The sequence below is a fragment of the Panthera onca genome, chromosome X (genome assembly GCF_046562875.1).
Source record: "Panthera onca isolate mPanOnc1 chromosome X, mPanOnc1 haplotype 2, whole genome shotgun sequence".
NCBI classification, from domain to species: Eukaryota; Metazoa; Chordata; class Mammalia; order Carnivora; family Felidae; genus Panthera; species Panthera onca.
In genome coordinates, this window is record NC_138357.1 from 47149336 (window position 1) to 47221424 (window position 72089).

Below are 72089 nucleotides of genomic sequence, written 5' to 3' on the forward strand. Positions count from 1 at the left end.
GGTTTTATCCCTATTTTATTTTATTTTTTAATATAAACTTTAGTTAGCACACAATGCCATATTGGTTTCAGGAGCAGAATTCAGTGATTCATTACCTACATACAACACCCAGTGCTCATCAAAACAAAAGCCCACCTTTATACCCGTCACCTATCTAGCCCATCTCCCACCCATAACCCTCCCTCAACCCTCAGTTTGTTCTCTATTGTTAAAGAGTCTCTTGTGGTTTGTTTTCCTCTCTTCTCTTTTGTCTCCCCCCTTACCATATGTTCATCTGGTTTGTTTTTTAAATTTGACATATGAGTGAAATCACATGGTATTTGTCTTTCTCTGATTGACTTATCTCACTTAGCATAATACATTCTAGCTCCAACCACTTCATTGAAAATTGCACGGTTTCATTCTCTTTGATGGCTGAGTAATATTCCAGTGTGTGTGTGTGTGTGTGTGTGTGTGTGTGTGTGTATACTATATATCTTTTATATCCATTCATCAGTAGATGGACGTTTGGGCTCTCTCCATAATTTGGCTATTATTGATAATACTACTATAAACTTTAGGGTGCGTGTACCCCTTCAAATCTGTGTTTTTTAATCATTTGGGTAAATACCTAATAGTACAATTGCTGTATCATGGGGTAGTTCTATTTTTAGTTTTTTGAAAAACCTCCATTCCTTCTCCAGAGGGGGTGCCTGTGTGGCTCAGTTGGTTAAGCATCTGACTCCTGATCTCAGCTCACGTCTTGATCTCAGCTTTGTGAGTTCAAACTCTGCATTGGGCTCCATGGTGGGCATGGAGCCTACTTAAAAATAAATATTTAATTAATTAATTAACTAATTAACTAAATAGAAACCTTTGAGAGGGAAGTAGGAGGACTCGTGGCTTTTCTCATCCCACTCTATTTTTAAATGTCATGCAAATGTGTATCACTGGTAGGACCTAAACCATATACAGATCTCGCTGGCCAAGAAACCTAAGAAATGTAATTGATGGGCTTCCAGCTTCTGCAACACAGGGGAGTGCATAGAAGTGCTAGCTGACAATATCTGGAAACATCCTCTGAGTTCTATTCTTCTAAACTTTCTGATTTTTTAAAACACCAGATTTCCTATATTAAATATTCTGTTTATTTTTTAATTTTTTTTAATGTTTATTTATTTTTGAGACAGGGAGAGACAGCATGAACGGGGGAGGGTCAGAGAGAGAGGCATACACAGAATCTGAAACAGGCTCCAGGCTCTGAGCCATCAGCCCAGAGCCCAACGTGGGGCTCGAACTCACGGACTGCGAGATCATGACCTGAGCTGAAGTCGGATGCTTAACTGACTGAGCCACCCAGGCGCCCCTAAATCTTCTGTTTAAAATACCTAGTGCAGTTTCTCTTTTGCTGTCTAAATCCTGAGTTATGTACACTCCTCAGAGATTCTGACTGAATAGTTCTTATAGAAGTGGACTGTGATCCATATTTTGAGAAGTAATGTTTTTGAGGGATTTCCTCCCACCTACACACAGTATTGGAAGGAATAAAATTACACCCCCTCTTTATCCTTACCTTGTCCTATTGGCTATTTCAGTGGAACATTTCTTGTGTGTAATCTATCCAGTAATTTCTTTGGTAAGTAAACATTGCACTAACTTCCAGAAGAACAGGATAGAAAATTAGAGAAATAATCCAACAACTCAGGTAATCTTGGGTAAATTACTGAACCACAAAAACAACAAAGATATGTTCCTAAGAGCCCAGCATCCCAAGTCTCCAAAATTGCTATTCAGCTCCAACCAGTTGTTTCCAGTCAGGAATGTACAGCCAATACTACCAAATTTTCAAATGATTTTGAGAAATTTTTTTTTTTGGGGGGGGTATGAAATGACCTTTTCAAATACTGACAAGGAAGTAAATAAACAAAACATATCTGTGGGCCAGACCTAGGGACTTAAGGATCTAGCCCTAGGAACAACTAGTTTGTGACCTTGGCCGTAGGACTAGAGCATGTGCTAGAGCATGAGGATTCAAAATGAAAAATGAAAAATTCAAAAATGAAACAAACTGTATTTTGTATCAAAATGGTCCCAAGCTATGGAGAAGAGAGGCACACAATACACATATGCACAAGATATGGGTGCATCACAGAGGAGGGTGGAATTAAGTCGAAGTTGGACAGAACAGGTCACTGGAGGAAGTGATGTATTATTATCTGGGTTTCAAAGAGTGTGTAAGAGCCCCTAATGTGGGGAAAGTGCATTTCAGGAAGAGGGAGCAATACATACAACATTGCATAATGAAATGACAGTCTTCATAGGAATCTGTAAGAAATTTAATATTGCTGAACCATAAAATAAGAGTGGTGAGGTAGGGGCAAGTGGAAGGGATTGAGATCAGAAGAAGGAAGACCCATAGATCAGAGGCCTTACTTCTAATGAGAGATAATGAAGACTTGAAATTGGGAAATGGAAGTGAGACTGGAAAGGAGAGCATACACAAGCGAAAGTGTTGCACAGATGCACCAGGACACATATCCATCAACAGGGAAATGAATGGGATATTGCACAGCACTCAAAGTGAATGAACTACATCTACATGGATGAATTTTAGAAACAAATCATTTAGCGAAAGAAACAAGTCCCAAATTACTACATAGAAACAGATACAAAGTGCTGTGAAATTTGAAAACAAAACTAAAAAACATTGTTTAGGCATGCATGTATGTGATAAGAATATATGTAAAAAGATCATGGTAATAAACATAAATCAAGATAATGGTTTCTTCAGCAGGGCAGTTTGGGGAAAATGTTGAGATTTAAATTATCAGTAATATTCTAGTTCTTTGGCTGGGTACCAGATTCACAGGTTTCTACTGAACGAAAATGTCATGAACGAAATGTCATGATTACGTACTCTGCTTATTTCTGCTCTTTGTACTTAGGGCTATGAGAATTAGCATTTTGTAGGTGGAATCAATTGGTTTCCAGTCATTTTGTTTTTTACCTTAAATTGGTTTTAAATCAGTTCCTCTAAGGGAAGAGGCCTCACTATGTGAGGCCCACGTGCTTTTACATCCCGCTCTTTTTACCCTTTGCCCTTGGCCCTGCTTCCCCTCCAATGGGAAGAGGATGACGCCAAGCAGTTGGTGAAGGGGGAGGGGCAGCCCGTGGATCTAAAGTGTTCCCATTGGTGTGGAGAAGGAGCGAGAACGAGGCTCCAGCTGTAGCGTGGAAAAGAGGGGCGAAGGGGGCGGGGCTAAGCGGGAGGCGGGGCTAAAAGAGCTTAACGGGAGCGAGGCGCAAGTGCAATTGTCCGCGCTTCGCTGCGATGGCGGCGGCGCCGAGCACAGTCACACTGCTGGCGGCGGAGTCTTCCCCTCAGGAAGCTACCGTCCCTGCCGCCTCCTCCTCCTACACCGCCTGCGCGGCGGCGGCGGCAGTGGCGGCAGTGATTGTGCCTGCCTCCTCAGCCACCTCCACCCCTGCCAGCCCGCCTGCCGGTGGCTGTGGCGACGGCGGCGGCGGCTTTGGCGGCTCCACTATGGCGGCGGCGGGGAGGGGGGGCAGTAGTTTTAAAGTAGACACCCGCCCTTGCCTCAGAGAAGGTGAGTTCCCGTCCCGGGGTGTGGGGGCGGCCCCATCTCCTTCGCTGCCTCTCCAGCCCGTCCGCGATCCGACTGGGCGCGGTTCACCACCGCCCCACCCCCCCCACCTGCTGTGGCGCAGTAAAGGCCAAGCTCGCCCCGCCCCGCCGTAGTAGCTCCGAGTGTGCAAGACGGACCGAAGCAGAGAGGGTCTTCCCTACTTCTCCCCACACCCCCGAAAAGGATGGGGGGGGTCCCCAGGAAAAGGAGCTGCAGGTATTCACAAAGCAGGAGTTTGAAGGGAAGAAAAATACCACTTAGTTTCTCTCCCAACCAGGGCGCCTTAGTATGCTCTATAAAGTTGAGGTGTGATTTGGTAGAAAGGAGACAAGGTAGAGGTGCTGTGGAACTGGAGGGTCAGGGAAAGGGAAGGGGGACTGATGGAGAAAGGGGGCAGAGATAAAAGAGAAAACGCTGAAGAAATAAGAGGGGGGAAACCCCCTTTGGTGAAATTCAGCATCCTGCAGTGTAGAAACTTTGAATAGGATATTTAGAGAGGAGATTAGGAATTTGGGGAGGTTAGAGTGTATACATGAGCTTTAAAGTAGGAGCTGTTAGATTTTAGGGTCATAGGGTCCGATGGAGGGGGTTGTGCTAAGAAGAGAGTAAAGGAAGTGTGGGAGAAGCACAGATTTCAGATACCACATTGGAGAGTTTTCTTTGGCTATTTGAGGGTGTGACCTTGTAGAGCAAGGTTTAGGGACCCATCTTTGAGATGGTTTTGATTTTAATAAGTGCTGTTGTACCTACCAACACATACTACTCCTAACATAAAAAGGAGATTTCTTGACTATTTCAGTATAAATGCTATTTAGTTCACACAAATACTATATAGTAGTAAACAGCAAACTGTAAAATTTGCCATTGAGATGCATTTTAAAGCAGTGTTTGGAAATGCTTCTTAGGTAGTAGAGACCAATTCCACTACAGAAGATCTCAGTAAAGCATTTTGCCATCGTAAATTTTGTAATTAATTTCCATTATTTGTGTGTTACCTTATGTGCTAACTTGCCTCCAAAGTGAACGACGTGGACACCAAAATGGAGTTTAAGTTCCTTTTCCTTAGAACACCCCATTAAAATTAGCCCATAAAAATGATTTTCTCTTCACATTCTTAAGTGATATATCCCTGTGTGCTATTTATTACCTTTCACACCTTTCACTTTGGGGGAATGGCAAAGCAGTAAAAAAATCCTTTACAATATTTGTCATAGACACATGACATAAATGCCACTTACTAAATATGGAAGTTAGAAATACACTGTGATATGGTGATGTCTTTGTATTTATTAACTCTCTTACTGAAGGCAACCTTGGAAAGATTCTACTGTCTTCAGTCAGCCTGGATTTGTACAGTTGTTTCGGGATGAAAATATGAAACCTGGGTTTTTTTTTTTTTTGTTGTTTCTGTACCAAACTTTCTGTGTAACCGGAAAGAATGAGAGAACAGTTTTATAGGTGGTCAAGATCACAATTCAGTCTGGCTCTCATGGCCTTTTCACAGTAAGGTTTAGGACCAGTGTCTCATGCAGCAAATGGCTTTTTGCCTGTCTCTGTGACTGGATTGGTTATAGTATTTTTTAATTTATGCAGGTATTAATGGCTTTAAGAGGTATAAATTCATAATGTAGCAACCATACCCTGTCTACACTATTACTAACTGACAAAACGAGGAGAGCTCTAGCATAGAAGTCTGGTGCAGTGAACTTAGGTTCTGTTGTTTATCCATTAGATTTTGTGACCCTGAACAGATCACAAACTTCCTGGGTTTGGGTTTTGACATTTCTGAAATAGAGGTATTGAACCAGCCAGACTCTTAAGATTGATTTCTGGTCTGACAGTATGAGCCATGATTTTGCAGTTCTGCATTGATACATACTCTTAATGACATTTCCATGGCTGCGCACTAGAACAGTAATTCATAAGCCATAAGAAACTTTGACCGTAGTTACCACTTGACATTCAGTGAGTAATTAAATCTGTGTTGTTAGTGTTGAGACAATTTACTAAGCTATGAAAAAAACAAATATAATTGCTACCTAAAAATTATCTCTTACTATTTCATTTTAGGTAAATATCCTTAATTACGTGTTCACTCCAAACCAAAACGTTTACCTTTCCACTTAACGAAAGATAAATATGTAATATAGTACACTGTCCAAAGCACTATTACATGGTAAAATATTTTTGTTTGGATATTTCTAAAGACTATAAATGGTTGCCATTTATAAGATACTGGATAAAAGAGAAGAGAGAAAAATGTTTCTTGATGGTGTGCCAGTATCTTTTGCTTTTTTTTTTTTTTTTTAAACCCTGGTTAGGAGATTACTCTAAAAGGTGACAAAGAATTGTCAAGATTCCAGTTGTTATAAGTATACTCCAGATAGAACCATTAAAAGTCGTTTAATAAAGCATTTGGTGATCTTTTTTCAACTATAGTCAACACTCCTAAGGATCTCATCTGTCTTGGGGTTGGTAATGAGCAAATGACAGTGGAGATTAAAAATTGCCAAGCAGGGAAGATTAGAAGTTTCAAAAGTTACAACTGGGAAATTGGGCAATAAACTTAAAAACAAAACAACAAACAAAACAAATGCCAGGTGAATGGATATGACAAAACATACCTGCCTAGAATTCATGGTAAAGGGAGTCATGAGATTTTGTAGGACACTTCATGTTTAATGGCTCAAAAAAGGAATTTTCACCCAATATTGATGTTCCAATGTTATCATAGTAAACATCAAAACAAAAATAAACAAAAACCCTCTTGTTTGTTTACCTCTTCGTTTAAAAAAATAATTTATTAAGTGAATTCTGTTTTAGATTGGAGGACATGCTGTCTTTTTATTTAGTTAATAATCCATTTGTACAGTAATTACCTAACAATTACCTTTGTCTCCATATTATTCAGTGAAGTTTCAAGTCCATCATAAGAAAACCTAGTTAATGGCCTTTCCTTCATTTATTGGAGAATTGTTTATTGAACTCCTGTGTGTGTGTCACTATGCTCAGTGATGAGGATACAGTTGAATTAGACACAGCTGTATTAAAGAACTCTAGATTAAAGAAGTCAATAGTATTGCTTGATAGTGAAATTATAAAATGAATAAATAAATAATTGGGGAAAATGCAATCTTAAATATCATTTGTCAGACTCTTAAACTATCAGGGCCCTCCCATTGTTTATTATAAATCTGCATTCTACCCATGGTGTCTTATATATTATAGGTACACTAAAACACATTATAAATCTAATGTTGGTATCTAGGAAGGAATAATTAGCAAACTGTTAGAATTAACATTTATTCTTTGCATTTGTTAGGGTAGGAATGTCTGGAGAGAGGTTAATGACCACTTGTTAGTTTCTGATCTTCTGTCTCTATGTGTCTTTAGGTGTCAATATGTGAAAATATTGACTGAGCCTGCCCCTTCATGTATTAATCACATATTTGTTTGGATATGAACCTTGATTCTTTTCCATGTGAAACCAATCTTGGAGATCCATTCACATTTACTAACCTATTGGAATGAATGGCATGGTGACTTTCTGATGCAATGTAGCTGTCATGGGATCAAGTAAATTAGTGGATTTACACAGGACTTGAATTCAGTTTGTAACTTCACAAGCAGGCAGGACTCCGGAGCTAACTAGCCACAGAGTGCTTATAATTATGAAGGTCACATATTTCGTTTAAAGACAAAGTAAATATTAAACTTATAACTACTATTCCCAGTTATTTTATTAATTACATTGCATTTTGTAATTATTAATATGTTATAGGAAATCCTTCATTATTTTTTATTGTGAGAATCTGTGTAAAACACCCAAAACTTGCTAAACTTATAGGTCAGGTACTAATCTTATAAACTGAGAAAATAAAGATACTAGATAGCATTATAACTGTGTGTTCATAATGCTTACAGGTACACATCTGCACTTCTAGCACAAATAATATTTCTGAAAACTCCTTAAATGGATTGTGACATTTAGGGGAAACAGTGTTAAAATACCTTGGCAAGGTTAACATGGTCCATTTTCCACTATAACTTAGTGTTGAGCTCTGTTCATCTTTCCTTTATATGAATGGTATTAAAAGATCACAAAGGTCGGAGCTCCTGGGTGGCTCAGTTGGTTAAGCGTCCAATTTGGGCTCAGGTCATGATCTCACAGCTTGTGGGTTCTAGCCCCGCGTCAGGCTGTGTGCTGACATCTTAGAGCCTGGAGCCTGCTTAGGATTCTGTGTCTCCCTTTATCTCTGCCCCTCTCTCTCTCTTAAAAATAAATAAAATGTTTTAAAAAGTTTAAAAAATTGCAAAGGTCAAGTCAGCTATTTAAAAAATTCTTTTAAATCAAGAACGCTTGAGGGAGGCTATCTCAAAAGGTGCAGTCATGGAGAATAAAGCACGTATGCTCTTTGCAGAATTAAAATGATGATTTCTTGGATTTATTAATAGCTGACTTTAAATCTGTGACTGAGTTTTATATTATTGCAGCCAACTCTTTTGAGTTTTTCATTCTTGTCACTTTATTAAAATAGTATGCAAAGACATGAGAAAGAATTAAATATGGCCTTTTGTAGCAACGTGGATGGAACTGGAAAGTGCTATGCTAAGTGAAATAAGTCATACAAAGAAAGACAGATACCATATGTTTTCACTCTTATGTGGATCCTGAGAAACTTAACAGAAGACCATGGGGGAGGGGAAGGAAAAAAGAAAAAGAGAGGGAGACAACAAAACCATAAGAGACTCTTAAAAACTGAGAATAAATTGAGGGTTGATGGGGGGTGGGAGGGAGGGGAGGGTGGGTGATGGGTATTGAGGAGGGCACCTGTTGGGATGAGCACTAGATGTTGTATGGAAACCAATTTGACAATAAATTTCATATTTAAAAAATAGGATGCAAAGAGTTTTTTACAATGTTAGATTTTTTTTTTTGCCTCAAGATCAGTTGGACTATGTAATTCCCACCTCAACAAAGCATTAAAGCAGTTAATAGCTAGTTATTGCCATAAACATCTGATGGGTTATCTTGAGGAATAAATTTGGTGTTTGGTACAACTAAATCTAATTGTCATGCAAGTAAGATTCATTTTATGAAATGTAGCCATTTATAGAGTGATCTAATTTTAATAAGCTTAAATTTATCAGGGTAACCAAGTAACATTTAATTCTAGTGAAAGCAAAGTTCTCTTACTTAGAACTGAAGGATGTTATAATCTTCCTTTCCTCAGAGATCCTGTGTGGTTTTTAATTTCATTAGCAAGGGTGGACCAAATTGTAGGCATAGACTCATCATTTTTGTCTGACTCAAGCCATAATTGTTTTTCTTTTATCACAAAAATGTATTTCATCCTAAGTTGTCTGGTGTTATCTAGTAGTATTAGGAAAAAGTTTCAAATAGGATAATTTTGATTTCACACTCAATTGCACTTTTGTATACAGAGGTTAATGGTATTTTATAAAACTTTAGCATAATAATGCAGCTATTTGGAGTAGACACAATCCAACAATGGGCTCCACGAAAATGAGTTTCTAGGAAGTAAATCCTCTTTGCTTTTTATATCATCAAAGGTAGGTACTCTGGAACAAGCTGAATTGAATATTTTTATATCAACATGGGGGATTTTAATCCATAGAATGTGAATTATTCATCCTTACATTTGTGTTTCACTTACTTAAAAACATCTCTCAGCTATTACTAATGCCTCTCCTCAAACTTCTGGAACTTTTTCATAGTCCAAATCTACCTGAATCTAGAATCATATATTTTAAATTTTAGCTTTCCCAATCCTTTATTTCCTATAATCTCTCTGGGCCTTAGCTTCCTTATTTTGAAATGAGGACATTAGACTAAATCAGCTATAAACTAGAGGCAGTTTTGCCCCACAAGGGATATGTGTTAATGTCTGGAGATATTTTTTGGTTTTGACAACTGGAAAATGCTGCCAATTTCTAGTTGGTAGAGGCTGGGGGATGCTGCTAAATGTCTTACAGTGAATGGAACAACCCCTCATAACAATGAATTATCTGGCCTAAAGTGACAGTAGTGCCAAGAGTGAGAAATGTTGGACTAGGTTATCTCTAAAATTACTCTGATCTGAAATAAACTGACTATATATAATACTAAGTAAAAATTTCAGCTTCTGCATTAGTAAACGAGCATATTTTATCAAGTGACTTTGTGTGCCGAACATTTTTTTAAAATTTTTGTTTCATTTATTATTCACCACATCCTGGGAGAGACAGTATATTTATTTACTTTTTAGATGAAAAAACTGGCTCCAAGTGGTTAAATAATTTGCTGAAGGGTATATAGTTAGAGATCGAGATGGGATTTGGATATGTTTGACCAACTCAAAAGCTTATTTTTTTTCCCTACTACCCAGTATTATAGGTCATAGTTTTTCGCCCCATTCCAAATTATTACGAAAGCTTTGCTTTCTCAAGTCATGTAAACACTTCTTGTAGGAAGGAAATAAAAAGACTAAACACTTTCACTAATAGAAATTTAGTTGATTCTCTCACTAAAGGCTAAAGTCATGTATAAATATAGTAAAATTGTAAGAGCACCAAATACATGAACTTTCTTCTCAGATCCTGTTTATAATTTGTCACAAAACCATTCTTTGATTTAAAATAACCCTCATAATTGTTATTCAAGAGAGGATCACTTACGTTATAGTAGCAAAACAAAGGTTTATTACTTACGCATTTTCCTCTGAGTGATGGGTTGACTCTGCAGGGGAACTCTCCTTCAGGGAGAAGAAGGTGCTTTTGTCTATTATTTTAACACTTTCAGTATTTTGTTTCTTATTAAACTGCCATTTTAAGCATTTTTAAGTGTGCAACTCAGTGCCATTAGGTACATCCACATTGTTAGGCAACCTTCACCCCTGCCCATCTCCAGAAATCTTTCATCATCCCAAACTAGAACTCTGTACCTGTAGGTTATAGTTTTGTTATATGACCATCTTTCTCCAATCTAAAGAACTTTATGAGGTGTCTAATTTCTGTAAAATAACATATTTATAAGCTATGCTTAATTTTTTAACAGTTGGCAACCTGAAGAAGTGTACCATTTATTGTGACCACAGAGGACAGCATTGCAAAGCAGTTTTACTCTCTTACACTTTGAATATAAATGGAACCATGCATTAAACATTGGTTTTATCTTTTCCATATCCTGTCGGTTTAAGCCTTTACTCCTTTATCAGCCTTAGGTTCTCTTCCCATTTTGAACTTAGTTTTTGATAGTACTTTCTTATTCCTCATGGCTTTTTTTTTAATTTTTTTAACCTTTATTTATTTTTGAGACAGAGAGAGACAGAGCATGAATGGGGGAGGGTCAGAGAGAGGAAGACACAGAATCTGAAACAGGCTCCGGGCTCTGAGCTGGCAGCACAGAGCCCGATGCGGGGCTCGAACTCACGGACTGTGAGATCATGACCTGAGCTGAAGTCAGACGCTTCACTGACTGAGCCACCCAGGCGCCCCCCTCATGGCTTTTTTTAATGTTAAAACACAAAGAAATGTTATCAGCATGAGAAGCTTCTGTATGTTTCAAAGACAGTATATCCCAGTCCATATTTGAGAGCACAGCATTGTATCATTAAGATCTCGCTATCAAGCTACCTAAACCAGGCTTTGATTCCGAGTATAAAATCTTGTTCCCCTATCCATATATTTTTTCCAAGTTTATGATGGCATAAAATCCAAATATGTCAGGTAATAAAGAACAAGTGAGAAGTACTATGCTAGGAATATTAGAACAACATGTCTATGATTAACTGGGAGGGATTTAAGTTCCCATGTTCAAAACTTTATTTGCTGCAGATGAGGGATGAAATCACACATCACAGCATTTAATTTTGTCATTTGATATTCGAATGTGTAATCTATGTTTTTAGCCATAGCTTTCCTAACTTATAACTAAATGAGATTGAAAGATGCAGGACCATTTGCCATGAATTTGTTGTATTCATTGTCAGGAAAGAAAACTGAGCCACTTATACCTATATTATAACAAAAATAATACTATAATTTGCTTAAAGCAATTTGACATTAGCTATGATGACTAAAACATTATATTTGGTAATAGAAATTCTGTGTATGTTTTTGCAAAGAAATACTTTGGAGAGAACCAATTTTAGGGTTAGGACAAAGATAAGGAAATGCAGATAATGGAGGAGTAGGGGGAAAATATTAGGACCTTTTGAATTTTTAGGCCCTAAACTCTGTATAACTATGTAGCTGTTTAAAACTTCAAATCATCTTTTGTGTTTCCTGATAGACTTATTATTTGGAAGCAGCTAAGATATTTGGACCCTTCTATAAAAATACCACCAAAATTTTGCTTCTCTCTGTATTTCTCTCTAAAATATAACATTTTTTTTTGGTGACTATCAACCCATATATGGTCAAGTACAAGAGAAACTTTAGAAATAGAAATCTGAAAGGTGGAATATGTTATTAATCATAAGCTAGTTAATAGCAGGGTAAAGACTGTCATGCAGTCTCTCTCATTCTGGTGCTTTTTAAAACTCTTACTGCTTTTGGAATTAAGAATCGGTGTGAAGCCCATATTTAACAACCAACCAATAAAAATATATTTGTTTCAAATTCTAACAGTTTATGAAGAGAAAAGATGTGAAGAGAGTACAAAGAAGAAAAAAGAAAAAGGGGGAGATACAAATTGCCGAGTTTCTTCAGGTACTCATTCCTACCAGAACCAGTTCAAAAGACCCAGTTTTTTGTGAGAATACTTAACTTTAGTTCCTGGCATATAGTGAGTACACAATAAGCATTAGTTCCTGTTCCAGTCATCTTCCTCACAGCCAACATCATTTGTTCACATGACTCCTAATTTAACATCTACTCCCTGATGTTTGCCTGCCTTCTAGGTCTTCCACCTAAGACAGGCTGAAAAACATCTGCACTATCTATAACCAGTTACCTCTCCCACTTTCAGAATTTGCTATAGACCATTTACTTCTGAGAGTCCAAAAATCATGTCTCAAAAGTGGGGATAGGGATAGAGCAGGGTCCAAAGGAACATTTATTTAGCATCTCTTGTGAAGTAGACATGCATTTCTCATATATGCCAGACCTAGAGAGGAAGTTTCTCATCTAAGCTTTGGCCTTTTTAAAAACTAACTCTCTGGGATATCTTGGGTAGACTTAGATTGGAATCCTGGCTCTGATGCTTCCTGTGTAACTTTGGACAAATTGCTTGACCTTTCCAGGCCTCAGGTATTACCTTTAGAAAGTAGAGATCATCACATTCATATCAAATTTAGGGGAAATGCAGTTTGAAGAGAACTTGACAGTGTGGGATGCCCTCTGAAAAATAATATCCCATCATGTATAATTGTTGTCAGTAAGAAGCCACCTTCTACAAACCTCTTGTCTATAGATTCAGGATCTGAAAAGATCTTGAGAGGCCAGAATTATTGGTAGAATCTAACAAAGGAAACTTAAATGAGACAACTCTAAGTGTATATTGGGTCCGGTTGGGGATCCATAAAAATTTCTATCTATATAACTATGTCCTGGAGTGACAGTTTAACAGCTCCAGGTGAAAAAGAAGCTTGTATTTTTTTCTAAATTTTTTAATGCTTACTTATTTTTGAGAGAGAAAGAGAGACAGATTGAGAGTAAGGGAGGGGCAGAGAGAGAGGGAGACAGAATCGGAAGCAGGCTCCAGGCTTTGAGCTGTCAGCGCGGAGCCTGATGTGGGGTTCAAACCCACGAACTGTGAGATCATAACCTGAGCAGAAGTCAGACGCTTAACTGACTCTGCCACCCGGGTGCCCCAAGAAGCTTGTATCTTTTAAATTTTTTTCTTAAAACAATTATCTTTATTCAAGTTAAGCACAAATTTATTATCATTGTGGGGATGGCTTATTTTTATTTTATTTTTTACTTAAATTTTAGTGAACATTCAGTATAATATTGGTTTCAGGAGTAGAATTGTTATTCATCATTTACATACAACACCCAGTAGAAGCTTGTGTTTTACAAAAGTTAGCCTGTCGTGAGTCAATAGTATGATGTGCCCACCAAAAAAATTGGTGAGGCTATCTTAGGCTATATTAATAGAAGAGAAATATTCAAAACAGAGAGGTGAATATACTTAACACTACTGAACTCTACACTTAAAAATGGTTACAGTGGTAAGTTTTATATTATGCATTTTTACTACAATAAAAAAATTAGGTGATGATCTCATTTTACTATTTTGTTATTGTGACCCCATTAGGGTGATTGTGCTTATGTTACACTTTATGAATTGCAGGGATTTAGGTAAACAGTGAGAGCACTGGACATTCAGCTGGATGACAGAGCTGGGATCAGTTCACTAAAAGGCTAAGGCGGGGAGCAATAAAGATGTAATGGTTCTACTAAAATATTTGAGGATTGCCATTTTAGAAGAGGGATTATATTTACCATGCCTTCAAGGAATAGAACCACGACTAGTAGAAGCACTAAGACAGCATGGTCTGAGTCTGATCCCTGGATGAATGTTGGAACAGTTTCACCTGTGAACTTGTAAAAAACTGTACATTCTTGGTCCCCAACCCCAGAACAACTGTATAAGAAGTTTGGGGATGGGACCCCAAAATTAATCTTTTAACAGGCTTTCCAGATGATGCTGATGCACACTAAAGTTTGAGACCCCTACTCTCCAGGAAAACAAATTTCCATTCAACGAAAAAACACATGAAAATTTGGCTAGCAGCGATTCTCAACCTTCACTGTGCAACAGAATCACCTGGGAAACTTTAAAAAACAAAACAAACAAGAAAGTATGATGAGAAACCACTCCCAGAGATTCTGGTTAATTGATCTGGAGTGGTGTCTGGGTATTGGTATGTTTTAAAAACAACCTAAGTGACTTTAATGTGTAGCCAGGGTTCAGAACTACCTTGTGGAAGGTTGAACAGGATCACTAGGTAGGCTGTTCAAGAGATTACTTGGGGACCCTACTTAAAATTCAGATTCTTGTGGCACCTGAGTAGCTCAGTCAGTTAAGCGTCCGACTTCGGCCCAGGTCATGATCTCACAGTTCATGAGTTCAAGCCCTGTGTCAGGCTCTGTGCTGACAGCTCAGAGACTGGAGCCTGCTTCAGGTTCTGTGTCTCCCTCTCTGCCCCTCCCCTGCTCATTCTCTGTCTCTCTCAGAAATAAATAAAAACACTAAAAAATAAATAAATAAAACTCAGATTCTTGGATTTCAACTCTGGAGATTTATATAGATAGTGCCAAGGAATACTTCTTTTCTTTCTTTTTTTCCTTTTTTTCCAAAATCTTTTCGGGTTAGACTAAAAGCAGTTAGCTTGATAAGTATCATTGTAGATGATCTGTATACCAATCAGCTTAGTCACCAAATAGGTATTGGACAGCCATTACGTGTAAGGATCTAGCCTGTACTGTAGAGCAGTGATTCCCAACATGACTGATTATCAGAATTATATGGATTGGACTACCCACAGAGATTTTTTAATCCAGCATGTATGATGTTGAAAAACTGTGCATGTGAATTTGATGTGATACCCTGATTGAGAATAATTTTTACATGAAGATTTGTTCCTGAAATTTTGAACGCAAATTTAATAGTATTGAATTGATTGGGAAAGCATGCTGTCTAAAGAAAATTAGCATAAATCCTCCTACGTACATTTTAATGTGCATCAACACACATCTTCTTTTTTAATTTCAGATTTTTCTGCATTTCGGTTTTGACTCACTGAAGTCAGAATATCAGCACACTCATATTACACTCGGAAATAATTTGCCATTGACAAGTAACTGTAGGTGAATTTATTGAATTTAATTAAGGCCAAAACTCCACTTCTTGCATCAGGAATAACATTGTATAAGCTTAAATGTGATAGATCTAAAAGCTTATCATATTCATAGCAAATTCTAATCTCAGGATTTAATGCCCTCTAGTTTTGACAGATATGCCTCTTACATCCATTCCTTCCTTTCTGTGCCTGCTGCCCCTCCTGAGGCTTCAAGCCTCAATGACCCATTCCTGCAACTGATTCCTAATTCATATGCCCATTGTGAGCCACTTCTTTTCCCTTTTTGAATGCAAAATTCAATCCAAATGCCCTAGTGAAGACAATTATGATTTGGCCTCATGGCAACCTTTCAATTACTGTCTTTCATATACTTGCCTCTCGCCAAGAACATTTATTCCAGTTTTTTTTTACCTGAATTATATACACCTTTTAAATCTTAGTTCAGAACCTGTTCTCTAGAAAGCTTTTCCAAAAGTCCTCAGCAGGAACACACTGTACCTTGTGTTTTATATCACTTCTGACATTTCATATGGGGATCATAGTTTTTTCTATACACTGGCTATACACTTACTAAAATTACTAAATTGTAAATTCCTTGAGATTAGGAATTATTTACTTGCTGTGTCACTTCCAACATGTGGATAGTTATGTACATATAATAGAAAAATTCAAGAGAAACTTCCAGTTTTAGTTCCACCAAATAACAGATGTGACAAGTAATTTTGATTGTACTAAATCCCTATTTTCTAATCTTCAGAATATGTGAAATGCCACTTACCTCGCAGATTTGTTTTAAGGACTATAGGGGTAAGCTGTTGTTTTATTTGACACATAGAAGGCCTTCAATAGATGCTCAATCTTTTTTCTTATCTCTTTCCAGAATCTACCATAGTACTTTGAAACTAACTTCAATAAATATCACAAAGCTAGGGGCGCCTGGGTAGCTCAGTCGGTTAAGCGGCCAACTTCAGCTCAGGTCATGATCTCACAGTTTGTGAGTTCGAGCCCCATGTCAGGCACTGTGCTGACAGCTCAGAGCCTGGAGCCTGCTTCATTCAGATTCTGTGTCTCCCTTTCTCTCTGACCCTCCCCCGCTCACACTAGGTGTCTCTCTCTCTCAAAAATAAACAATCAAAAAATTATTTTAAATAAATAAATAAATAAATAAATAAATAAATAAATAAATATCACAAAGTTAAATGATGCCTAAAGGCACTGATGGCCTAATAAGGGTAGTGTTACGGGAAATGAAAAGGAAGAGATGAATATGAAATAATGTTATAAGCTAAAATTGATATGAAATAGTGTTTTTTTCTGGGGAGAAGAAAGGCTGAGATTTTAAGCCTGGAATATTGTGCCATTTAATAAAGAAAAACAGACCAAGAACTTGTTTGAGGAAATGAGTCAAAGGCAGTACATCTAGGCAATACCATTCTAAAGAAAAAGGTAAAGGGATGCCAGTAACTTCATGGGCTTCATGGAAATGATGTGGGGCACCAGTAATGAAAGTCTAGGTTAAAATACTCAGACTTGGTATTTCCAAATTTGAGTGTCTGTCAGTTTCGAACACTGAGTACTGAGACTTGGGGAAATATGGAATTAAATAGTTCCAGATTTAATTCCATATTTAGGAGAGAAATGAGTGTTAAACTTTAGGAATTATTGAACCTCTAAATTAGTAGTTTCCTTTTGTCTTCTTAAAGGATACATTCTCTCCATAATAAGTTATATTGCTGACAAATGAAATATTTACTAGTGAAAAATTTTAAAGGGAAATTTGAAATCTTACCAGCACACTCAGATTGCATATAATCGTTAATTCTGAAACACGGGAAGTCCTGAAATGCATCTTAACCTCTTTATCTTGCTGAGTTTAGAGTCAGAGTTAGATAAATCATATATATTCTAAAGCAACCTAAAAAATTAAACTCAGAGGGGATGCTATCTATATATTACAGGGATAAATATTTAACTGTCAAGGCATTTCTGACATGTTCCTAATTACAGTTATTCTTTATTTTTTAAAGTAAAATTAACATACAGTGTTATATTAGTTGTAGATGTACTATATAATGATACAACAATTCTTTATGTTTCTCAGTGCTCATCAAAACAAGTGTACTCTTAATGCTTTTTATCTATTTCACTCCTTCCCCCACCCACCTTTCCTCTGGAAACCACCAGTTTTTGAGCTGTATTTAAGTCTGTTTTTTGGTTTGTATCTTTTTTACTTTGTTCATTTGTTTTGTTTCTTAAATTCTATGTATGAGTGAAATGGTATGGTATTTGTCAGTCTCTGACTGACTTATTTAACTTAGCATTCTACTTTCTAGATCTATCCATGTTGTTGCAGATGGCAAGATTTCATTCTTTTTTATGACTGAGTAATATTCCACATTTGAGTAAGATATCACATCTTTTTTATCCACTCATCAGACACTTGGGTTGCTTCTATATTTGACTGTTGTAAATAATGCTGCAGTAAACATAGGGGTGCATGTATCTTTTCAAATTAGTGTTTTTGTTTTCTTTGGGTAAATACCCAGTGGTGGAATTAGTAGATCATATGGTAATTGTATGTTTAATTTTTGAGGAAGCTCCATACTGTTTTCCACAGTGACTGCACCAATGTTGCATTCCCACTGATAGCATATGAGGGTTCCTTTTTCTCCACATCCTCACCAACGCTTGTGATTTTTTTGTGTTTTTTATTTTAGCCATTCTGACAGGTATAATGACACTCATTGTGGTTTTAATTTCCATTGCCCTAATGATTAGTGATGTTAATTACAGTTATTCTTATCTTGGACAGTTTTTTAAATAAGCCTTTTTAGTGCATACAGTGATACTGAAAATTAAGCTTAGTTGAAGATATCCAAAATAACTGCTAAAATAAGTATATTTAAAAGCTTTTTTAAGTTTATTTATTTTGATAGAGAGAGAGAGAGAAAGAGAGAGAGAATGGGTGAGGGCCAGACAGAGAGGGAGAGAGAATCCCAAGCTGGCTCCATGCTGTCAGCACAGAGCCCGAGGCGGGGCCAATCCCATGAACCAGGAGATCATGACCTAAGCTGAAATCAAGAGCCATATGCTTAACTGACTGAAATAGAAAGGCTTATATGTATTTTGCAAAAATTAAAAGAAGATAATTGAAAAGAATAAAATGTTAAATTTTCTCCCTTTGTTCCTTTTCTAACCCCATTTCCCAAAATTAACAACTTTTAAATTTAATTTATAACTTCTCATATTTTTTTATGTGGTGTATATTTAATTTTTGTTAGTGTTGGGAATTTGATATATTTATTGTTCTACAATTTTTATCTATTTAATGTGTTATTGGCATTTCTCCATAAATATGTGGTATCAGCTTATTCATTTAAATGCCAAATAGCAAGCAAAATTTGATGTTTTGTGATTTATACCCTATAGATAAGCTAATAAACTTTGTCAGAATACATTGCAGCTTTTAAGAACTTTTGATAGAAGTGTGAACCTCAGGTGTAAATGCAGAAAGTTTCAATATGTGTTATTAATACAGTGAGAAACACTGTAGTATAATTTCTAGATGTTATTATATGTACATTATTTTATAGCTTTGAGGGGCTTGTGTGAGACATGTTTGGCCAGATGAACATGCTAGTTTAAAAAAAAAAAAAACAATGGAGGATGTTTGCCTACCATCAGCAAAGTTAGTGGTTCCAAATTGTTTTTAGGTAACATTGGAGCCATAGCTCTAGACAGGTGATAGTCTTAAAACAATGCTTTTCTAAGAATTATCTGCTGTAAAACAAAATTCCAAGGCTATTTTTTTTTTAATCCTGCCTTTCATTATTGGTGCCCTAGATCATTCTATGAATTTCATGAAGTTACTGATACCCCACATAACATAACTTTCCTTTTGGAATGGTATTGCTTAGACTTATCATACTAAATAAGTAACTCTTGCTGTATCAGACATTGGAAGCATACTTAATATACACATTTTATTTAAATTGCATACTCGTTAAGCAAAAAGCTATTACTGTAGCCTCGTAAGTACTCAGATTTGAGGTGACATGTGAAATGAATGAAAATGATAACTTCTAAGTATTAATTAATGTGTCTCACTTCCCTTTATTTTATTCATAGATATGACTTGGAATGAACAGGAAAAGACTGAACTTTTTACAGATAACTTTTGTAATATATGTGGAGTGGTGCTACAGTTTGAATCACAAAGGATTTCACATTATGAGGTAGGTTAAAAATAATGGGAATAGAATCTAATATAGTCTTTTAAATGTGGCAGATAAACTTCATATTTTATCGTTTTTGGCTCTTATGAAAATCCTGTGAAGTAGGTGGAATTATTTCCCTTTGATGGATGATGAGACGGGCTCAGAGAGGGACAGTAACTTTACTAGCTTAAGTTTGGGGAATTTGAGTTTAAAATCTTTTTGATTCCGAGCTTCTTTTCTTTTATTTACACCATTCTGCCTCCCTTTGTATTCATCAAACCACTGTCTCTTCAAGTGCTTGTAGTAAATATAAGGGAGGCATTTTAAAGCTTGAGTAGGTAACTATTAATGTTAATCAAGGCATATTATAAAACTCCAGAGTCTTTGTGTACAGTAAATGAAGGCTATAAAAACAAAATGAACCTGTCTTGCATTTGACTTAGCCAACAGTTTTTTTTTTAATGTTTGTTTTTATTTATTTGAGAGAGATAGAGACAGAGCCCATGCACACACACATGCACACAAGCACAGAAGGGGCAGAGAGGGAGAGAGAGAATCCCAAACATGCTCTGTGCTGTCAGCGCAGAGCCCAACATAGGGCTCGGTCTCAAAGTATGAGATTATGAACTGAGCCAAAATCAAGAGTCAGATACTTAACCGACTAAGCTGCTCAGTTTCCTCTTAACCAACATGTTTTTAAGCACAGAACCATAAAATTCTAAAACTGGAAGAAGGAATGTTTAATGTTCTTACTCCTTTGGTTTACTGATTAGAAAACTGAGTACCAGAGGGATCATGATTTTTCATAGCATCATTGGCATGACTAAGCTTAAAAATGATTCCTTCTTTCATGTCCAGTGTTCTTTTCTCTAATTTGGTGTTACCTCTCATTTCTATACAGTGAGCTATTGGATTTATTTCATATCTAGGGTCTGGGTTACTAAAAGTACTAGATAAATTTACTCTAAAAAATATAATGGCAGCTTTACTTTTTAAAACACATCTTGTCTTAGGGATGCCTGGTTGGCTCAGTCGGTTGAGCTTCTGACTTCGGCCTAGGTCATGATCTTGCTGTTTCCGAATTTGAGCCCTGTGTTGGGCTCTGTGCTGACAGCTCAGAGCCTGGAGCCTGTTTCAAATTCTGTGTCTCCCTCTCTCTCTCTGCCCTTCCCCAACTCACGCTCTGTCTCTCTCTTCCTCAAAAATAAAAATAAACATTAATTTTTTTTAAAAAATGTCTCATTTTGTCCATTGCTAATATTATTGGTAGCTATATTTCCTTCTTACGTTGACTGGGATTCAATTACTGTAATGACAGGGAAATTTTGTTAGATGTGGATTGAGAGGACATACATTCAAGCTTTAACTCCATCACTGCTGTGTAACCCTGGGCAAGTCATTTTACCTCTCTGAGCATGTTCCTTGAACCTGCAAAATAGGAGTGGTAAAATCTCTCTTATTAAACGTGTGAGAATTAAATGAAATCAAATATGTGAAAGTGCCTAGTACATCTTCAGACCCCATAGTTCAAAGATTCAGAGTTAGTAAAGAGAGACACACAATCAAGGGGCTCTGTGATAACTGTGGTTAGAACCATTTGAATTTAAATGTGAAAAAAAACAGCTTTTTATGGGCTTACGAAGTACTATTCAGCGTAGAAAATACACAAAATCATGAGAAAATCACATTCAGTTATAATTCTGTCACTTGTAGGTAACCATCACTTAACTTTTCTTTTGCTGGTATGATTCCAGTATGCTTTCTGCACGTGCACACACACACACACACACACACACACACACACACACACATCTTAACAAAAGAGAATTGTATCTGTTGGTTTTTACTTGTTTTTTCATATAAGAGCATATTCTGGACAATCTGCCCTATCATTACATCTTTTTATTTTTTCTGTAATATTTTCATGGTGATAAGGCATTATGTAATGTTGTGGCTTTTTTATTAACAAATATTTATTGAGAACTTCCAGTATTTCAGAGCTTGGATTGTTAGGGGGATTAAATTATAAATAATATACTTTCCTTATTTTCATAGACTCTACAAATAATGCAGTCAATAAAAATGCACTGTAAAAAAATGTATTATACTAAAAAGCAAACATAGATAAGTTTACACATTGTATGACTACAAAATGTTTGTTACTAGCCTATAATAAAAAGTTGGCACTTTATAAAATGAGATTGATATTTAAAACATTGCCAATTATAGTACTTTAAAAGTTTATATATTTTCAAAAAGACTGTTTTTTTTTAATAAAAACATTTTACAGAATTCTGAACCTTTGAAAAGCTATTCTACTCTGGAAAGTTTTGGGGAAAGCAAAGCTAAATTTCCTAAGAGCCAGGTTTGCTATTCACTATATTATGAAATAAGTACTTTTGAATGAATTGTTTTTCTTTAAAATTCCAAAATACATTTTTGAAACCCAGTATGGTTTTAATAAGAATAGAAAATTGGCTATATATGTCTCTTAAAATTTCATTTATTATCATCAATTTTATTCTAGATTTTATAGGTTACAATTTTTTTCTTTTTTTCAAATTTTTGTTTAACATATAGTGTAGTATTAGTTTCAGGGATAGAATTTAGTGATTTAACATTTACATACAACATTTGGTTGTCATCACAACAAGTGCACGCCTCAGTCCCCATCACCTATTTAACCTGTCCTCAACCCACCTCCCCTCTGGTAACCATTAATTTGATCTCTATAGTTAAGAGATCTCTCTCTCTCTTCTTTTTTCCTTTTGCTTGTTTGTTTTGTTTCTTAAATTCCATATATGAGTGAATTCATATGGTATTTGTCTTTCTCTGACTTACTTATTTCGTTTAAAATTATACTCTCCAGCTTCATCCATGTCATTTCAAATGGCAAGATTTCATTTTTTTAATGGCTGAGTAATATTCCATTGTATATATATACGACTTCTTTTTTATCCATTCATTAGTCAATGGATACTTGGGCTGTTTCCATAATTTAGCTGTTATAGATAATGCTGTTATAAACATCTGGGTGCAGGTATCCCTTTGAATTAGTATTTTTGTATTCTTTGGATATATACCACTAGTGCAATTGTCGGACCACAGGGTGCTTCTGTTTTTAACTTTTTGAGGAACTTCCATACTGTTTTCCATAGTGGCTGCACTAATTTTCATTCCCACCAACAGTGCAAGAAGGGTTCCCCTTTCTTCACATCCTTACCAGCATCTATTGTTTCCTGTGTTGTTGATTTTAGCTATTCTGACAGGTGTGAGGTGATATCTCATTGTAGTTATGATTTGTATTTCCCTGATGATGAGTGATATTGAGCATCTTTTCATGTGTTTGCTGGCCATCTGGATATCTTCTTTGGAAAAAGTTCTATTCATGTCATCTGCCTATTTTTAAAAGAAAAGTTTTAATGTTTATTTTTGAGAGAGAGAGAGAGAGCGGGGGGAGGGGCAAAGAAGGAGACACAGAATCCAAAGCAAGCTCCAGGGTCTGAGCTGTCAGCACAGAATCCAACATGGGGCTCAGACTCATAAACTGTGAGATCACGACCTGAGCCGAAGTCAGATGGTTAATCCAACAGGCCACCGAGGCACCCCTCCTCTGCCCATTTTTTAATTGAATTACTCATTTTGGGGTGTTGAGTTTGATAAGTTCTTAATATATTTTGGATACAAACCATTTATCAGATATGTTATTTGCAAATATCTTCTCCCATTCTGCAGGTTGCCTGCATACTTTTTTTTTTGTTGATTGTTGATTGTTTCCTTTGCTGTGCAGAAGCTTTCTGTTTTGATGAATTTCCAATTGTTTATTTTTGCTCTTGTTTACCTTGCCTCAGGAGACCTATCTAGAAAGAAGTAGCTACAGCCCATATCAAAGAGGTTACTGCCTATGTTCTCCTCTAGGATTTTTATGGTTTCAGGTCTCATATTTAGGTGTTTAATCCATTTTGAATTTATTTTTGTGTATCATGTAAGAAAGTGGTCCAGTTTCATTTGCATGTTGCTGTCCAGTTTTCCCAAAGGACTCCACCTAAAAAACTGCTGTAACTGGTAAACAAATTCAGTAAAGTCACAGGATACATAATCAACATTCAGAAATCTGTTACTTTTTAAAATTTTTTTAATGTTTACTTATATTTGAGAGACAGAGAGAGACAGAGTGTGTGCGGGGGAGGTGCAGAGAGAGAGAGAGAGACACAGAATCAGAAATAGGCTCCAGGCTCTGAGCTGTCAACACAGAGCCCAATGCAGGGCTCAAACCCACGAACCATGAGATCATGACCTGAGCTGAAGTCAGATGCTTAACTGACTGAGCCACCCAGGCGCCCCAAAATCTGTTACATTTCTATACACCAATAATGAAACAGCAGAAAGAGAAATTAAGGAATAAATTCATTTATAATTACACCAAAACCAGTAAGATACCTAGGAATTAATCTAACCAAAATGGGGAAAGACTTGTACTTTGAAAACTATAAAACACTGCTGAAATGAAGAGGACACAAAGAAATGGAAAGACATTCCATGTTCATGGATTTGAAGAACAAATATTGTTAAATGTCTATACTCCCCAAATCCATCTACACATTTAATGCAATCCTTATCAAAATACCAAAAACATTTTTCACAGAACTAGAACAAACAGTCCTAAAATTTATATGGAACCACAAGATACCTGGTGTGGTGAAAGCAATCTTGAAAAAGAAAAGCAAAGCTGGAGGTATCATCACTATTCCAGACTTCAAGTTATGTTACAAAGCTTTAGTGATCAAAACAGTACTGGGGCGCCTGGGTGGCTCAGTCGGTTAAGTCTCCGACTCTTGGTTTTGGCTCAGGTCATGATCTCACAGTTCATGAGTTTGAGCCCCACGTCAGGTTCTGCGCTGACAGCTGTAGAGCCTGCTTGGGATTCTCCGTCTCCCTCTCTCTTTGCCCCTCCCCTGCTCTCTATCTCTCTCTCAAAATAAATAAATAAATATTAAAAAAGAACAGTATGGTACTGGCACAAAAATGGACACATAGATCAATGGAACAGAATAGAAAACCCAGAAATAAATCTACAATTATACGGCCAACTAACCTTTGACAAAGAAGTTTTGAATTTTAATGATGTTGCAGTTATTAATATTTCCCTTTTTGTATATACTTATTTGTTTAAGCAACCATTTCTTGCACTTTTGTCATATAGATACTTCCCTCTATTTTCTTCTAATACCTTTAAAAGTTTTATTTAATATGTTAAAGTGTTAATCCATCTAGGATTGATTTTTGCATGTGGAGGAGGGTGTTGATGACATTTTTTCCATACAGAGAGCCAGGTGTCTCAGCACTGTTGATTTCACAGTCCATTCTTGCCCCATTGATTTGTAGTGACACTTCTTTCATATTCTAAATTTCATATATATGTTTGTTTTGTGGCTATTATTCTGTGTTATTGTATTGCTTTGTTTGCCTTTCTGTACAAGAGTTTTGCTTCATTGCTATAGCTTTAAAATAAAGATGTAGTCAGGAAAATTTATATGAAAAAAATCATAAAGGTAAAAAACAAATCACATATTGAGTGGTATTTATAGCCCATGTAGGTAACAAAAGATTAGTGTCTAGAATATATAAAGGACTATATATCAGTTAGGACAAGAAACAACCCAATAGAAAAATGGGAAAGTAATATGAACAGGCTATAGAAGAGATACTCAGCTTCACTAGTGATCATACAGGAAATGTAAGTTAAAGTGATGAGCTGTGTTATCAAAATCATCATGTCAAAAATTAAAATCTAATAGCACATAACACTTCAGGAGAATATACAAAGACAGAAACCTTTAAATTCATTGCATTTGGAGTTGTGGGCTGCTGCAACATCTTTGGGAACAAATTTTATAATACATATTATAGTTAAAAATCCTCAAATCTTGTAAGTCAAGAGAATTCTACTTCTAGGTATCTACTTTAAAGAAAGCCTTGGACATGTATATTAAGAGATGTGTTTACATGTATTCAATGGAGAAATGCTTTTAATAGCAAAATAAACAAATATAACTGCCTTCAATATATGACTAAATGGGTAACATATAGAGTAGAATATTATGCAGCATGTAGCAGAAATGAATGAGAACTATCTGTACCAATATGGGTAAATCTTAAAAATATAATAGAGAGTTATAAAAAGCAAATTGAAAAGGATATGAATATAATGGTTCTATTTTCATAAAAATTTTAAATGATGATAGTATATAATACCATTTATGGGTACATGCATATGTGGTAAAAAAGGAAAAGCATGAAATAAAATGATATAGATCAACTCTAAGACAGTGGTTACTAATGGGGAGAGAGTGAGGAGGAAGAGATTGTGGGCATGAGGAAGTAGAACTACATATATGGTGGGTATGGGCTTCAGCTATATTATTTCCTGTGCTTTTCTATAAGATGGATATATTTCATAATTTAAAATTCTGTAGTGATTGTCTCACAGCATGTGCTCAGGAATATTAGTTTCCCTTCTACCACAACACCAATACTTTTGTTATTCTTATATATTTTGTTACACATTTTTAGAGATTTTTCTAATCTCTAATGTGCTTAATTAACCTTGAAGGGTTAAAATCTTCACATAAAAGAATTTGAGAGGTAGCCAGTGCAAAGCTGATATGACAGTTCCATGACATCATCAGGGACCTAGGTATTTTCTGTCTTTCTGTTTTGATGAGCTAGCTTTTGTCCTCAAGATCCCCCATAGTCCCAGATGACTGTTTGAACTCTGACCTTTCCATCTTAATTCCAGAAACAGGAGGGAAGAAGGCTGGAAGAGGGGCTCATCTCCCAACCTGTTAAGGAGATTTCTCAGAAGTTCCACCGAAAAGTTCAGATTATATCTTTTTGGCCAGAATCTAGTCATATGGTTACATTTTGCTGAAAGGGAAGCTGAAACATGCAGTCTTTTATCTGGGTATGTTGCCCAAGATGTGTAAGTAAGCAGAAGAAATTTGATACTGAGAAGCAACCAGGAGCCTGTTAAAAACAAGAACATAAAGTTATTGACCTCTAAATTATAGTATTATTTTTATTTTAACTGAGATTTAGAGATTTGAAAAAGCATGTGAAGCTCTTTCGTAAACTTGGTACACACCACATATATTACAACTCACAAATGCCATCCTGAAATTCAGAGAGGTGTAAATTTGGGGTGCCTCTGTCATTGAATGTACAAAGTCACATTATATCTTTTTTCAGAGTGAGAAACATGCTCAAAATGTTAGGTTTTATTCTCAAATTCATGGGGAACAAAACGAAGTGCCTGGTAAGAAAATGAAGATGGATGTTAAGAAATTTAAGGTAAGTGGCCTATATTGATGTCATAATTCTAAACTTTGAGTTATCAAATCATTCTAACAAGATTGTGCTTATTTCAACATTGTGCTTATTTCAGGTGCATAGGAGTAATGTAGTGGACAGAAACAAATTTTGTGATCTCTGCAACATGATATTTAGCTCTCCAGTTGTTGCTCAGTCTCACTATGTGGGAAAAGTCCATGCTAAAAAACTGAAGCAATTAATGGAGGAGCATGATCAGGTATCTCCATCAGGATTTCAGCCAGAGTTGGGTAAGGTTATATTCACCTCTTTAGCTTCCATACAGGGTCTCCCTGTCATTTTTTCCCAACCTGCTACCCATTTTTTAATTAGAGAGACTTTCACTCTGGAGCAATAACTGGATTCTTGTTCTTCTGCCCAGTAATCTCTTTCTGTGTCTTTGTCATTTAGTATGGAGATTGTAATTGCTAGCTGAATTTTAAGAAATGTTATGACCTTTCCTTTTCAGTTTATTAAATACAAATGAAAACAAGTTTTTTGCTATGCTGCTATAAAGAAACAATAAAAAGCAGCCTGAGCTGTCCAGGTTCTAATCAAATCACAAAATCTTAGCTCCTTCTTACTTCTTCCCCTTGCCATCTATCAGTTTTTTTCTTTAGTACTTTCTAAAGCATTCTCTCACATGTTCAGACCAGTGTCTTCATCATAATATAGTTACGGTGTAGCATTTTCTGACTATAACTATAAGCAGAAGAAATACATATCTTATGGACTCTCCTTCAAACTTGATAGTTCACTGCTTTTTTCCTCTGAATATAAAGAAAAAGTACCACCAACATTATCAATCAATAATGCGCACTTATTTTATGCTAGATCCCAAAGATACAGAGAACTATAAAACATTGCCTCTTTCCTCCTTCCAGTGATGTTGAGTCACCAGCACATGAGAAATCTATCACAAAGATCTCACTTCTGGCCTAAAGTGGAAGAGTATACCCTGGAAAAATCAAACTTGTGTTTTGAACAAAAAATGAGAACAAAAAATGAGATGATTAATCCTCTGCAATAAATAAGTTACCACATGCACACTAGCTTCAACACTTTAGGAATAAGGCATGCATAGCATGGAAAATTTAACAAGGTTAATTTCCAACTCATATTGTAGGCCTCATACAGCATTAAAACATACTTTTATCTTAATAAATTAAATCAGAATTATTTTTAAACTTATTCTAGTCTTTCTAATTTTTGCATATTTGTTTTTCTTCCTGTCGGTCCAAAGAGGATTGGAATCAGTATGTCCTACAATAGAAATTATCGTGTAAAGTCTTATTTTCAGTCCCCACAATTCATCAAATTGAGCTCAGAGAGGTTATGAAATATAAGAGCTCTGAAATAACTGTAATTGTGGAAACATTATTGTATAGCCTTAAATAACTGCATAAATTTTATTTTGATACAAACACCACAAATCTGGACTGAATAGACTTACTGTGCTACTCAGGAAAGGCACCAACTTAGAAGTTGGCACCCTCTGTTTTACCCTCACTAATTTCAAGAATCATCCTAAACTCTCATGCTTTCGTTTATTTTTCAAATTAATGTAATAAGCTAAAAGCTAATGCTGATATTCTTCCTTCCTGTACCTTTGTTGGAGAAACTTGGTGTCAGACTTGCATCCAAATTTTTGTTTTCACAGAAGGAAATTCTTTTTAACCTGAGTACCTTTATCCAACAGCCCTGTGAGGAAAAAGTCCAAAGATAGCAAGTTTTCAAAGAATTCTGAATTTCCCTAATACTTTATAATGAATGGAGATCTGATAGCTGAATACATGTTGATCACTTCTCATTACAATTATTTCAGCAGGTGTGCCTATTACTACTTCTGCAGAATCAACTTTTCTGAAGCCTCTTGCTGTCAAGCTTCCTCCAGGTGGGATTAAAGACAAGACTATGCCTTCCTCTTCCAGCAGTGCTTTGGATTTGAATAATCCAAACAAGTATTGCAAGCTCTGTCCTGCTTCCTTTAATAGTCCATTAATGGCCCAACAACATTATGTTGGGAAAAAACACAAAAGAAATGAAGCTAGGAAGAAGTTTGTAGACAAGATAAGAGAGAAACCTCTTCCAGCAAAATCAGATGCAAATGGTAAACAGTAAAAATATACCAAAACTCTTTCATAGAAAAGTTATATTTTATGAAACATATTGTCTTATGTATATATCATTTTACTCATATTGAGTAGTAGGTTGATAGTACTCATGGGATTATAGAATTTTAGATGAGTAAGGACTTCAGGGTCCATCTGTTGGTTTCTAGAAAATGAGACTCAGAAAAGTTTAGATGACCTTCATTAGTTATAAAATCGAGTACAGGTATTCCCATGGTCTCATGTTATGTCATAGGTACATAAGGAAGCATTTTTAATTAGTGACACTGTAGTTATATTATTTAGTTACTAAGTATGGTTTAAGTGTCTCTAAGGTACTAGGCTACTTATTCTTGGGAATACAAATGAGGGTATACCATTTTCCCTGAAGGAGCAAGTGTGTAAACTAGTTACGTTAATGATACTTCATTGTAAGAGGCTACAGGCATGAATTTTTGTGTACATATTTTTGGTAACCAGGGGAGTAAAACATCATGGTTCAGAAAATGTTCGTAGAGGAAGTATATGATTTAGATTTGTAGAAGTGGGAAGGAGAGAGTATTAACAAAGGAACTAGAAAGAGTGGCAAGAATTCAGGCACAATAAAGATTCTGATCCTGACTGAAGGAATCCACTTGCTCTTCTAACCATATTTTTTTTTTCATTTTTCCCCCACAGGCACCTTCTCACTACTAGTATATTTTATTCGCGTTTCATATTCTCTCTTCCACCCACTTCTCTTCCTCCACTCACTGTTCTTTTTCAGTTCTTTCCTTACTAGAACTTTTTGCTTCATGTGAAAATATTTATCACTCCCTCCTTAAAGCCCTAATCTTTGCCATATGTAACTCCTAAAGCTCTACTCTTCTTGTGTGTTTCTATTTCTTTTCTGTTTTCTTTGGGGGCTCTTTTTTTAATTCATTACCTAAATGTAGGTGTTCCTGTGGCTCCATTTTGCCCTCACTATACAAATATGATCTGATCTGTTACCCTGATTTCATCTTATCTGTATGCTTATGACCTTTCTGTCAAGCTTTGGACTCATATCCAACTGGCAGCTACTGCTTTACCTGAATACTTCATAGCCATTTCAATTCCATTCGTTCAAAGTAGAAACCTGTAGTTGACTGTGACTCCCCCAAAATTACCTTTTTCACTTCTTATATCTAATGAAACACAAAGCTAAGACTGTTTTACCAGTTCCCTTATCTCTAGCCCTGCTTTTCCCACACTAGATCAGGCCCTCAACATCTCTCCTAGAGCTTTGCTACTCAAAATGTGGTTTGTGACCAGCATCGTTAGCATCATTTGCGAGCGTGTTAGAAAAAGAATCTCAGTCCTCACTGAAGACCTACTGAATCAGAAACTGCATTTTGACAAGATCCCTAGATCATTTGTACTCACAATAAATTTTGAGAAGCATTGTTCTAGAACATTGCCACAACCTCCTAACTACTCTCCCTGCCATCAGTTTTGTCTCCCCAAATCTACCCTTAATTTAACCACTAGAGTGTTTCACCTAAAGTGCACATCTTTCCATGCCATTCCTCACTTTAAAACCCTCGATTGTTTCTCTATTTTCTGAGGATAAAAATCTAAGCTTCATAGCTCCTTGCCATCTTGCTCCTTCCTGCCTTCTCCAGGCATATCCCCTCCTACTTCCTGCCATGATCTGTGTTAGGTCAGAACCTGCAAACTGCTTTTGGTTTCCAGAAACTATTACCCTATTTCTCATCTCTCTGCCCTTGTTCATGCTGCCGTTTTGTCTGAAACATCTTCTCTTCAATTCCTACTCATTCATTAACATGCTACTTCCCTGGAAGCCTTTTCACTTCCTTCAAGACTTATCTTCTGTGCTTCCTTAGCCTGTGTGTCTAATTTTCTCTGTATGTGTCTTTATCTCCCACCAGAATGTAAGGTCTTTGAGGGTAAGGACTTCATCTAACTTGTCTGTATTTCAAGTGTTAAAGATAGAAACTGGCACAGATTAGGCCTACCTCAGTAGAGATTAGTTTAATATATGAATCCGTGCACTATTAATTTTGATATGTTGAGTGCTAACCCTATGCTTATAGTATTTAAGTTTCCTAATTAATATGATTCAACATATCCCAAAAAGTTACATAGAGATCTGTGTTTCTATCTAGGATTTTGAAGAATGTTGTCTTAGACAAGTGTAGAAATAGAAGTGGTAGGGCTTCATAAAGTAGTAGATGTTTGGAGAAATGCCAAACTTTTACTTGTTACAGTATTTTTCCTATTGCTGGGGTGATGATATCTGAAATAAGTACCTTCTAATTTAATGGCTAGAATTAGGTAAAATTGGAACTGAGTCAGTTATGAGAAGTGTGTGTACTCTGGTCACTTCTAAAGGGAGGGTCATGTTAGCACTCTCAAATTTCAAGGTTATTAGTATAAGAGAAGAAAGATTTTGGTGAAATTTTCATCTGGCCAGGGAGGGAGTGCTGACCACTAGCATAATAGAACAAATTTTCCTTACTACTTTGACTATTCCATTTTAAGAAGAGTAAATATTTGAGGATTTAAAAACTGGCTGAAGAATTTAAATTAGCTAGTGAGAATTTCAAAGAACAGAACAGAAACCCATATTATAAGCAATCAAGTGGTAAGACAAAAACAACTTGACATGTGACACCTTAATTATTTCACTTATAACCCTTCTTTCTGTCTCTGCCTTATTTTCCATCCACTTTGTATGTGCTCCTACTATACCTAATCTCTGTCTTTTTTCATCATTCTCACTGCTTTCCTCATGTCCCTCATCCAGCCCAGATCTTATTAGCACAGGGATGGCTACCATAACGATATGGAACTAAAGTATGTATGCATTTTTTACTTATTGTATTTGTTTTGTTTATTTTACTAATTTGTAGCCTCGTTATTGCACTTAGATGTCTCACCTTCACCTGTACCTCAACATATCTAAAATGGAATTAATAATCTTCTCTAAAACCAACTTTAATTTCCCAAGATTCCGGCCTTTACCAGTAGTACCACTATTTATTAGTCACCTACATTTGACTCTTTGAGGGCATCTTCGACTACTGAATTTTGCTACATCCTGTCCATCAGCAAGTCTTATCAAGTCTTATTAGAACTGTTTTTCCTTCCTGTACCCTTCCATTGCGTTTGCACTACCATAATTTCACATTCCCAATTCTGTAACAACCTTTTGGAAGGCTTTACTTATACTTCATTGTTATTCTCTCCCTAGTAGCAAGAATTCAACCCTAGATCAGTTCCACAGTCCACCTTTTCTACTTTTATATTCAGAGTACTGGGTGATGCTATGGAAAATTATGTAAAGCTACAGATTGGGTACCTTGAAAGTCTTGGAATCCAACCTCTATGGACTTGAAGTCCTACTTAATCCTTTACCTTCCTCTTCACTCTCCTCTCAGCAGTGGTATTAAAACCTGCCCCACTCTCCAAGACTCTCTTCCACTCTTCTACATTTCCCCTTCTCACACCCTTCAGGTAAACTTATATCCCACATTCAATCAGTCACTAAGTTATGCCAATTTTAATGGTATATTTCACCAATCTCCCTGTTCCATGTGTTCTAGCCCATGCCTTCCTTATCTCTTGCCTGGCCTAGTATATTTACATAAATGTGGTCTCCTTGCTTTAAGGTTTGTTACTCTCAAATTTATCCTCCATATTGCAGCTAGAGGAGAGATTTGTCTAAAACACACAGCTGACTATGTCACTTACTACTTAAAGCATTTCAAGTTTTCACAATACACAGGATAAAAAGTCTAGGCCCCTTAGCATAACATATACATCTCTCTGACCTGACACCCTTTTGCCTCTCCATCTTGTCCTGTTCTATTTTATTCTACAACAATTCCAAATTTTAAGAAGCTCCTATAAGCACTTATATGCTTCTTTCATGCTAGTCCCTCTACACACAATAATCTTCTCAACTCTTTTCATCAAGTTAACTAATTTTCATCCTTCCACGTTTAACTAAGGCATCATCTCTTCCAATAGCCTTCTCCAGACTACCACACTGTGCTTAAGTGCCTCTACTTCTTTGAGCTTCCATACCCCTTAAGCATACTTCTTACCTTTTACCTAATTAGAATGAAATCCTTTATTTAAATATCTGTTTCTCACTTGGGTTTGTGAGAAACCTGCCCATTTTATCCATCTTGTACACCTAGAATCTAGCATGATGGTTGGTGCCATATAGGCCCTCAGTGTTTGTTGAACAGATTATTTGAAATCAACACATCATACTCATTTCTATCTCTGCCATATCTGATACTGTTTCCATCCCCTGGAATGCCCTTTTCTACCTTCCTTATGATTCAAATTCTTCTTGTCCTCCAAGATCCATCATAACTTCCCTCACTACTCTAGCTATTCTCCCCTTGACATTCATCCCCCTGACATTCTCTCCTTCCTGTGATTTTTCACAGATTTCACTGTTCATTGACAATTGCATTAATTATAGCTCCTTAACTGAATTAGCTTCCTTAAGACAAAAGATTATATTTTATTCTGCAATATCCATCTCAGTGCGTTATATGGTAATGAGTATATATTTTTTCTCAATATTTGCTAATTGTTAATTGAGAGGCAGTGTCACATAGAAGAGTAAACATAGATTTGTTTATCCTTAGAAGGAGATATGTTTGAAGTCATTTACCCAATTGTATCTCAGATTCCTCAGGTGTAAAATGAAAATAAGGCTACTTCACAGGATTGACAAAGGATGAAATGAAACAGTATGTGCAGTACCCATCACAGAATAGGTTCTAAACAAAGGTTACTTTTTTTTTAATGTTTTGTTCTCCTGTCATAAGTTTAAAATAGGTAAATTAGACATTTTCAATTTTTCCTCATAAACTAAATCCCACATTGAGTTGCATTTTTGCTTACATGCAACTCTCAATTGATTACTTTTCATTTAAGCTATTAGACCAATGGTTCTCACCTTGACTACATGTTAGAATCATGCAGGGAGCTTTTAGAAATCTCAATGCTCAAGCCATCCCTCAAATAAATTAAATTAGAATCCCTAGAACCTATACACTAGTGTTTTGTTTTATATTTTTTAACTCCCCAAGTGATTGGGCTATAGAGCCAAGATTGAGAACCACAACATTAGACTATAAAGACATGAATTTCCCCCAATCTATTCTTTGAAAACAAAGATCTTAGTCTGGGGAGTTATGAGATAGGACTGTGATTCGGAGAAAAGTGGGCCCCACAAGTGTTAGGTTATGGAAGATTCTGAATGGTATGAGATGCAGAGAAGCTTGAGTTTCTGGGTAAAGTCAGAAACAAGGAGTCCTAGCAGAGCTGAAGGCAATAAAGCTGGACAGGGCCAAGGAGCAGACTCAGATAGGAGAATAGAAAGTGTAAGAAACACAGTGGATAAATAGGATTTAGAGTACACTTATCTTGATGAGCACTAAGTAATGTATAGAATTGTTTAATCATTATATTGTGTGTCTGAAACTGATATGGCACTATATATTAATTCCACTTCAATTTAAAAGAGGAAAAGAAAAAGAAACAGGGGAGTCAGGTTGCAGAGAATTAGACCAGGAATTCTGATCTTGGAGCCAATAAATAGGCTTCATATCTTCACAGAAAAGGTTTATACCATTTAGTATATTTTTTATGTATTATTTTTTGAGATATATTTTTTGAATATATTATTTTATGAGATGTCTGTATCTAGGAAACAACACAGAATATCAGTGTATGAAAAAGACAAAGGCTAAGGTAATAGTAATCAGACTACAGTTCCAGAACTGCCTCTGTATCTTTTATATGTGACCTGAAGCTTCTCTAAACACCTCTATTACGTATATTATAATCTCCTGATATAATCTGCGAAGAAGCAAAGGAGGAACTGAGGAGAACATTATGAATACTATATTCTTTATAAGCACTAAACAAATATGTAAAATCCCTAAAATATAATCTGAGTTTATAATCATAATGAAGATCATCAGCTTGATAATTTAGGGGAGTGGTGCTCAACAACAGTTGTATAGAAAAATCATCTAAAACACTTTCTATTTTATTTATTTTTGTTGTTGTTGTTGTTGTTGTTGTTTTTAATATATGAAATTTATTGTCAAATTGGTTTCCATACAACACCCAGTGCTCATCCCAAAAGGTGCCCTCCTCAATACCCATCACCCACCCTCCCTTCCTTCCTACCCCCCATCAACCCTCAGTTCTCAGTTTTTAAGAGTCTCTTATGCTTTGGCTCTCTCCCACTCTAACCTCTTTTTTTTTCCTTCCCCTCCCTCATGGGTTTCTGTTAAGTTTCTCAGGATCCACATAAGAGTGAAAACATATGGTATCTGTCTTTCTCTGTATGGCTTATTTCACTTAGCATCACACTCTCCAGTTCCATCCACGTTGCTACAAAGGGCCATATTTCATTCTTTCTCATTGCCACGTAGTACTCCATTGTGTATATAAACCACAATTTCTTTATACATTCATCAGTTGATGGACATTTAGGCCCTTTCCATAATTTGGCTATTGTAAAACACTTTCAAAAAGTAAGAAAGCCTGGTTCTGCTCCTGGAGATTCTGATTTAAATGGTCCAATGTGGAGCTGTAACATTAATATTTTTAAAGTTTTCCACATCGTTCTAATGTGTAGCTAACATTGAGCACCATTAACACAGACGAAACCAGGATTCCTGCTTATCTTGCATAACTTGGGTGTTCTCAAAATGTATGGTGTTGGCCAAGCAAATATGAGCTTTAATTTCCACAGTTGTTAAATAAGGGTATTGATAATTTTTTGAAAAGGATTGTTGTGAACATGCAGACTCCTGGATTTAGTCCTTAGCTTTGCAGGAAGTCCAAAATCTTCAGGGTTGACCAGCCTCAAATCAGGGACTGACGAGACCACAAACTTAGAAAACGCTGATAAATAATCAAGGAACTATAAAGGTATTCTCTTAGTGTATTCCCCACACATTCTCTAAGAATAATTACCTGGGGTATTGTTAAAACATAAATCCCCTGTCCCAGAGACAGAGGATCATGTTACACAGGGAGAGGCTTAGGGATCTATATTTTAATTTTTTAATGTTTATTTATTTTTGAGAGAGAGAGAATGACAGAGCACAAGTGGGGGAAGGGCAGAGAGAGAGAGGGAGACACAGAATCTGAAGCAGACTCCAGGCTCCGAGCTGTCAGCACAGAGCCCAACGTGGGGCTAGAACTCATGAACTATGAGATCATGACCTGAGCCGAAGTCGGATGCTCAACCAACTGAGCATGCGCTCCTTAAAGATCTATATTTTAAATAATACTTCAAGTAATTCTGGAGTCTGGGAAACATTGTAATTTAAGTTAATATATTGTCATTCTGGTATTGATTTATGGTAGGAGAGGATAATATCTTTTTTCAGTTCCTAGGGTTTTTAAAACCTGGATATATCATCCAGGGTATTCCTTTTTTGGTATCAAAGAATATGAGAAGCCGAATTATAATCAGAAATAGACTTGATTAGCATGAAATCAGACCACTGGGAGAAAGGATAGTTACAAGGAATCATTCATTCAGTTTTTGGCATAACCTGCTGAGCTCTCCTTGGCCCACTAGAGTTATGTCAGTAGTAAGCAGAGTCCTCATGTTATTCAAAGTTGCATCTTTCTTTCTCATTAACAATAGTCTTCTGTTTCTATGAATAATATTTGCTTGGACAAGACCAATATCCTTGATTAATTTAGCATCATTTGAATGATTAAGTTGCTGTTTGATTTAAAAGATGAACATGCTTCATCTTAAAATTACTGCATCCACCAATTTATTGCCTCTTCTTTAGGGTGGGATTATTTTATATTTGGCTTATGAAATTTATTAATTTTCTACTTCTGACCAAAGAGAAATTGGAAGGATGATGAGGTTAAGAAAATAAAGATTAATTTATCCTCTGCTTTCAGCTCTACCTAAGAAGCAGAACAGAGAAATAGCTGGCATACCTATTCTATAGTTTTTGACTCTTTTGAAGTAGTAACTAGTAGTTTTGTTTTAGAATTTTTCTTTCAGCTTTTATCCTGAGAGTGGGGCTCACTGAACCTCTCTCTTTTCTAATATCTGTCTGTGGGAATTACTTTTGGTAAATTAATGCACTACAGTGATTTCATGTAAGAGAGTAAAACTTTGTTTTTGTTTAATCTTTTGGAACATTTCATGTTTTTGTTGGATGGCAAGATAATTAGGGGCAAGAAAAAAGAGGTTGATTAAGGGATTAAGAGGCAAAGGTTAATTGGGCATACTAAATTTGAAGTGTCTACTGCACTTCCATGTAGAAACAATAGGCAGGCAGATAATAGTCTCAAGAAAGAGGCCAAGGCTAAAGAAGTAGTGTAGTGTAGTGTAGTGTAGTGTAGTGTAGTGTAGTGTGAAGAATTCTGGGCTTTAAATTAAGAAACATGGGCTCTGAGAGGTTAGCTCTATTACTGACCTGCTCTTTTACTTTGACCAAGTCATTTGACCTCTCTGGGCCTTACCTTTAAATTGGGAAAGTTCTGTAGATGATCTCTAGTAAATTCCTGTCCATATTGACCTCCTTAAATTTGACTCTCTCTTTTTTCAGCATTTAGTATGAGGACCTACGTTTGCCATATTTGTAATATCACCTTTACATCTTTAGAAATGTTCCGGTCCCATATGCAAGGAAGTGAACACCAAATTAAGTAAGTATTTTCTGCTAAAATGCTCCTGTGATACCAGAGAGTAGGGTTTCTGTCAAGTACCCTTGCATGTATTTTACAAAACTTTTGTAGGCATTCACTTCCCTATGAAGTGATACAGTTAATGGTATTTGTCACAAAGTGCATGGTAGTGGAATCTCGTAGGGAGTTCTCTAGCCATGATAGTATACTTGCAGAGCTGGATAATTAGCACCTCTTCTGACCAAACAGCATTGTTCTTCTCATTCTCATTGAGCCATGAAAATTCAAATAATTCCTGGAAGGTTGGCTTAGTTCCAGGGATACAGTGATCTGGTCATCATCCTTTCAGCAAGGTATAGTGGTTATGAACAAAGGTCTTGCTGTTAGACCTGGACTGGAATATCAGATTTGTCTTTCTAACAAGTGTATAACTTTAGACAGTTCCAATTTAAAGTGGTTATAATGAAATACAAAAATATATGTAAGTTTCCTGGCCTGGCACACAATAGCACAATAAATATTTATTCCATTCTATTCTATTGTTTCAAGGAGGAGAGGATTAAGTAGACAATTAGGGACTTGATCAGTCAGATAGCAGGACAGAGGGGCACTTGGGTATTGTATTTTTGGTTTGTTGCTTTGAAAATCAAACCATAGTGTTTCTGTTATATTATTTTATTCTAGTTGAAAATATCTACTTTGAGTCTGAATATGTAGGAGCTAAATTGTGCAATTCACCAAATTAACCTTCATTTAGACTCTTTTTTAAAATCTCAGAGTTCCAAGCCACTCTGGAAAACAGTGTGGAGGTTCCCCAAAAAATTAAAAAGACCTACCCTATGACCCAGCAATAGCACTGCTAGGAATTTACCCAAGGGATACAGGAGTCCTGATGCATAGGGGCACTTGTACCCCAATGTTTATAGCAGCACTCTCAACAAGAGCCAAATTATGGAAAGCGCCTAAATGTCCATCAACTGATGAATGTATAAAGAAATTGTGGTTTTGTTTGTTTGTTTGTTTTAAAAAAAATATTTATTTATTTATTTATTTATTTATTTTTAATTTTTTAATATATGAAATTTACTGTCAAATTGGTTTCCATACAACACCCAGTGCTCATCCCAAAAGGTGCCCTCCTCAATACCCATCACCCACCCTCCCCTCCCTCCCACCCCCCATAAACCCTCAGTTTGTTCTCAGTTTTTAACAGTCTCTTATGCTTTGGCTCTCTCCCACTCTAACCTCTTTTTTTTTTTCCTTCCCCTCCCCCATGGGTTTCTGTTACGTTTCTCAGGATCCACATAAGAGTGAAACCATATGGTATCTGTCTTTCTCTGTATGGCTTATTTCACTTAGCATCACACTCTCCAGTTCCATCCACGTTGCTACAAAAGGCCATATTTCATTCTTTCTCATTGCCATGTAGTATTCCATTGTGTATATAAACCACAATTTCTTTATCCATTCATCAGTTGATGGACATTTAGGCTCTTTCCATAATTTGGCTATTGTTAAGAGTGCTGCTATAAACATTGGGGTACAAGTGCCCCTATGCATCAGTACTCCTGTATCCCTTGGGTAAATTCCTAGCAGTGCTACTGCTGGGTCATAGGGTAGGTCTATTTTTAATTTTCTGAGGAACCTCCACACTGCTTTCCAGAGCGGCTGCACCAATTTACATTCCCACCAACAGTGCAAGAGGGTTACCGTTTCTCCACATCCTCTCCAGCATCTATAGTCTCCTGATTTGTTCATTTTGGCCACTCTGACTGGCGTGAGGTGATACCTGAGTGTGGTTTTGATTTGTATTTCCCTTATAAGGAGCGACGTTGAACATCTTTTCATGTGCCTGTTGGCCATCCGGATGTCTTCTTTAGAGAAGTGTCTATTCATGTTTTCTGCCCATTTCTTCACTGGGTTATTTGTTTTTCGTGTGTGGAGTTTGATGAGCTCTTTATAGATTTTGGATACTAGCCCTTTGTCCGATATGTCATTTGCAAATATCTTTTCCCATTCCGTTGGTTGCCTTTTAGTTTTGTTGTTTCCTTTGCTGTGCAGAAGCTTTTTATCTTCATAAGGTCCCAGTAATTCACTTTTTCTTTTAATTCCCTTGCCTTTGGGGATGTGCCGAGTAAGAGATTGCTACGGCTAAGGTCAGAGAGGTCTTTTCCTGCTTTCTCCTCTAAGGTTTTGATGGTTTCCTGTCTCACATTCAGGTCCTTTATCCATTTTGAGAGTATTTTTGTGAATGGTGTGAGAAAGTGGTCCAGTTTCAACCTTCTGCATGTTGCTGTCCAGTTCTCCCAGCACCATTTGTTAAAGAGACTGTCTTTTTTCCATTGGGTGTTCTTTCCTGCTTTGTCAAAGATGAGTTGGCCATACGTTTGTGGGTCTAGTTCTGGGGTTTCTATTCTATTCCATTGGTCTATGTGTCTGTTTTTATGCCAATACCATGCTGTCTTGATGATTACAGCTTTGTAGTAGAGGCTAAAGTCTGGGATTGTGATGCCTCCTGCTTTGGTCTTCTTCTTCAAAATTACTTTGGCTATTCGGGGCCTTTTGTGGTTCCATATGAATTTTAGGATGGCTTGTTCTAGATTTGAGAAGAATGCTGGTGCAATTTTGATTGGGATTGCATTGAATGTGTAGATAGCTTTGGGTAGTATTGACATTTTGACAATATTTATTCTTCCAATCCATGAGCAGGGAATGTCTTTCCATTTCTTTATATCTTCTTCAATTACCTGCATAAGCTTTCTATAGTTTTCAGCATACAGATCTTTTACATCTTTGGTTAGGTTTATTCCTAGGTATTTTATGCTTCTTAGTGCAATTGTGAATGGGATCAGTTTCTTTATTTGTCTTTCTGTTGCTTCATTGTTAGTGTATAAGAATGCAACTGATTTCTGTACATTGATTTTGTATCCTGCAACTTTGCTGAATTCATGTATCAGTTCTAGGAGACTTTTTGTGGAGTCTATCGGATTTTCCATGTATAATATCATGTCATCTGCAAAAAGCGAAAGCTTGACTTCATCTTTGCCAATTTTGATGCCTTTGATTTCCTTTTGTTGTCTGATTGCTGATGCTAGAACTTCCAGCACTATGTTAAACAACAGCGGTGAGAGTGGGCACCCCTGTCGTGTTCCTGATCACAGGGAAAAAGCTCTCAGTTTTTCCCCGTTGAGGATGATGTTAGCTGTGAGCTTTTCATAAATGGCTTTTATGATCTTTAAGTATGTTCCTTCTATCCTGACTTTCTCAAGGGTTTTTATTAAGAAAGGGTGCTGGATTTTGTCAAAGGCCTTTTCTGCATCGATTGACAGGATCATATGGTTCTTCTCTTTTTTTTTTATTAATGTGATGTATCACGTTGATCGATTTGCGAATGTTGAACCAGCCCTGCATCCCAGGAATGAATCCCACTTGATCATGGTGAATAATTCTTTTTATATGCCGTTGAATTCGATTTGCTAGTATCTTATTGGGAATTTTTGCATCCATATTCATCAGGGATATTGGCCTGTAGTTCTCTTTTTTTACTGGGTCTCTGTCTGGTTTAGGAATCAAAGTAATACTGGCTTCATAGAATGAGTCTGGATGTTTTCCTTCCCTTTCTATTTCTTGGAATAGCTTGAGAAGGATAGGTATTATCTCTGCTTTAAACGTCTGGTAGAACTCCCCTGGGAAGCCATCTGGTCATGGACTTTTATTTGTTGGGAGATTTTTGATAACCGATTCAATTTCTTCGCTGGTTATGGGTCTGTTCAAGCTTTCTATTTCCTCCTGATTGAGGTTTGGAAGAGTGTGGGTGTTTAGGAATTTGTCCATTTCTTCCAGGTTGTCCAATTTGTTGGCATATAATTTTTCATAGTATTCCCTGATAATTGTTTGTATCTCTGAGGGATTGGTTGTCATAATTCCATTTTCATTCATGATTTTATCTATTTGGGTCATCTCCCTTTTCTTTTTGAGAAGCCTGGCTAGAGGTTTGTCAATTTTATTTATTTTTTCAAAAAACCAACTCTTGGTTTCGTTGATCTGCTCTACAGTTTTTTTAGATTCTATATTGTTTATTTCTGCTCTGATCTTTATTATTTCTCTTCTTCTGCTGGGTTTAGGCTGTCTTTGCTGTTCTGCTTCTATTTCCTTTAGGTGTGCTGTTAGATTTTGTATTTGGGATTTTTCTTGTTTCTTGAGATAGGCCTGGATTGCAATGTATTTTCCTCTCAGGACTGCCTTCGCTGCGTCCCAAAGCATTTGGATTGTTGTATTTTCATTTTCGTTTGTTTCCATATATTTTTAAATTTCTTCTCTAATTGCCTGGTTGACCCACTCATTCGTTAGTAGGGTGTTCTTTAACCTCCATGCTTTTGGAGGTTTTCCAGACTTTTTCCTGTGTTCGATTTCAAGCTTCATAGCATTGTGGTCTGAAACTATGCATGGTATAATTTCAATTCTTGTAAACTTATGAAGGGCGGTTTTGTGACCCAGTAGGTGATCTATCTTGGAGAATGTTCCATGTGCACTCGAGGAGAAAGTATATTCTGTTGCTTTGGGATGCAGAGTTCTAAATATATCTGTCAAGTCCATCTGATCCAATGTATCATTCAGGGCCCTTGTTTCTTTATTGACCGTGTGTCTAGATGATCTATCCATTTCTGTAAGTGGGGTGTTAAAGTCCCCTGCAATGACCACATTCTTATCAATAAGGTTGCTTATGTTTATGAGTAATTGTTTTATATATCTGGGGGCTCCGGTATTCGGCGCATAGACATTTATAATTGTTAGCTCTTCCTGATGGATAGACCCTGTAATTATTAGATAATGCCCTTCTTCATCTTTTGTTACAGCCTTTAATTTAAAGTCTAGTTTGTCTGATATAAGTATGGTACTCCAGCTTTCTTTTGGCTTCCAGTAGCATGATAAATAGTTCTCCATCCCCTCACTCTCAATCTAAAGGTGTCCTCAGATCTAAAATGAGTCTCTTGTAGACAGCAAATAGATGGGTCTTGTTTTTTTATCCATTCTGATACCCTGTCTTTTGGTTGGCGCATTTAATCCATTTACGTTCAGCGTTATTATAGAAAGATACGGGTTTAGAGTCATTGTGATGTCTGTATGTTTTATGCTTGTAGTGATGTCTCTGGTACTTTGTCTCACAGGATCCCCTTTAGGATCTCTTGTAGGGCTGGTTTAGTGGTGACAAATTCCTTCAGTTTTTGTTTGTTTGGGAAGACCTTTATCTCTCCTTCTATTCTAAATGACAGACTTGCTGGATAAAGGATTCTTGGCTGCATATTTTTTCTGTTTAGCACACTGAAGATATCGTGCCAAGCCTTTCTGACCTGCCAAATTTCAAAAGAGAGATCAGTCACGAGTCTTATAGGTCTCCCTTTATATGTGAGGGCACGTTTATCCCTTGCTGCTTTCAGAATTTTCTCTTTATCCTTGTATTTTGCCAGTTTCACTATGATATGTCGTGCAGAAGATCGATTCAAGTTACGTCTGAAGGGAGTTCTCTGTGCCTCTTGGATTTCAATGCCTTTTTCCTTCCCCAGTTCAGGGAAGTTCTCAGCTATTATTTCTTCAAGTACCCCTTCAGCACCTTTCCCTCTCTCTTCCTCCTCTGGGATACCAATTATGCGTATATTATTTCTTTTTAGTGTATCACTTAGTTCTCTAATTTTCCCCTCATACTCCTGGAGTTTTTTGTGTCTCTTTCTTTCAGCTTCCTCTTTTTCCATAACTTTATCTTCTAGTTCACCTATTCTCTCCTCTGCCTCTTCAATCCAAGCTGTCATTGTTTCCATTTTGTTTTGCATTTCGTTTAAAACGCTTTTCAGCTCCTCGTGACTGTTCCTTAGTCCCTTGATCTCTGTGGCAAGAGATTCTCTGCTGTCCTCTATACTGTTTTCAAGCCCAGCGATTAATTTTATGACTATTATTCTAAATTCACTTTCTGTTATATTATTTAAATCCTTTTTGATCAGTTCATTAGCTGTTGTTATTTCCTGGAGATTCTTCTGAGGGGAATTCTTCCGTTTGGTCATTTTGGATAGTCCCTGGAGTGGTGAGGACCTGCAGGGCACTTCCCCTGTGCTGTGGTGTATAACTGGAGTTGGTGGGCGGGGCCGCAGTCAGACCTGATGTCTGCCCCCAGCCCATAGCTGGGGCCACAGTCAGACTGGTATGTGCCTTCTCTTCCCCTCTCCTAGGGGCGGGATTCACTGTGGGGTGGCGTGGCCCGTCTGGGCTACTTGCACACTGCCAGGCTTGTGGTGCTGGGGATCTGGCGTATTAGCTGGGGTGGGTAGGCAAGGTGCATGGGGGCAGGAGGGGCAGGCTTAGCTCGCTTCTCCTTAGGTGATCCACTTCAGGAGGGGCCCTGTGGCAGCGGGAGGGAGTCAGATCCGCTGCCGGAGGTTTGGCTCCGCAGAAGCACAGAGTTGGGTGTTTGCGCGGAGCGAGCAAGTTCCCTGGCAGGAACTGGTTCTCTTTGGGATTTTGGCTGGGGGATGGGCGGGGGAGATGGCGCTGGCGAGCGCCTTTGTTCCCCGCCAAGCTGAGCTCTGCTGTCTGGGGGCTCAGCAGCTCTCCCTCCCTTTGTTCTCCACCCTTCCCACTTTCTGAGCAGAGCTGTTAACTTATGACCTCCCAGATGCTAAGTCATGCTTGCTGTCAGAACACAGTCCGTCAGGCCCCTCCGCTTTTGCCAGCCTGACCCGGGGGCTCTGCTTGGCTGGTGAGCCGCCCCTCCGACCTGGCTCCCTCCCACCAGTCCGTGGAGCGCGCACCGCCTCGCCGCCCTTCCTACTCTCTTCTGTGGGCCTCTCGTCTGCGCTTGGCTCTGGAGACTCCGTTCTGCTAATCCTCTGGCGGTTTTCTGGGTTATTTAGGCAGGTGTAGGTGGAATCTAAGTGATCAGCAGGACGCGCGGTGAGCCCAGCGTCCTCCTACGCCGCCATCTTCCCTCCCAATCAAGAAATTGTGGTTTATATACACAATGGAGTACTACGTGGCAATGAGAAAGAATGAAATATGGCCATTTGTAGCAACATGGATGGAACTGGAGAGTGTGATGCTAAGTGAAATAAGCCATACAGAGAAAGACAGATACCATATGTTTTCACTCTTATGTGGATCCTGAGAAACTAACAGAAACCCATGGGGGAGGGGAAGGGAAAAAAAAGAGGTTAGAGTGGAAGAGAGCCAAAGCATAAGAGACTCTAAAAACTGAGAACAAACTGAGGGTTGATGGGGGGTGGGAGGGAGGGGAGGGTGGGTGATGGGTATTGAGGAGGGCACCTTTTGGGATGAGCACTGGGTGTTGTATGGAAACCAATTTGACAATAAACTTCATATATTGAAAAAAATAAAAAAATAAAGGAAAAATGAAAATAAAAAAATAAAATAAAATAAAATAAAATAAAATAAAATAAAATAAAATAAAATCTCAGGGTTCCAGAACAAATATCCATTACACTTATAGCTCTATACAAAGAACTAATTAAAACTTTTAAAATAATGTGACATTCAAATCAGACAATCCTCAGGGCATTAAATATTATTTGTTCTTTCCCACATATCCCAACATGTCTTACATGTTTAGTACTAAGGCAGTATCAGCTATGTCTGCATGTTTGTACCCATCTTCCCTTTCATCTCAGCCCTGAAATTTTTTTTTTATTTAAAAAATTGTGAGGTGCCTGAGAAATATGACTGTTCCTGCTGCTTCTTTTTAGCATAAAAAGTGATGATTTACAGCGTTTATATTGAAGTAAGCTTTTAATATTTGTTTGGACTTTTGTTGTTGTTTTTTTCCAGACTAATCTTTTTAAAATAAAGAAAGTATTCAGAATAAAATAGCCTAGTAACAAGAACTTTCTACTGTTTTCTTTGCAGAGAATCCATTGTTATCAGTCTAGTGAAGAATCCCAAGAAGACACAAGACTCTTACCAAGATGAATGTGAAGATTACATCAAAATGCAGAAATCCAGAGGACCAGAGCCCAAGATTTGTTTCAGGAAGATGGAAGAGAGTTCTTTGGAAGCCCGTTGGTACAGGGAAGTAGTTGATTCTAGATCCACACATACAATGTTTGAACAGAGACTCCCATGTGAGACTTTCTGGACATACCCAGGATCATACAGTATTTCACAAACAGCAGAAAACCATTTACCTCATTGTTTACCAGCTCATTCAAAGAAGACATATGACTCTTTCCAAGATGAACTGGAAGATTACATCAAAGTGCAGAAAGCGAGAGGACTAGATCCAAAGTTTTGTTTCAGAAAGATAAGAGAGAACTCTATAGAGACCCATGGGTACAGAGAAATTGACTCTGGACCCAGACAACAAATGTTTGAGCAAAGATTTTCACTTGAGACTTCCCAGACTTACCAACAACCATATAATATTTCACCAGTGGAAAGCAAGTTGCATTATTGGTTACCAGTTCATTCAAACAGAACTTATGATTCTTTCCAAGATGAGCTAGAAGATTACATCAAAGTGCAGAAAGCCAGAGGACTAGAGCCAAAGACTTGCTTCAGAAAGGTTAGTGATAGCTCTATAGAAATCCATAAGTACAAAGAAAAGGTTGATTTCAGACCCAAACATAGAATTTTTGAGCAAAAAGTCCCATTTGAGACTTCCCACGCTTATACAGGATCATACAGTATTTCCCAAGTAGTGGAAAACCAGTTACCTCATTGCTTACCAGCTCATGACAGCATACAGAAACTAGACTCTATATCTTCCTGTCAACCCATCAGAGACTGTTTTCCAGAAAAGCCAGTACCCCTGAGCCTTAGTCAGCAAGAAAATAACTTTGGCTCATACAGTGTAGAATCTGAAGTTTACAAGCACCTCTCAGAAAACAATACCAGTGACCATAAAGCAGGTCACAAACGAAGACATCAGAAGAGAAGAAGGCACCTGGAAGAAGGTGAAGACAGGTCAGAGAAAGAGCAATCGAAGCATAAAAGGAAAAAGAGTTATGGTGATACAAATCTAGACAAGGACAAGAGCATCCGACAAAGGAAAAGAAAGGGAGATCAAGTCAGCGTCAGTTCAGGAAAGCTTAAACATCGAAAAAAGAAAAAAAGCCATGGTGTGCCCACTGAGAAAGAAGAACGTAAGCACAAGAAAGGGAAAAAGAAACCTGTTGAAGAAAAGACAGAAGAGGAAATGCTTTGGGATGAATCTATTCTTGGATTTTGAATTTTTAGTTTTGTTTACCCAAGGATGAATTGAAGAAATCAGTTATAGATTTAGACAAAGACAGGAACATCCAGAAGAAAAAGAGCAGTGGATATAGTTAGTGTCAGCTCCAGAAAGCTTAGTTTTTGTGTTTATAATTTGAAATTGAATTGAAAGAAGAAACAAACAAGCTTAAATATACTGAGAAAGAACATAAGAAGAACATAAGAACACAACCAGAACATGAGAGAAAAAGAATTCTGTTGAAGAAAAGACAGAGAGTCAATGTTTTGGGATGAGTCTGTTTTAGGAATTTCATTTTGTTTACCCAAGGATGAAATGAAGAAATCAGTTTAGAAAATGGATTTAGACAAAAACAAGAACAGCCAGTGAAGAAAAGCATAGGTAGATATGATCATTGGCTATTCAGGAAAGCTTAGTTTTAGGGGGTGTAAAAATTGAAATTGAATTGAAAAGAAGAAACAAGCATAAATCTAGCCTCTGAGAAAGAAGAACATAAGAACACAAGAACAGAAAAGAAAAGGAAATCTGTTGAAGAAAGACAATGCTTTGGGAGGAGTCTATGCTTGGATTTTGAACTTTTTAGTTTTGTTCCCTTAAAGTTGAATTGAAGAAATAAGTTGAAAAGTCTGATTTCATAAAATTTATGTTACTTGAATGCTTCCTAAGTGAACAGTTAACTTTAACCTCTAACAAAAGCCAAGTGGAGTAAAAGTATTCAATATGCCTTTTCCTCAAGTTAGTTTTTTTCTCATTTTCTTTAAAAAATTACATTTCTTATATAAAATGTAATTTTGCTTAATGAGGTTGTCTCTACTTCTATTCATCAAATTGCTGTAGTGGTGAATTATTTGCCCATGAAAGATTAATTTATTTTAAATGAGAGAATTACCAGGCATTACAAAATCCATTCCTTGTTTGGGTTTGTGTTAGTGTTGGTATTTTATTGTTATTGTGTGTTTGTTTTTTGATTTTCTCTAAGAAAAATGTATGAAGCAATTTAGATCAGTTTTTTTGTTTGTTTGTTAAATCTAATTTGCAGTGTATTTTTGTATTTTCTAGTTCTAAAAGTGGAAAAATGAAACTGTCTGTAATAAGTTTAGATGATATATAGTTTTAAAAAGCTCTCAAAAAGTACTGATACAAAATCAGTCTATATTCTGGAAATGTTTATATTATATTAAAGTGTTTTAATTTCTACAGACTGTTTTATGTAAATGATCATTTCCCAGCCAAAGATGATTTTATTTTGGGAGTGAGAGTGGAAATAATGAAACCTCTCAGGACCTCTCAGGAGATCACAGTGTAAAGTTGTAACAACTCCATTTATTCTACATCTTGCTTATGAGAAGCTGATATTCAGACTGGAGTTCAGTTTTAAGTTTAAAAATGTGACGAACTAAACACTTGAAACTGAAGAAGAAAGAATTTATAAGTGGAAAGGGCTGTGAGGGTGCATTACCTTGAAACTCTTTCATACTTTTTTTTTTTTTTACTCTGGTGCTCCCTTTTATATGATAAGCACTTCCTGTAAGCATTTGAGCATCACCATGGTATAGTAGAAAGAGTAATCCTGGGAATTCAAATCCCAGGATTCTGGTCTCAGTTGTACTATCAAGTCGACTGTGTGACCTTGTGGCAATACCATCAGAATCCAACATGGAGTCATTAGAAATAGGAAAAATAGGCTATAGTATTCATATCCAAAAAAGGAATCTTATTCAAAAAAGTAAATAAATTTAGACGGCGTTGTATCTGCACATAGGTGGGACTTTTAACAGTGTTTTTTCTTGAGATTTCACTGAAACGTTAAATAGGAGCTGAAACATAATATGATTGTTTGGGTTTATACCAGGTTGAATGAATAGTCTGAAAGGTAGTTAGATCCCAAACTAACTTTTATTCCATGAGACTGTTGGTATAAGATTATTTGCTACTACTACAATACTACTGCCCTTCTTTTTAACACATCTGGTATACTAGTGAAAGGAGAAGGAAAAGAAGAACCAGAGTAGCAAATAGACTGGAATTAGCCACAAAAAATGGCTAAATTTCTTTTCTGAACATGGCAAAAAAAATGCAGCTTGTTTTCACAGAAAGTAAAGATCAATTGAATTGTAAGCATTTTTAGAATTGATAAATTCTTTTGCATAAGTCCATTTTGTGTTGAAAGGTGGAGGGTAGGAATTCAAAACTATATAAGAATATTTACTAAGACACCAAATTACCATGATCTTTTCCAAATAACTTAAATAGATAAATGATTTATTAAAATTAGCAGCACCCAATCTCATCAACGCTGTGTAAATCATGCAATATTTTAACATTAAAATCATTTAAATTAGGTGGGGTAGCAAGTTGGGGGATGGATAAGGGTGTGGTGTTAACTACATTCTTGGAGAAGTTACTATTGACTTGCTCTAGAAAGTGGTTTTGCAAATTTTTAAAACAAAAACTATTTTGACAAAACACACTTTTTGTTAACTCTATAATAAAGTTAATTTTCTATTAACTGGGAAGTATTTTCTAGGTGAAGCTGGAGACAAGGACCTAGAATCTGACTTTGGCACATTTGCTATGCTCCCAACTTCTGCCACTGAGCACAAGGAGGTTACAGTATAAGTCAAGATATTTAAATATATATACAGGATCCAAAATTAACTCTACTTCTGGATTTGAGTGCTGAATCTAGTAAGATTAAATTTAATGGTATAAACATTAAATCCTGCATTTGGATGTAGAAGATACTACAAAAATATATTTGAGGAGACATAGTTTAAGATATTGCATGTGAAAACAGTGTTGAGATTTTTATTACATGCTTAGTTTGAAAGACAAATATACCCATCCAGACATAAGATCACATGTGATCTAAGCAAATTACCAGTCAATATTCAGACAAATTAATAGTACCTAGTCTCATAGGTATATCCCCAATTAAATAGAAGATCGAGGCAAATTATGGCTGAATTTGGAAAATAATTTTCAACAATTGCAGTCTTAGGAAAAAAATAGAATTGACTGCCTTTTTATATGCATGCCTTAAACAAATAATAAGAGCTGGCTATCACCATTCAGCCAATAAAGAACCTGAGAAAAAAATGAACAGATTCTATTCCACAAACAACTCACAATCTAACAGAGTAAATAGACCAATAAACAAGAAATTGCAATATAAATTTGATAAAGGCTACAATAGTACTGAAGGATGCTCTGGTTTGGAGGGTAACAAAATTAATGGAATGAGAAGTGGGCATTCAGGAAAGGCTTCCAAAGGAAGTGACATCTAAATAGACCTTTTCCTCTTAATTCAAAGACATTTCTTTGATACATTCACTTGGCTATATAATAGGTCCTTCAAACTTAATATAACCACACAGAGTGCCTGCTTCTGTCATTACCAATCATTCATCTTCCAGTTTTCCCCATTTCTATAAAACCGTCCAGTTGCTCAAGCCCAAAACCATTTTTGAGAACCTCTTCACTTTTACATTAGTCCATAAGCAATCCTCCTTGATTGTATCACCAAAATATCTCTCTTAATGTCCAATTCTCTTCATCTTCACTGCCACCACTCTAATCTGAGATATCATTTCTTGATAAAACTAAAAAAAATAGGTTTGAAAGCAACTGAAACATTCAAAGAAGACATCAGAGGTTCTGAATTACAGGTAAGTGGGTAAAAACTACACAGAATCAGCAAGAGATCAAAGAGTGCTGTGGTGAACTAGGTCCTTGATTTCAGAATGATCCAGCATAGTGTTTTCCTCCAGAAGAACAAACCCACATACACAAAGAAAACTGCTAGTTTCAGAAACAAAATTGAATAGTACAAAACACTGGGTAAGGGTAAGAGAAAGTAAAAATAGTAGTGGATAGGGGAAGAATCCAGAGAAAGCAGATCCAAGGAAGTCTTATGACAGCAAAATAAACCTCTAAAGGTGTGAGTAGCACCTTGGAAGGCCAGACCTGCAGAATGTGAACACACCAGAAAAATGAAGATAACAAAGTAAATGAAAACTATCTCAGTATTTTAAAATGAGCTGAAAGAAAGAAAACATTTAAGGGCTTTGATATACAGCATAAATTCACAAAGAGAACCCAGAAATAGACAACAGAAAAATGTGAAACAAAAACTGACAGAACTAAGTAAATAAAAAATAAGCGAAGATTAGATTGCAAGGAATACAAAAGAGAAGAGACACTGTGGTAAAGAGGGAAATAATTGAAAAATTTTTTTTAATTCCATAGATTGATAGAACAGATAAGAGATAGTCAGTGGAGATAAATTTGTTGTAATGGATACTATGTTGGTGCTGCCCAGAACCATTCCTCACCCCTGCCCCAATATCTCAGGACAAAGGCACCCATTTCCCCAACTTTTGGGTATTGACCTTGTCTGAAGGGAACTGTGTTTCCTAAGATCATGCCCTCTTCTAGGGGCAAGCAGCAACCATTTGTGGGTTTATGTAAATACTAAGGCCAAAGCCTCCCGTTTCAATTTTGGGCAACTGTAAAAGGCCATCTTAGTTTCAGAGCTCCCCACGGGATCAACTGAGACCTTTGTTATAACTGTATCACAGTTCGATTTCTCTGCTAATCCTGCTTCCCTAACTACCTCACAGTGTTATTCTTTTGAGCATGCCCCTATAAATTACCTACAAACAAATCTCCATCTCATAATCATTTTCTCCCAGAACCTTACCTAAGACAAGTGTTATCAGGAGTAGTCCTAGGAAACAGACTCCAAAAACAGGGTTTGGGAAGCAGAAAATGAGGATCCTGTCATTCACTGGTAGTTGGTAAAATACTGGTAGTAGGTAGTCCCTGGCATGCTATAGTAGTACAATTGTTAAAACTTTCACCAGTGATACTAGTGAAAAGGAATGTATGTGCAAATGTAATATCTCGAGTAATTGAGAGGATTTGGGGGACATAGCAATTATCTAGAATCTGCTGATTCTTGCTGAGTACCACTGATGTATGGGAGAGAGAAAATGAAAGGCTAAGAGAATGAGAATTAATTGCCAATTTAAAGCAAAATACGAAAGTCAGAAGGCATCCTTGGTAGCATATAAAGGGACTTCTATCTCTGTCTTGAGATCCCATCTCCCCCAATTCCTCTATCTTGAAAAGGTGGACCAATTCTAAGATTTCCAGGAAAAAAAAAAACATAGAATGCCTAGATAAACTTGAATTTCAGAAAAAAAGAGCTATTTTTGAGTATAAATATGTCCAATGAAATATTTGGAACACAATTACATTAAAACAAAATTTCATTGTTTATCTGAATTTCAAATTTAACTGGATTTTTGTTGTTGTTAAATCTGGCAACCCTACCCATTTCTCCTAACTCCCATCTTGCTTGAAGATGATATTTATCCCTCTGTCTTGCAAGACAAGTCCCCTTCCATAGCATCTATCCCCATGATTCCTACTGGTCACCAGACCAATAACTATAATCAAATCACAACTTAACCTAGCTTGAGAAGTGTTAGTCTGGAAAAAAGTTCTACAGAAAGAAGTAAAGTACTAGGAGGAGGCCTGGTGGGACTGAGCTCAGAGGCCTATTTGTGGCCAGACTTTAAGAGGGCTAGGTGTTTCCAGGAAGAGATCCATAAAGCAGGGAGGTTAGAGATAGAGAGTAAAGACAGAGAACACAGCTCACTTGAGGGTGTATCAGAGAGAATATGCACAGAGAGAGTAAGAGCAGTCCTGGAAAGCTGTACAGAGAAGGTTAAAATCTTTGCCTGTTAAGTAACAGGAGTCATTGAGGATTTCTAAGCAGGAAATGAGAGGGAGTGGGACTGGGTGGTCTTAAATGAGTCTAACGTGCTCATTAAAAAAAAAAAAAAAAGTTGTTAGTGTGAAGTTGGAAGTGTGGGCAGTGAAGGAGACCAGACACAGAATCTATATGGTAATCCAAATGCGATATCAGGGACTAGGGTAATGTCAGAGAAAACTGGGAGTAAGAGACAGATGGAGAAAGACTATGAAGTTCTCTTGTAAAGACTCTTAAAGACTAGGGCTAGGTCATAGATGTCTGAGAGAAAAGCAAAGCCCAGTTTCAGACAGGCTAATTTCACAATGATACCAAGAAAGTCAACCTATCATCATGATGGCATTAAAGGAAACAGCCTCCAGATTGAAAGAAGTCTATTAATTTAATTACAGGCTCAAGTTTCTTGGGACTTTTTAGTTGAGTCCAGGGGGATTAAAAACTTTAAGTATATAACTGACCCATGGGACTTGTCAGTAAAACTTCACTGTGCACCTTAATTTAAGATAAGCACTCAGAAAACAAATACTTGGGAGTAGCAATAATAAATCACATTCTGGAGAGTTAGAAAATTATTTTCCACAGGTTTGCTATTCTAAAAACAAAATAAAAATTTTAGTATAGCCTTGCTAAAAGTTTGGTCTATTTATGTTCCCTTCCTTTTTTTTTTCTTCCTTTTGTATATATATATATATATATATATATATATATATATTAGGTAGATTATAGCAAAATTGAAGAGGGAGAATTCATGATGAAATCTTTAACTGGCTCACTGGGGGTAGAACAGTGTATTAAGGAAATCTAACTGTGTAATTCTTTTGAAAAGATTAGCTGTACATCTATCATACTGCACCTGTTATATATACAGGGCAAGGAGATTTGTTAGAAAAAGGAAGTATAGCTGGTACTCCCCAAAGAGATAGAAAAAGAGGAAGTATGAAGTACTCTTTCCCCTTTGTTTAAGAAATGCTCTAAGCAAGAGGTTTATTTGGTTCCTCGAATTTTCAGCCACCATAAAATGGGTGAATCTATAAATTCTATAAAGGGACAGCTATGGGGAGAAGTGAGGGCCCTGGCTTATAAATCCCTCATTTATCCTGAAATACTGCATGAAGTAACCAAGAAATTTACTTCAATGTACTCTACATTGTGTTTTTCTTTTCCATAGCTGATAGAACCTTTAAGAGGTTGGGTGGAACAGGGCTCATTCCCATCCCAGAAAAGAAGGAAATCCTAGCTTTACAGATGTCCTCAGTGCACACCCAGTGAAGTCAGGAGGTGATCCTCAAGTTTTCCCTGAATTCACTTCAGTGTAACATCTGTTATTCAATAACTGGCAGCAACCTATCAAGTGCCCAACTAGCTTATAGTGCAACAGGAGGAGAAAAATCTTACATATTATGGGAGATGACATGGAGTAGTACATGCATTGTATACAGATTCAGAAGACCTGGGTTTGAAAGACCACTCTCACACTCCTTTGCTTTAAGGTAACTGGAAGCCAGTCATTTAACCACATGCAAACTTACTTTTCCTCATCTGTAAGATAGAGATTTAAAGAAACTCATCTCACAAGGTTGAGGATGAAATTAATGTGTCAATACAGTTTTGACACATATTGAACTCTCAATATATAGTGATTAAATTAGAATATCAGGTAGAGAGTAATAGTTGGGAGACCATGACTAAGTGTTAAATTACAAAGTGGTGACCCCAAGAAAAGTCATTTCCTGTGGTCATAGCCTGAGGGTAAACTGACTAATCTCAAAAGGTACTGAATACTGGCAGTGTTCAAAGACTGGCTGGTGTTTTTTTTTATTATTTTTTAAATTTACATCCAAATTAGTTAGCATGTAGTGCAACAGTGATTTCAGGAGTAGATTACTTAATGCCCCTTACCCATTTAGCCCATCCCCACTCCCACAATCCCTCCAGTAACCCTCTGTTTCTTCTCCATATTTAAGAGTCTCTTATGTTTTGTCCCCCTCCCTGCTTTTATATTATTTTTGCTTCCCTTCCCTTATGTTCATCTGTCTGTGTCTTAAAGTCCTCATGTAGGTGAAGCCATATTTGTCTTTCTCTGACTAATTTTGCTTAGCATAACACCCTCCAGTTCTATCCACGTTGTTTCAGATGGCAAGATTTCATTCTTTTTGATTGCCGAGTAATACTCCATTGTGTGTGTGTGTGTGTGTGTGTGTGTATATATATATATATATATATATATATATGTATGTATATATATATACATATGTATGTATATATGTGTGTATATGTATGTATGTATATATATACATATATATGTATATACACACACCACATTTTCTTTATCTTTTCATCCATCGATGGACATTTGGGCTCTTTCCATACTTTGGCTATCGATAGTGCTGCTGTAAACATTGGGGTAAAGCTGGCTGGTTATTAAGCTAGGTTGTGTGGGGAGCTCACTCTCATTCTTACTCATAATTTCACTCATTTCTTTCTACCTTAATTTCTTTTATTTACAATTTCATCACTTAAAAAAAATCCTGTCATCAAACCTCTATCTTTGTAAGCTGCCTTGGCATTTTTTTTTTGAAATAAAGCCTGATATAAACCAATTTCACAAAACTTATATGCGGAATTGATAGTAATTAACATTTTTGTGGTTTCATTTTTTGTACTAAAAGAGATTTTGTAGGGAAAGTGTGCCTTCAGGGAAGGTGAGAAGTAAATATAAATCACAAATTCCTTGTATTGACACAGATTTTAGGTTATTGCTTTGTGGGTAGAAGTTTTGCCATTAGTTATGATTTTATAATAGTGGATATATAAATCAATAATTACACTGCCTCCCACTGGTTAAGTTCACGTTTTTAAAATGTTTTCATGCAACACCTAGTGTTCATCACAACAAGTTCACTCCTTAATCCCCATCACGTATTTATACATGTTTTATTTTTTAAATTTGTTGCTTTTGTAAACATAAAGTTATTTAAAAAGTCTCAGATCAAGAATACAGTGATCTTTTTCCTAAAATAAAATAAAATAAAATAATAAAATAATAAAGTTTTTGCATGCCACTTTCATTATCCCAAGTTCACAGATGACCAAAGTAAGGTTTTGAGTGATGTGTCTCAAATCACACAATTCCTTACCTGTAGGTAGTTAATATCTGTATATCCACTGTAGTGTGTCTAATTTGTCAAACATCATATCCTCTGAGGAAGAAGGCACCACTCTGCAAGAGTGGAATACCATCATCTACCAGAGATCTTCCCTTACCAAAAGCACATGCCAATGACCAAACTATCTGAAAAAAGAAAAAATAGTCTCTCTTTCTAAAGTGCTCTTCTCCCAAAAGGAGTGAGACTTTCAATTCCATCAAAAAGGTTTAAATCCTATGGGCTAAAATGTGTCCTTTGTAAAAATGCAAACACTACCCAAGGGGTAATTTTTTCAGCTATTAACAGCCACTAATTTTCCCTGTGGAAAAGTGACAAGAGAAAATAGAAAGCTCAAGGAAAATTTGAAAATGAGAGAAAATTGGAACTAGATTTGAGTACCAGTATTGGGCTAGGCACTTTCACATTTGTTATGTTTGAATTCTAAAATTAGTTCTGAGAACCAAGTGAGAAAAGATAGAAAGTGAATCTCAGAAAAGTTAAGTCTATTGGTCAAGATCATAGTGTTAGGGGCAGAGCTGGGAATTGAATCCTCATTTTTCTGAACTCTGAAGCTGATCTGAGCCAGGAAGTTCACTATCCCTGGAGAAGCACTGACCCAGAATGCCCTCTGGGCATGAAGACCCTAGGTAGGCCCAGGGTGATCTTATCCATTAAGAACAGTAGGCACAATACAGAGAAAGACTGGTACCATATGTTTTCACTCTTATGTGGATCCTGAGAAACTTAACAGAAACCCATGGGGGAGGGGAAGGGAAAAAAAAAAGAGGTTAGAGTGGGAGAGAGCCAAAGCATAAGAGACTGTTAAAAACTGAGAACAAACTGAGGGTTGATGGGGGGTGGGAGGGAGGGGAGGGTGGGGGATGGGTATTGAGGAGGGCACCTTTTGGGATGAGCACTGGGTGTTGTATGGAAACCAATTTGACAATAAATTTCACATATTGAAAAAAAAAAAAGAACAGTAGGCACAGTGCTTAGGTATCATGGCCCTTTTAGGGATCCATGGAAATGGCTTAATTTAAGGAAGTGATGTCACTCAAAATGGCAGAGTAGCTGACTCCAGGGCCTGACCCATCTACAAAAACAACTAAGTTGGCAAAGCTCATTAAACTCAACTTTCACAGAATTCTGCAATCTAGTCAAAATCTTAGAAAAACCAGGGGAAAGCTTAATTAAGAAAGAAGCTGTCGTGTGTTAGTAAGAGAGAATAGTGGCATTTTAAATACCTCTTCTACTATTCCCATTCTCTGAATCAGCAGCAGCCATGAAGACTACTGGTACAGATTACTAAGTGGCAGAGGGAACAGTACTGACCTTATTCTCAAAGAATGGTGGTTATGTGTTTTGGCTAGACTTGAAGCTCCTTGAAAGACCATCTCAAAGGCTTATTTTTGTTTCTTATGATTTGAGTTCCGAGTTGGAGTGACTTCCCAGGCAATATTTGTTGACAGCAGTTGTGATGGTTCATTTTAGGTACAAACGTGGCTGAGCCATAGTGCCCAGATATTTGTTAAAACATTATTTTGGATGTTTCTATGAATATTTTTTGAATGAAATTAAGATTTAAAATCAGTGAGTTTTGAGTAAGGCAAAAAACCCTCCATATTGGTGGGCCTCATCCAATCAGTTGATGGATTTAGTAGAACAAAGACTAATCTTCCAGAGCAAGAAGGAATTCTGCCAGTAAACCGACTTTGGATTCAAACTCTAACTCTTCCCTGGGTCTTCAGCCTGCAAACCTATCCACATATTTTTTACATACCAAGCTTCCACAATCAAGTGGCTTAATTGCTTAAAACAAACAAATAAACGAACATCCTGTTGGTTCTGTTTCTCTGGAAAATCCTAATACAAATTTTGGTACTGAGAAGTGAGGTGCTACCTTAACAAATGCCTAAAAATGTGGAATTGGCTTTGGAATTGGGGATGAGTAGAAGCTGGGAGAGTTTGGAGATGCATGCTAGAAAAATTCTAGATTGCCATGAAGAGACTGTTGGTAGAAATGTATACATTAAAAGGTGTTTCTGGTGAGATTTCAGAAAGAAAACAGGAACATGCTATAGGAAACTGGAGGAAAGGTGGCAAAAGACTTGGCCAAATTGTGCTCTAGTATTTTGTGGGAAGTAGAAATTATAAGTCTTGAATTTGAATATTTAGCATAGGAGATTTTGAGCAAAATGTTGAAGGCATTGCTTGGTTTCTTTTTAATGATTATAACAAAATGTAAGAAGAAAGAGGTAAATTGGAGCAGGAATAGTTAAGCAAAAAGCACCAGAACTTGACGATTGGAAAATTCTATCCATCTCATTTTGAAAAAATGAGGAAGTGTGTTCTGGAGAGAACACCAAAGATATGATTGGACAATCACTTCATAGGAGAGATTATGGGTATGACTCATAGTGTAACCAGCCATCTCAGCAGAAGCTAAAAATATAGGTGGGGTTATACCAGCAGAAACACTTCCAGCTTTTACTGAAGAAGACAAAGATAGGATATAATGAAGAAAAGCTATTAGACTTCTGGGATTCTATAGGACAGAACAATAGACCTATCCAGCTCTGAACATGTGTTATCCCTCAAGAAAAAAAAAAATAAGAATGACCCCAAAGATGGGGCTGTCTCTCCCTGGGTTTCAGAGGACAGGGCCACCTCTTTGGTTTCAGTTGACAAAGCCTTGGGCCTTGGGAGTGGAGCTGCCACCCAGGGACAAGGGGGTGGAGCTACCACCTCAGTGTGTTCAGAAAGTGAAACTTCCACCTCTGTGGGCCTGGAATACAGAGCATCAAGTCGAAGAGAATTATTCTTGAGCCTCAAAATGAAGTGGAATTTTCCTGCTAGGTTTTGGACTTGTTTGTGATATGTAATCCATTTCTTCTTTCTGATCTTGTCCCTTTTGGAATAAGAATGCCTGTCCCACCATTGTATTTTGGAAAAAGATTAACTTATTTTATTTCACAGATTCACTACTTAACAGGACATTTGCCTCAAGATGAATCATCTCCTGAGTCTCACGCATTTTTGATTTAGATAATATTTAGGTGACATTGGGGACTTAGAGTTAACGCTGGACTAGGATAAGACTTTTGGGCTGTTGAGATAAGGGTCAATGTATTTTGCATGTGAGAAAGAAATGAATTTTGGGTATCCAGAGTGTGGGTTGTTATGGACTCAATCATTTGTCCTCAAAATTTATATATTGAAGTCCTAATACCCAGTACCTCAGAATTGACTGTATTTGGAAATAGGATCTTTAAAGAGGTGATTGAGCTAAAATGTGACTTTTAAGACAAGCTCTAAACTGGTTTGGCTTGTGTCCTTACAAGAAGAGGAAATTTAGACACACACAAGAGATACCAGGTATATGTGCACACAGAGTAAAGACCATGTGACGACAGAGCAAGAAGATGGCCACCTGTGAGCCAGGAAAAGAGGCCTCAGAAGACACCTTGATCTTGGACTTCTAGGTTCCAGAGCTGTGAAACAATAAATTCCTGTTATTTAAGCCACCCAGACTGTGCTATTTTGTTATTTCAGCCCTAACAAACTAATACAGCATACAAAAGGAAAGTATTGACTGCATTAGGCCAGACTAAAGGGCAAAAAACACTGATAAGGCTGGGAGAAAAAGTGGCTGGGAAAAAAACATGTGAGGAAACAAGGGCTTTTAAAAGCTCTTGTGTATATCAAGAAATCCAGAACTTTTTCTAATGCCACTGGCATCAGCACTGTATTTTTTTTCCAGTCAAAAGAGGGCTAGTTAATATAATCTAAAATGTTAATTCAGCTTATAGCTTTCCACAACCTGTTGAAAATTCTAGAGATTTATTTAATATCTTTAGTAAAGACCCACCTACAGACATTTTCACATTTCATGCTTTATGCTTGCCTTTTAATTTTTTCGGGAATATGTAGTGATACTTTCATAATTACCTGGTAAAATAGTCAATTAAAAGGAAGAAGTAGCCTTATCATCATTTCTTCAACCCTTCTGTTAGACCACTCTCATTCTCACAAATATACTATTCCTTCCTTACTGCTGAAAATCTATTTGTGTAGATGTTTCATATATGCACCTGTATTTAAAACTAAGACTGATCCCTGGGTTTCTAGACCCTGGGTTTCTAGAAAGGGACGGGAAAACCATGTTCCCATCCATATGTATTAGGAAGTTATGATTCCATTGAAACAGAAACAAATTAGCAGCACAACAGGATCTTATAATAGCATACATTTGTGGGAAAATTTCTTGTGAAATTACCTGAAGTGCTAAGAAGGTTATGAGAGGAAGATTTTTCACCATGAGTCAGACATAAGTTTAGATCTATCATACAACAAACACCATGCCTGACACATAACACATACCTAAAGATCCTGAGATTCCTTAGAAGTGGGAACATGTCATCACAATCTTGCCATGCATCTATAAAAAAGTTAATTAATTCACTCAACAACTATTTCTTGAGCACATTCTAAATACAGATAATATTATAGGCATTGAGGATATAGTAGTTAACAAAAAAGACAGAAATCTCAGTTTTTATAAGGGATGAAGACAGAAAATAAATTAAGTACAATATTAGTGGGATAAAGAGTGATAAATGCTAAGGAGAAAATAAGGAAGGAGGAGAGTGAGAGTGGGGGTCAGGGAATGAATAGGGAATCAGGAAGTAATAAATAGGGAATATGAATAAGGAAGCTAGGAAAGGCTTCGGTGATAAAACGATGTTGAAACAAATATCTTAAGGAGGTCAGGGAGAGAGCCAAGAGGGTATTTTGGAAATAGTATTCCAGGTAGAGAAAATAGCAAATGCAAAGGTCCAGAGGACACAGAATAATTGGCATATTCACAAACCACACAGAGGCCAGGTTGGCTGGAATAAAGTGAGGGAAAAGAAGCATATTAAGGATGAAGGTCAAGAAGGAAACTGGGGATGAACTCATGTTGAACAATGTTGAAGGTTCTGGCCTGAAATCATGTTCCAGCACTTCAGCCACTGACCTTCCAGTTTCCTCAATTTCCCCACATCCTCCTTGTTCCGTTCAGTGATCAGAAATTCCCATCCGTTTGTTTTTTGTCATAGAAAACTTGGAAACAGTGATTTCTGCCAGGTAAATTCCAGAAATGGTACAGTTCAAAGGGCCTATAGATTTAAAATAATTAAATGAGAAGGAATGAAATATGGCCTTTTATAGCAACATGGATGGAACTGGAGAGTGTTATGCCAAGTGAAATAAGTCATACAGTGAAAGACAGATACCATATTTCTTCACCCTTATGTGGATCCTGAGAAACTTAACAGAAGACCATGGGGGAGGGGAAGGAAAAAAAAAAGAGAGAGGGAGAGAGCCAAAGCATAAGAGACTTTTAAAAACATAGAACAAACTGAGGGTTGATGGGGGGTGGGGGAAAGGGTAGGGTAGGTGATGGGCATTGAAAAGGGTATCTTTTGGGATGAGCACTGGGTGTTGTATGGAAACCAATTTGACAATAAATTTCATATATTAAAAAAAAACACTGAGAATAAACTGAGGGTTGATGGGGGGTGGGAAGGAGAGGAGGGTGGGTGATGGGCATTGAGGAGAGCACCTGTTGGGATGAGCACTGGATGTTATATGGAAACCAGTTTGACAATAAATTTCATATTAAAAAATAATAAATAAATAAAAATTAAAAAAATAAAATTAAATGGAATAATATTCTTCCTATTTTGTGGTATGACAATTTTCCCAATATAAAAAAATCCTGGGTGCCTCAGTGGCTCAGTCAGTTGGGCGTCCAAGTTTGGCTCAGGTCATAATCTCACAGCTTGTGAATTCGAGCCCTGGGTCAGGCTCTGTGCTGAAAGCTCAGAGCCTGGAGCCTGCTTTGGATTCTGTGTCTCCCTATCTTCTCCTCCCCACTCACACTTTGTCTCTCCCTCTCCCCAAAAAATAAATAATAACACATTAAAAAAAATTTTAATCCCTATTTGGTATGCACATGATTTATAGCCAAATGAGTATGTTACAGAGACAAGAAAAGTGGTTTGGGTTCAGAAGGGCCTCAACTCCAATATGATTTTCTAGATTACAGCTGAACTTGGTAGTGTCTTGGGGGGAGTACAGAGTTGGCAATCAGAAAGGCATTTGTTACCACCTCTGTCTTTCTTTTCAGTGGCTATATATAGGCCATATACTTCTTGTTTCTCAGTTTCCTCATCTAGAGCATGGAAATGATGATTATCTTCCTCATAGGAATAAATGAGATAAGTTATAGGGGGCACATGGTCAGATATTCCTTGGTTCACCACGGGGAAGGAACTAGGGGACCCACCTACAAGGAGCCATATGCCAGTGGACATTTAAATAACAATAGTATTGATAGCAATGAATTACTAGATCCAAGCCCCTAAACATGTGTAAATTTTAATTATTGGTATAAACTTAGGCAATAATTTTAATGTTTCTATAAAAATAGGAAAATATAAAGAAGCAAATAAAAGTCATTATAAGTACCTCTAATTAGAGATAATTAATTTTTCTTTTAACTTTTATTGATTGTAAACTTGACAATACATATTACTTACTGCCTACTAACTATGGCATTGCACATGAGCATTTACAAAAACTACATGATCAACTCAATGGAAGCAGAAAAATCTTTGGACAAAATCCAACACTCATTCAGGATATAATCAAACCAGAAATAGCAAAGAACTTCCTCAACTTGATAAAGGGCCACTTCTATCAGAAAATCCTAAAACTAACATCCTATTTAGTGGTGAAAGACTGAATATTTTCCTTTATTATTAGGAACAAGGCAAGGATGTTTGCTCTTATCAGTCTTATTCGACATTCTACTGGGTATACTAGCCACTGCAAAAAAGTATGAAAAAGAAATGGAATGCATATAGATTTCAAAGGTGGAAATAAAACTATTTTTATTTGCAGGTAACAAAATCTTGTTTGTAGAAAATCCTAAGATCTATAAATGAAATACTAGCGGGACCAAGGGAAGATGACAGCATAGGAGGACACTGGGATCACCGCGCATCCTGCTGATCACTTAGATTCCACCTACACCTGCCTAACTAACCCAGAAAACCACCAGAAGACTAGCAGAACGGAGTCTCTGGGGCCATGTGCAGACGAGAGGCCCACGGAAGAGGGTAGGAAGGGCTGCGAGGCGGTGCGCGCTCCACAGACTGGCGGGAGGGAGCCGGGGTGGAGGGGCAGCCTGCCGGCCAAGCAGAGCCCCCGAGTCTGGCTTGCAAAAGCAGAGGGGCCTGATGGAGTGTGTTCCCACAGGAAGCGCGACTTAGCATCTGGGAGGTCATAAGTTAACAGCTCTGCTCAGAAAACAGGAAGGCTGGAGGACAAAGGGAGGGAGAGTTGCTGAGCCCCCAGACGACAGAGCTCAGTTTGTTGGGGAACAAAGGCGCTCACCATGCCATATCCCTCGTCCATCCTCCAGCCAAAATCCCAAAGGGAACCAGTTCCTGCCAGGGAACTTGCTTGCTCTGCACAATCACCCAACGCTCTGCTTCTGTGGAGCCAACCCTCCAGCAGCGGGTCTGACTCCCTCCCGCTGCCACAGGACCCTCCTGAAGTGGATCACCTAAGGAGAAGCGAGCTAAGCCTGCCCCTCCTGCCCCCATGCACCTTGCCTACCCACCCCAGCTAATACGCCAGATCCCCAGCACCACAAGCCTGGCAGTGTGCAAGTAGCCCAGACGGGCCATGCCACCCCACAGTGAATCCCGCCCCTAGGAGAGGGGAAGAGAAGGCACATACCAGTCTGACTTGTGGCCCCATCAGTGGGCTGGGGGAAGACATCAGGTCTGACTGCGGCCCTGCCCACCAACTCCAGTTATACACCACAGCACAGGGGAAGTGCCCTGCAGGTCCTCACCACTCCAGGGACTATCCAAAATGAACAAACGGAAGAATTCCCCTCAGAAGAATCTCCAGGAAATAACAGCTAATGAACTGATCAAAAAGGACTTAAACAATATAACAGAAAGTGAATTTAGAATAATAGTCATAAAATTAATTGCTGGGCTTGAAAACAGTATAGAAGACAACAGAGAATCTCTTGCTACAGAGATCAAGGGACTCAGGAACAGCCAGGAGGAGCTGAAAAACGCTTTAAACGAAATGCAAAATAAAATGGAAACGACGATTGAAGAGGCAGAGGAGAGAATAGGTGAACTAGAAGATAAAGTTATGGAAAAAGAGAAAGCTGAGAAAAAGAGAGATAAAAAAAATCCAGGAGTATGAGGAGAAAATTAGAGAACTAAGTGATACACTAAAAAGAAATAATATACACATAATTGGTATCCCAGAGAAGGAAGAGAGAGGGAAAGGTGCTGAAGGTGTACTTGAAGGAATAATAGCTGAGAACTTCCTGAACTGGGGAAGGAAAAAGGCATTGAAATCCAAGAGGCACAGAGAACTCCCTTCAGATGTAACTTGAATCGATCTTCTGCACGACATACCATAGTGAACCTGGCAAAATACAAGGATAAAGAGAAAATTCTGCAAGCAGCAAGGGATAAACGTGCCCTCACATATAAAGGGAGACCTATAAGACTCGTGACTGATCTCTCTTTTGAAACTTGGCAGGCCAGAAAGGATTGGCACGAGATCTTCAATGTGCTGAACAGAAAAAATATGCAGCCGAGAATCCTTTATCCAGCAAGTCTGTCATTTAGAATAGAAGGAGAGATAAAGGTCTTCCCAAATAAACAAAAACTGAAGAAATTCATCACCACTAAACCAGCCCTACAAGAGATCCTAAAGGGGATCCTGTGAGACAAAGTACCAGAGACATCACTACAAGCATAAAACATACAGACATCACAATGACTCTAAACCCGTATCTTTCTATAATAACGCTGAACGTAAATGGATTAAATGCGCCAACCAAAAGACAGGGTATCAGAATGGATAAAAAAACAAGACCCATCTATTTGCTGTCTACAAGAGACTCATTTTAGATCTGAGGACACCTTTAGATTGAGAGTGAGGGGATGGAGAACTATTTATCATGCTACTGGAAGCCAAAAGAAAGCTGGAGTACCATACTTATATCAGACAAACAAGACTTTAAATTAAAGGCTGTAACAAGAGATGAAGAAGGGCATTATATAATAATTACAGGGTCTATCCATCAGGAAGAGCTAACAATTATAAATGTCTATGTGCTGAATACCGGAGCCCCAAATATATAAAACAATTACTCATAAACATAAGCAACCTTATTGATAAGAATGTGGTAATTGCAGGGGACTTTAACAGCCCACTTACAGAACTGGATAGATCATCTAGACACACGGTCAATAAAGAAACAAGGGCCCTGAATGATACATTGGATCAGATGGACTTGACAGATATATTTAGAACTCTGCATCCCAAAGCAACAGAATATACTTTCTTCTCGAGTGCACATGGAACATTCTCCAAGATAGATCATATACTGGGTCACAAAACCGCCCTTCATAAGTATACAAGAATTGAAATTATACCATGCATACTTTCAGACCACAATGCTATGAAGCTTGAAATCGAACACAGGAAAAAGTCTGGAAAACCTCCAAAAGCATGGAGGTTAAAGAACACCCTACTAACGAATGAGTGGGTCAACCAGGCAATTAGAGAAGAAATTTAAAAATATATGGAAAGAAACAAAAATGAAAATACAACAATCCAAACGCTTTGGGACGCAGCGAAGGCAGTCCTGAGAGGAAAATACATTGAAATCCAGGCCTATCTCAAGAAACAAGAAAAATCCCAAATACAAAATCTAACAGCACATCTAAAGGAACTAGAAGCAGAACAGCAAAAACACCCCAAACCCAGCAGAAGAAGAGAAATAATAAAGATCAGAGCAGAAATAAACAATATAGAATCTAAAAAAAACTGTAGAGCAGATCAACGAAACCAAGAGTTGTTTTTTTGAAAAAATAAACAAAATTGACAAACCTCTAGCCAAGCTTCTCCAAAAGAAAAGGGAGATGACCCAAATAGATAAAATCATGAATGAAAATGGAATTATGACAACCAATCCCTCAGAGATACAAACAATTATCAGGGAATACTATGAAAAATTATATGCCAACAAATTGGACAACCTGGAAGAAATGGACAAATTTCTAAACACCCACACTCTTCCAAACCTCAATCAGGAGGAAATAGAAAGCTTGAACAGACCCATAACCAGCGAAGATATTGAATCGGTTATCAAAAATCTCCCAACAAATAAGAGTCCAGGACCAGATGGCTTCCCAGGGGAGTTCTACCAGACATTTAAAGCAGAGATAATACCTATCCTTCTCAAGCTATTCCAAGAAATAGAAAGGGAAGGAAAACTTCCAGACTCATTCTAGGAAGCCAGTATGACTTTGATTCCTAAACCAGACAGAGACCCAGTAAAAGAGAACTACAGGCCAATATCCCTGATGAATATGAATGCAAAAATTCTCAATAAGATACTAGCAAATCGAATTCAACAGCATAAAAAAGGAATTATTCATCATGATGAAGTGGGATTCATTCCTGGGATTCAGGGCTGGTGCAACATTCGCAAATCAATCAACGTGATACATCACATTAATAAAAGAAAAGAGAAGAACCATATGATCCTGTCAATCGATGCAGAAAAGGCCTTTGACAAAATCCAGCACCCTTTCTTAATAAAAACCCTTGAGAAAGTCGGGATAGAAGGAACATACTTACACATCATAAAAGCCATTTATGAAAAGCCCACAGCTAACATCATCCTCAATGGGGAAAAACTGAGAGCTTTTTCCCTGAGATCAGGAACACGACAGGGATGCCCACTCTCACCGCTGTTGTTTAACATAGTGTTGGAAGTTCTAGCATCAGCAATCAGACAACAAAAGGAAATCAGAGGCATCAAAATTGGCAAAGATGAAGTCAAGCTTTCGCTTTTTGCAGATGACATGATATTATACATGGAAAATCCGATAGACTCCACCAAAAGTCTGCTAGAACTGATATATGAATTCAGCAAAGTTGCAGGATACAAAATCAATGTACAGACATCAGTTGCATTCTTATACACTAATAATGAAGCAACAGAAAGACAAATAAAGAAACTGATCCCGTTCACAATTGCTCCAAGAAGTATAAAATACCTAGGAATAAATCTAACCAAAGATGCAAAAGATCTGTATGCTGAAAACTATAGAAAGCTTATGCAGGTAATTGAAGAAGATATAAAGAAATGGAAAGACATTCCCTGCTCATGGATTGGAAGAATAAATATTGTCAAAATGTCAATACTACCCAAAGCTATCTACACATTCAATGCAATCCCAATCAAAATTGCACGAGCATTCTTCTCGAAGCTAGAACAAGCAATTCTAAAATTCATATGGAACCACAAAAGGCCCCGAATAGCCAAAGTAATTTTGAAGAAGAAGACCAAAGCAGGAGGCATCACAATCCCAGACTTTAGCCTCTACTACAAAGCTGTGATCATCAAGACAGCATGGTATTGGCACAAAAACAGACACATAGACCAATGGAATAGAATAGAAACCCCAGAGCTAGACCCACAAACGTATGGCCAACTCATCTTTGACAAAGCAGGAAAGAACATCCAATGGAAAAAAGACAGTCTCTTTAACAAATGGTTCTGGGAAAACTGGACAGCAACATGCAGAAGGTTGAAACTAGACCACTTTCTCACACCATTCACAAAAATAAACTCAAAATGGATAAAGGACCTGAATGTGAGACAGGAAACCATCAAAACTCTAGAGGAGAAAGCAGGAAAAGACCTCTCTGACCTCAGCCGTAGCAATCTCTTACTCAACACATCCCCAAAGGCAAGGGAATTAAAAGCAAAAATGAACTACTGGGACCTTATGAAGATAAAAAGCTTCTTCACAACAAAGGAAACAACCAACAAAACAAAAAGGCAACCAACGGAATGGGAAAAGATATTTTCAAATGACATATCGGACAAAGGGCTAGTATCCAAAATCTATGAAGAGCTCACCAAACTCCACACCTGAAAAACAAATAACCCAGTGAAGAAATGGGCAGAAAACATGAATAGACACTTCTCTAAAGAAGACATCCGGATGGCCAACAGGCACATGAAAAGGTGCTCAATGTAGCTCCTTGTCAGGGAAATACAAATCAAAACCACACTCAGATATCACCTCACGCCAGTCAGAGTGGCCAAAATGAACAAATCAGGAGACTGTAGATGCTGGAGAGGATGTGGAGAAACGGGAACCCTCTTGCACTCTTGGTGGGAATGCAAACTGGTGAGAGCCGCTCTGGAAAGCAGTGTGGAGGTTCCTCAGAAAATTAAAAATAGACCTACCCTATGACCCAGCAATAGCACTGCTAGGAATTTACCCAAGGGATACAGGAGTCCTGATGCATAGGGGCACTTGTACCCCAATGTTTATAGCAGCACTCTTAACAATAGCCAAATTATGGAAAGAGCCTAAATGTCCATCAACTGATGAATGGATCAAGAAACTGTGGTTTATATACACAATGGAGTACTACATGACAATGAGAAAGAATGAAATATGGCCTTTTGTAGCAACGTGGATGGAACTGGAGAGTGTGATGCTAAGTGAAATAAGCCATATAGAGAAAGATAGATACCATATGTTTTCACTCTTATGTGGATCCTGAGAAACTTAACAGAAACCCATGGGGGAGGGGAAGGAAAAAAAAAAGAGGTTAGAGTGGGAGAGAGCCAAAGCATAAGAGACTCTTAAAAACTGAGAACAAACTGAGGGTTGATGGGGGGTGGGAGGGAGGGGAGGGTGGGGGATGGGTATTGAGGAGGGCACCTTTTGGGATGAGCACTGGATGTTGTATGGAAACCATTTTGACAATAAATTTCATATATTGAAAAAAAAAGAAATACTAGCACTAATACACAAATTTTGAAAGATAAATATAAAAAATATGTGTCTCTATGCTAGAAATGAACAGTCAGAAAATGAAATTAAGAAATCAATCCCTAAAGTAGTATAAAATAGAATAAAGTACTTAGAAAAAATTTAACAAAATAAGTGTAAAGCCTATTCACTGAAAATTATAAAAGATAGATGAGAAAAATTAAAGATCTAAATCAATAGACAGATATATTTAACCATTGGAGGACTGCACTGTTCTCTCTCCCACCTTCTGGGTTTCCAATTAAATGTGTTAGAATTATTCACTGTATTATCTTTAATTCTTTCCCCCTTTCTTTCAGTGTCTTCCATCATTTTGTCTCCCCAGGCTTCTTCTCAATATTTTCTTCAGACTATCTTTCATTTTTTTCAGGTGGAGAATTCACTATGACCCTTAAAATATAACATCACACATTGAGAATATTTTGAATTCTCCACTTAGAACATATAAGGGAGGTGAGTGTTACACACATTAATTAACTTGTCCCAGGTCACCCAGCCTCAAAATATCAGAGCAGGGATAGTATCTCACTATGGCCCTTCAGCCCAAGCCCTTCTTGCTGTGCTTGCTCTCTCCTGGGTGTGAATTCTCCCCACCTCTCATCTCCCAGGAGGCACAATGGAGCCTTTCAATCTTTGAAGCACTGTAATGTATTTCTTTTTTGATTATAAAAACCAGTGATATTTCTTCATTAGCCATGACAGTGTCCCAGGATTTTGCTCTTGGTAACTGGAATAGTGATGTGTTTTCCTACTTTGTGTTTTATTTTGGTTTTTTTTTTACATTTATTCATTTTTCTGTGTTTTTTTTTTCCAATTTCAGACCGTGATACCAAATTAACTTCTTTCAAAGAGCAAGATACTGTGGTGTTTTCCAAGCAAGGTAGGATAAATGGTTTGAACAAAGCAGTTCTGGGATTCATTCTTTACCCCTCTAGGAGCAAGATGGAGATACAACAATGAATGATGTCAATGAGGGCCCCTGGATGGGATAGTGAGCGATTGAAGTGTGCAGGGATAGTTGTGAGTTGGGGAGATTAAGGGAGTAAATAATGTGAATTTACAGGTAATTTGTCTTGCTTGTTTATATCATTCATTATCACATGTAACACTTCTCTCTCAGCACATATAAGCCAGCTAGTTATTTTGAACAGTTGTGCATTACTTATGAATTTCATGGACCTGTTTCTTTATTTAAAGACATTTAGGTACCAAGATTTTTTCCCATGACACACTGTGCCACAGAACTGATTCTGGTGCATATGATACAGTAAATGTGGAGGCATGTTTCTGTTGCATAGATCAGGAAATGGCACTGTGCAGTTAGAGTTTCTCTACTTTGATCCTAATGGTTTGAGGTGATAGGCCCAGGTCACCCAAGAAGCCAAAGGTTTTCTGGTAGGGGTGACATTCATTCACCCAGACGACTGGTTTTTCTGTGTTTTTGTCCCACCCAGGATCCCTGATTATCTTGATAATGAAGAGTGGCATTACATGTTATGTCAAATACCTGCAAAATGCATTCAAGGCAGGTATTATGTTGACTAGTCTACTGAGGAAGAAAGGGAAAGTCAGAGGGTCAGAGATTCTTGGGGAATAGTGGGGTCAAGACTCAAATCTTGGACTCCCCTGAAAGCCCAGACTGTGTGTGTTCCCCAGGACTATGTAAACCGGGGTGGTGTTCTGTGCTACTGGTATATTAGTCAAATGTTTTTATACAAAGAACAGTATAAATTCTTACCCATAAAAATGTATTCAAAGAGCACATGGAAAGATGATGAGCTGAGAAGAAAAAGTGCCCACGTATAAACCTGACATAGGAGGTTGGTTTTGCATTAATATCCTTGATATGTAAAAAATCGATGGAGAGAAGGGAAACTGATATCAAACTGAATTCTTATTAAAAGCAATAGTAATTACCAGCAAGAAATGCTATACAAGGCATGAGATAAAAAAATTATATATGTATAATGGATAATAATTAAATGTGTATTAAAATTAAACATATATATTATAACTAATATATAATTCATGCCTAATCTTATGATCCAGCCAATAACTTTGTCATGAATTTATAAATTATTAGGAAAAATTATTGTACTTATTTTATTAATGAGGGTGTATGCTCAAAATATTTCATAAGCAACTTTCTCTTAAAAACATAAATCTGTTTCACTGAAGTTGAGTTTATTTGTGAGAAACCCTAGGTGAAAGAAGGAAACTGCACCCAGCTGAACTCCTAAGAACACACAAAAGGGTACACACTCACACACACCAAACATCTTTAAGCTCCCTTAGTTCACAGTTCTTGTTATGCCATAGCCATCTATATCTGGTATTAGAACTTTATGTCTGATTCAGGTAACCTGTCTTCAACCACTTTAGGGAAACTCACAAATTGTAACCCTTTAGACACTCACTTTTACCAGCAAACGTCACACCTTTATCAAGTAAACTTCCTTAAGTATTGTAATATTTACATAAAGAATCATTTAACAGGTCTGAAACAGTGCTACTTATTAGGATTCTATTTTATTTTTAATGAATCAGTATTTAAAAATCTCCTAACAAAGCCCAGGGCCAGATGCCTTCAATATTGAATTCTATCAAACATTTAAAGAATTACCAATTCTTCTCAAACTTTTCTAAAAAGTAGAAAAGGAGGAAACGTTTCTTAACTCATTCTATGAGGTTATTACCTGGATACCAATGCCAGACAGACACCACAAGAAAAATGCAAACCAAGATCTCTTAGAATTATAGATGCAAAACTCTCAACAAAATACTGACAAACTGAATCCAACAGCATATTAAGAAGACTATACATTATGACAAAGTGGGATTTGTGCAAGAATAGTTCAACATTAGAAAACCAATCAAGGTAGTACACCACAGTAACAGAATGAAAAACATCCTTGCATCCTTAGAATGAACCCTACTTGGTCATAGTGTATAAGTTTTTACATGTTGCTGAATTCCATTTGCTAATATGTTGTTAAGGATTTTTGCATCTCTACTCATGGAGGATATATAGAGGTTTTTCTTCTTCCACTTTCTTCTTTTCTTCCTCCTTCCCTCCTTCCCCCATCTTTCCTCCTTCCCTTCCCTTCCCTTCCTTTCTTTTTCCTTTTCCTTTCCTTTTCCCTTTTCTTTCTTTCTTTC

The 72089-nt window shown here is 37.2% G+C and overlaps 1 protein-coding gene across 7 annotated transcripts; it reads left to right on the plus strand.

Annotated features, from left to right (window-relative positions):
- The first annotated feature begins 3286 nt into the window (after positions 1–3286).
- ZMAT1 (zinc finger matrin-type 1) lies at positions 3287–48249 on the plus strand. 7 transcript variants are annotated; one of them, XM_081794072.1, is made up of 8 exons: positions 3287–3587; positions 12258–12338; positions 19565–19671; positions 26902–27003; positions 27098–27272; positions 28847–29131; positions 37742–37841; positions 45729–48249. In XM_081794072.1, exons 1-8 carry the CDS (start codon positions 3311–3313, stop codon positions 47047–47049), a joined length of 2448 nt encoding a protein of 815 aa, XP_081650198.1. In that variant the 5' UTR covers positions 3287–3310; the 3' UTR covers positions 47050–48249. The 7 variants fall into 7 exon arrangements, with proteins under 7 accessions (XP_081650198.1, XP_081650202.1, XP_081650199.1 ...); XM_081794076.1 differs by having other exon boundaries at positions 28847–28915; XM_081794073.1 differs by having other exon boundaries at positions 28850–29131.
- Positions 48250–72089: the final 23840 nt, after the last annotated feature.

What these genes read in the sequence shown, in the direction of transcription:
- ZMAT1 (XM_081794072.1), top strand. Translation starts at nt 3,311, where the DNA reads ATGGCGGCGGCGCCGAGCACAGTCACACTGCTGGCGGCGGAGTCTTCC. An exon ending in TGGATGTTAAGAAATTTAAG is followed by an intron (nt 27,004 to 27,097) that starts GTAAGTGGCCTA and finishes TGCTTATTTCAG; the next exon opens with GTGCATAGGAGTAATGTAGT. An exon ending in AGGATTTCAGCCAGAGTTGG is followed by an intron (nt 27,273 to 28,846) that starts GTAAGGTTATAT and finishes CAATTATTTCAG; the next exon opens with CAGGTGTGCCTATTACTACT.